At 34.5% G+C, this 71,165-nt stretch overlaps 7 protein-coding genes and 1 long non-coding RNA gene across 25 annotated transcripts; 5 read left to right on the top strand and 3 right to left on the bottom strand.

Annotated features, from left to right (window-relative positions):
- Positions 1-1,952: 1,952 nt before the first annotated feature.
- Positions 1,953-15,997, bottom strand: LOC141595959 (uncharacterized). 17 transcript variants are annotated; one of them, XR_012522357.1, is made up of 18 exons: positions 15,829-15,993; positions 12,526-12,703; positions 11,105-11,167; positions 10,381-10,460; positions 9,596-9,868; positions 8,557-8,649; positions 8,231-8,291; positions 7,806-7,942; positions 7,013-7,145; positions 6,637-6,760; positions 5,796-5,929; positions 5,469-5,554; positions 5,140-5,289; positions 3,770-4,082; positions 3,302-3,438; positions 3,095-3,217; positions 2,824-3,002; positions 1,953-2,507 (listed from the first exon to the last, which is right to left on the bottom strand). XR_012522357.1 is itself a non-coding variant. In XM_074415937.1 (17 exons), the coding sequence occupies exons 5-9, from the start codon at positions 9,635-9,637 to the stop codon at positions 6,549-6,551; spliced, it is 327 nt and encodes a 108-aa protein (XP_074272038.1). In that variant the 5' UTR covers positions 9,638-9,868; positions 10,381-10,460; positions 11,105-11,167; positions 12,526-12,703; positions 15,829-15,997; the 3' UTR covers positions 1,953-2,507; positions 2,824-3,002; positions 3,095-3,217; positions 3,302-3,438; positions 3,770-4,082; positions 5,140-5,289; positions 5,469-5,554; positions 5,796-5,929; positions 6,473-6,548. The 17 variants fall into 17 exon arrangements, 16 of the variants coding, with proteins under 16 accessions (XP_074272038.1, XP_074272025.1, XP_074272030.1 ...); XM_074415937.1 differs by lacking the exons at positions 7,013-7,145; positions 7,806-7,942 and adding an exon at positions 6,473-6,572 and having other exon boundaries at positions 6,654-6,760; positions 15,829-15,997; XM_074415924.1 differs by lacking the exons at positions 7,013-7,145; positions 7,806-7,942 and having other exon boundaries at positions 3,770-3,808; positions 3,902-4,082; positions 15,829-15,992.
- Positions 15,998-16,678: 681 nt separating this feature from the next.
- LOC141597486 (uncharacterized) lies at positions 16,679-17,412 on the top strand. Its single transcript, XM_074417954.1, has 2 exons — positions 16,679-16,864; positions 16,999-17,412. The coding sequence occupies exons 1-2, from the start codon at positions 16,679-16,681 to the stop codon at positions 17,410-17,412; spliced, it is 600 nt and encodes a 199-aa protein (XP_074274055.1).
- Positions 17,413-24,367: 6,955 nt separating this feature from the next.
- On the top strand, positions 24,368-27,166 carry LOC141597487 (protease Do-like 5, chloroplastic). The gene is given in 9 exon segments (XM_074417955.1): positions 24,368-24,736; positions 25,454-25,597; positions 25,694-25,756; positions 25,909-26,026; positions 26,029-26,114; positions 26,179-26,260; positions 26,438-26,531; positions 26,914-27,043; positions 27,086-27,166. Coding segments are annotated over 9 exon segments (1,167 nt in total).
- Positions 27,167-31,221: 4,055 nt separating this feature from the next.
- On the bottom strand, positions 31,222-33,303 carry LOC141595965 (uncharacterized). Its single transcript, XM_074415943.1, has 2 exons — positions 32,784-33,303; positions 31,222-32,231 (listed from the first exon to the last, which is right to left on the bottom strand). The coding sequence occupies exons 1-2, from the start codon at positions 33,224-33,226 to the stop codon at positions 31,319-31,321; spliced, it is 1,356 nt and encodes a 451-aa protein (XP_074272044.1). The 5' UTR covers positions 33,227-33,303; the 3' UTR covers positions 31,222-31,318.
- Positions 33,304-33,375: 72 nt separating this feature from the next.
- On the top strand, positions 33,376-38,037 carry LOC141595966 (vacuolar protein sorting-associated protein 20 homolog 1-like). The gene is made up of 6 exons (XM_074415944.1): positions 33,376-33,715; positions 35,759-35,911; positions 36,042-36,194; positions 36,869-36,952; positions 37,347-37,515; positions 37,740-38,037. The coding sequence occupies exons 1-6, from the start codon at positions 33,614-33,616 to the stop codon at positions 37,763-37,765; spliced, it is 687 nt and encodes a 228-aa protein (XP_074272045.1). The 5' UTR covers positions 33,376-33,613; the 3' UTR covers positions 37,766-38,037.
- A 6,136-nt stretch (positions 38,038-44,173) lies between these two features.
- LOC141595962 (protein DETOXIFICATION 40-like) lies at positions 44,174-50,778 on the top strand. Of its 2 annotated transcripts, none has more exons than XM_074415939.1 (7): positions 44,174-44,598; positions 47,459-48,090; positions 48,841-48,897; positions 49,003-49,241; positions 49,350-49,468; positions 50,168-50,254; positions 50,352-50,778. In XM_074415939.1, exons 1-7 carry the CDS (start codon positions 44,266-44,268, stop codon positions 50,412-50,414), a joined length of 1,530 nt encoding a protein of 509 aa, XP_074272040.1. In that variant the 5' UTR covers positions 44,174-44,265; the 3' UTR covers positions 50,415-50,778. The 2 variants fall into 2 exon arrangements, with proteins under 2 accessions (XP_074272040.1, XP_074272041.1); XM_074415940.1 differs by having other exon boundaries at positions 44,276-44,438.
- Positions 50,779-59,523: 8,745 nt separating this feature from the next.
- LOC141595963 (putative serine/threonine-protein kinase PBL23) lies at positions 59,524-63,667 on the bottom strand. The gene is made up of 5 exons (XM_074415941.1): positions 63,382-63,667; positions 62,724-62,902; positions 62,331-62,520; positions 61,360-61,751; positions 59,524-60,285 (listed from the first exon to the last, which is right to left on the bottom strand). Exons 1-5 carry the CDS (start codon positions 63,572-63,574, stop codon positions 59,923-59,925), a joined length of 1,317 nt encoding a protein of 438 aa, XP_074272042.1. The 5' UTR covers positions 63,575-63,667; the 3' UTR covers positions 59,524-59,922.
- Positions 63,668-65,138: 1,471 nt separating this feature from the next.
- LOC141595964 (uncharacterized) lies at positions 65,139-66,515 on the top strand. The gene is made up of 2 exons (XR_012522358.1): positions 65,139-66,032; positions 66,173-66,515. It is a non-coding gene; the product is annotated as an uncharacterized LOC141595964 (long non-coding RNA).
- Positions 66,516-71,165: the final 4,650 nt, after the last annotated feature.

Below are 71,165 nucleotides of genomic sequence, written 5' to 3' on the forward strand. Positions count from 1 at the left end.
GGTGTTAACGAGGCGAGCCGAGCCCGAGCTTGGCCTTGCTCGGCTTGTGCTTAAGAACCAAAACTCGAGCTCGAGCCGATCTCGAGCTTACCCGAGCTTGAAAAAAATGTGCCCGTTATAAAGCTTGCGAGCTTTAACGCGAGCTCGAGCCAAACTCGAGCCTATATAAGACTGTTTATTTTTTTTATTTTTTTTTCTTTCGATATTTTCAATAACAAGACTCAAACGTTATATGTAAAAATATTTGGCAAATCAGCGAGACATTTGATATGTGTGATACAAAAATATAATCATGATAAAATATTTTTATAAAATATAAGCAATATCTTGTATAATTACACAAGTTCGAGTCGCTCGCGAGCTTTTTGAGTCGAGCCAGCCTTTGCTCGGCTTGACTCGTTAAGATCTCGAGCCGAGCTCGCACGAGCCGAGCTTTGACCGATCTTTGACCGAACCGATCTCGAGTAGCTCACGAGGTGTCTCGTCTCATTAACACCCCTACCTGACATATAAAGACTAGATTTCTGGCTGTTCCCTCGACAATAAGAGCCATCGGACTGGCTTTATGGTAGAAGGATGTGAGGGCTATGCGCCTATGCCAAAGCACAAATAGTAACCAATCAGAAACCTATAGATCAATAATTAAATCATATATGGAAGATCTCATCAGTGCAAACAAAAAGTAAAGAAAATAAGTTAAACAAATTTTGCTCTCATCAGTGCTTCCAATTTACGGATTTGCCCTACTGCTGTTTTCGTAGGGTTTTGAGGAATTTGATGCTGTTTTGCATTGTAATTAGCTTAAATGATGTTCTTTTATAGTTAAGTTTAGCTTAATTATCGCGAAATTGTGAGGCTCTGTGTCATATTTTTCTGATTAGGTACAATAAAAGAATTTTGTCTGAACGTAATCATGATGATCATTGGTTCTTTGTTTGGTTGTTTTAGTGTTACTTATCAGTATCACAAACATAAGAAAAGATAATGCATTATGTATGAAACTTTTCAGTTATCAGAAAATACAATTATATACTCAAATTACATCAGCATTTTAACTCACTGAGCAAATGATTAGTGCTAGCCGATACTTATTGTTGTGCATTTGCAGGCATTAGATTACGTAATTGCAGAAGCGAGAAGAAATGGACTGAGGTTGATCATAAGTTTGGTGAACAATTTGCAACTTGCAAGCATGTGGCGGGAAAGCACAATATGTGAAATGGGCATGGGAAGAAGGCGTTGGTATAAGCTCATCGAATGATTCTTTCTTCTCCAATGCTTCTTCGGCTTTTTGAGAAGCAGCTTGCAAGCTCTCCTTACACTCGGCAATGGTTTGGGTGATCTTAAGCAATGTTTCTCGACGTTGAGGATCTACTCGATATGAGCAAGAGAAGATGCTTGTTTAATGTATTCCATTACTTTGGAGTAAAGTGGTTTGAAATCGACTTGTAGACACCCAAAGGCAGAAAATGTGGAACTTGCCTCCTTTTTCATGATCTCGTGACTATGTGGGTTCGCAGACTCCAATTTTTTTATGAGATTGTTTGGAAGCGGGAGAGCGAAGTTCTTGATGCAATATTGTCTTGACGACACACAAGGCTAGAGATAACATCAAAATTTCAATGAGTTCCAACTGTTCATGAACACTTTTGCCTATGGATTTTTTTTTTTTTTTTAACGGAATGTCCGTGCTCCCAACAGAGTATTTACAAATGGTAGTCATCTTATTTGCATTAAATTCAACCCTCAAAACAATAGAATCACTTAAAATTGGGTGGTTCTACCATTTTACCGTTTGAGACTCTTAGCACTAATAAAAGCCTAAGATAATTCAGAAGCATACATCGCCACCAGATAAGCAGGGTCATTGTGCATTCTAAAAGAGAGTATTTCTTTGTTATGTTTCACTTGTACCTTAGTAAACGGCACTTAAAAAGTATACAAAGGCAAACTAAAATAAAAAACGGTAAAATGCACATAAAACGTCACCGTTAAAAATATTGGGGTACCGCGCACATTGCGCGGGGCAACCAACATGTGAGAGTAAATGTAACAAAGCGTTGTATGAACAAAGAATACAAAGAAACTACTTTCGTAATCTTTTCAAAAAAAAATCGTAGGCTTCTAGTCGTATGCAGTGAGAAAATAGCTGTCAAATTTGACCAACAAAGTAATAGGGACAGTAAATGGGATGGCGGCATGGTGGACAATAGTGAATAATAAATACAACTACTTCGTGTTGGCAGTCGAGGAAACTTCACCTCGAACAGCAGATAAATCATTATACTGCCATGGATTGAACTCCTTGTTCTTCACGTCTTCCACTTCTATATCGTCCGTCGGTCTATAGCTGCGCGGTTCTCAGCGTACTTTCCATTGAACTTATAGACTTCCAACTCACCCTACAGTGTGGTTGTAATTGCTTCGGTTAGTTCAAACCATATTTGGATAAACTTGACGTCATGGGCTTCTCGATTCCTTTTTTTATGCTCCGACTATCCTCCAAGCTGAAGATCGGACAGAGTCACAATAGTCAGAACCAAACAGCAGAAAATTTTACTTGCTAAAACAGAAATCTATTCGGAAGGAAACTGTTAGTCAATGAAGTTTAAGTAGTTAATCTTAATTCAATGAAATCTGTTCATTAAAGAACCGCAACTAACTGTGAGGTGGGTTCTCTTCTCCAAATCATTATGTGATAAATTGTCCAAATTGAATAACATATGATAGTTGATGGATCATTCTTCGATAAAACTTTAATATGCCTTTAAAATTGGTAAAGTATATGTAAACAAAAAAAAGAAGCGAGGAAAGATTAAAAACCTGCTCTTTTCTGTACCGGCCCTGGATAAATCACCTATTTCAGAAGAAAATCTATCCGGCCTTAAATGTGAGTCAGATGCCAACAATTTCTTGGGAGCTGTGTCAAAGCTGTCCATCTTGTGAGCAAAGAGAGTATAATGAAATTGCTTATTTTGGGGGGTATCTACCAAATGCCATACCTGCGCACCAAATTTATCGTCCACAATTGAGGGTAAACGGAAAACAATCTTAATAGGAACATAATGCTGTAAAAGTAACACAGTTCACTGACTCAAAAGGTGCTTGAATCAGGGAATATAGAATATTTGATCTGTGACCAGCTTCTGAGTTCTGACACTACACGGCAAATGATAGCCCTATAAGTTTTAATCTAAACAACGGGCAGCAGATTTTCCTGACATCAGGTCTAAGAAGTAAGAACCACATTATATAAGCTTTTGGAAGTATCAAGCAAGAAAAATATGACAAAAAAAAACACCTTCTGGGCCAGGCAGAGGCTCCCCATATCCAGCACATGGTTGATAACTCAGTGACTCATTTTATTTACCAGTCATCAAAATTTTACGTTCGTCATTAGCATCATACACATAACCATCCACCTCGTGCTGTGCAGCACTGGAGGAAAACACAGGTTCAAGTAAGCCAACATGCACTAAAAGAAAGGAGAATACATTAAAGAAAGCACAAGTGAATTGCCAAATCTGATACAGATATGACATAACCAGTGAGCAATAAATTATGGCGCTATTCACATCAATACTCCATCAGAGCATAGATTAAAAAGGTGAGACGCCTACTGAGATAACGGATCACAAAGCACACTTTTTACCAAACAAATGCCTATTTAGAGTTTAAAGAGGGAACAATGAAATGTACAGATGATGGCGAAGAGAAAGGCATAACATAATAACCAGAAGAAAAAGGTGGAAACTGAATAATTGCATGCCTTGCTAGTTGAAAACTTGAACCTTATCAACAAGATGGGCTTAAGGCGCATAGGCATCAACAAAAACCCAATAATAAGGTAAATAAATTGATGGCAAGGAAGGCTAAAATTTTGCAGGTGAAGGTAACATACCTAGACCAGCCACATGGTTGAAAATACAGCACAACTTTATCCCCTGTCGTTAAATTAGTCACTATCATCTCGCCAGGTGAATGAACCCACGTTCGTCCAAATACCTAGTTGTTCACTTTAGTAAGAGGTGGAACCAACACCAACACAGCGCCATCTTTTACAGCGTCACGTCACACATGTCCTGCATCCGCCATTAACCAAAAGAAACATGTCATAAGTTCGCTACAATCCAATCATTTTAAATTAGCTGCTACTTAAATCTTAGGCAGTTAAACTTCCACCTACACAGTGCATATCAGTGCATGAGTATCGCTTAACGTGAAAATATAATAGCCAATCATAAGCAATGCAGTGGAATTGGGCATTATAGAAATTCATACACAACAATGACCTGTTGCAAGTTTCTGCTCATGTAGATGTCCCGGGCTTTTAACATAATTTCTAAACAATGATGTATTATCACCAATTTACCTCATCTCAACCTAAAATCTTCAATTCAAACCAAATTTGTTCAAATAAACTTAAGCTCGCCAAAATCCATTTAAGTTCATTCATCAAACTACGACTAAACCAGTTCAAAACTAATGTCACATGATCATAACGAGCCAAACTTGAGCGAATGCCAATGAACTGACAATAAAGAACCAAAATTTAGAACATCACGATATAGTCCTTTGCTAAACATGTTAGCGATCCACCTAAATCCAGAACATCCCCAGCCAAACTTGAGGAAATGAAAATTAACTGACCATAAAGAACCAAAATTTAGAACATCATGAAATAGTCCTTAAACATGTTAGCGATCCACCAAAATCCAGAACATCCCCACACTTTGACAATCCAGCAGCAATAGTTTCAAATAACCCCAAAATAAAAAACACAATTTACATATTTGAAAACCTAAACGCATTATTTTTAAAAACAACCTGATCACAAGGCGAATCAAAGGACGAACATGGTTCCGAAGTCATACCATTGAAGCTTAATATATAAAGTAATCAAACCCAAAATCCTAGGATTCAACAGGGCACTATTGATAGGTGCCCCGCATCATGTTAGACTGTTAACCTGAGAATGCATAGGTGCCCCACCATAAACACAGCACGCTGAAGGTCCAATAGCACCACCCTAAACTCGAAAGTCCGCAAACAATTGTATAGATAGACAAGAAAGTAATTGACATAAAAATTAGAAAATTGAGTTCTGCCTAGAGAAAGGGGAGATCGAGAGTGAAATACCTAAAACTAACACCGCAAACCCATCCACCCCCAACGCCGACTCCGTCACATTAGCCTGAGGCAGGCCGCACCTCCGTAGTTGCACTCACAGAAAATCGGTTGGCACAATTAACTCCGTAATGTTCTTTATAAGCAGCACAATCATTTGCACTGTAAAACAAAGAACAAAAGGGCAAATGACCACAAAATACACACAGCCCGCCAAACACACGGAGACATTAATTACTAAATAGAATCCGAAAATTTCATTAAAGTGATAAAATTGTGCAAAGTGATAGGATTTTAGAATGACAAAGAGGATTTTAAAATAACCAGGAAGAAGTTTTTACCTCCAAATTGTACCTAGCAACCCAGACTTGGTCATCAGGTGATCCCAGGGGTAAGTCCAATTGGAATTTGCACTAAACCACATAATCTGTACGCATTACAAGAATAAAAAAAAGGTAAGATAGATATAAGATGCGCCTAAAATCAAGCTCTAACGTTTCGTGTTTCGTGCTAGAAGGAATGTTATGTGAACATGCAATCAGCGTAAAGCGGTGTCTTAGAGACCGAGATTGTTATGTAAGTGAAAGGTCGGACACCTAGGTCGAGACACAAGATAGAAGTATGCCGAGTAAAAGTAGTAAAGAATGGGCGGGTTAATAAGATGATACCTTACGGGGCACAATTTCACAAATGATGACGCTGATATCGATACCACCAACAGAACATGCCTTGTAGCGAGCATTGACCATCTCATTCCCAAATTATTTTTCAGCTCCTACTCTACAATAGTATAGTGTGGTCCCTGCATACAACAAAACACCAAATTCAACATATCAGTCTGAGATCTCACTGTGAAAGAAACCGCGAACAAAAAAAAAAAGCGGTCCAAAATCACACCCGGAAACTGCAGACAAACACGATCAAAGCTGTTACCCCCTTGGTGTCCTTAAACTTGATATCGTATATTACTAATTAAAAATGACAGAATTGCCCAATACATAGAACAACGTCTATGACTTTCAGAGTGCATGTTCTGCTATGGACAAGAACACTGCCCGGTTGAGGCAAGGGGGTAGATAAGTGCAACTTTGCACCTATGTTCAACTAATAAACTATTCCTGGATGACCCATGATTAAAATTGCCAAGCGAATTGCATCGGATGGCGCTACTTCACAATATGAGAAACCCATAACGTTGACTAAGACAATTTGCTTTATAACATCATATTTAAAAGCCAAAGAATAGAAAGTCTTTTGGCTCCATTGGAAATAGAAAACTGCATGTTCTGCCATCCGACATGAAGTGATAGACTAATCTACCCTTAAAAAATGCAGCATTTCTAACCCATTGCATGAGGTTCCATGTTTCCAAGTTCGAAATCATCATTTTCTGCCATCCGGAGTTCCTGACTTGCCTGTTTCTAGTGACACTTTCGAAGTGGGTGCTAAAACAATTTGACAATTTAATCAATGACTTAAAAAGAACATGCACGTTCAGCTGTAACTTACGTATCACAAAATTTCACCTTATATACTGATCCAAAACCTCCCTCGCCAATCTTATTATGCTGATTGAAGTTAGCAGTTGCACTCCGTAATTCCTTGTCGGTGTAAAACTTTATGTTCTCCGCACCTAAAACATGAGGAAGCAAGCTATCAGAAAATAAACATGAAACCTGGAAAAATCTAAGAACATTTATGCAAAACAAGCAACACTAACGTAGTGAAAAAAATATGAGGAACTAAACTGCACGATTTTTTTAACTGGCAAGTCAGAACAAAGCGGGGAGAAGTGACATTAACCCAAACCTACATACAGAAAAGCAGAATAGCTAGAGAACTGAAGCACTTCGAAACGTTATCTGGACACAGAAAGAAAAAGAACCTCAACTTTCTTTTCAGGACATCGGTAAGGAAATAGTACAAACTTAGCCACCACAACATATTCAAGTGCCTCAAGAGCTGCCACCTAAGCCGGGTAAGGAGGGTCGGATGCACATAATCCTACACTTTTACCTCTATGACAAAATAACATACAAAGTGAGATAATCCAAATGACATGTAATGATAACTGTATGGAGAATAGCATTTTCCGCCATAGGTCTTAAGTACCAGAACTGAAGCAGCACAGCCAATTAATTAATGAGCCATTGTGCTTTATTCCATCATGTTCAAACAAAGAATAGTCCCAATTAATTAATGAACCGTATGATTATTTAACAGCAATAGTCCCAATGCAAGTAGTCTTCGCATAATCATCCAGACTCAACCAAATGACCAATCAAACAAGCTAGCTAAAGACGTTACGGGAGAGTCGAGATTTAAAACAGACTCAAAACAATTGGGGCTGAAAAAGGCAGAACCAAATCCTCCCCAAGGGCCATCACCAACGACAACCCCATGACCCGTGCATACATACATGTGGCCGCCTCAATAAAAGACGAATCACGGCAGTGGGAATTGTAAAACCAGCAAATGTTCGCCATTTTAAAAGAGAGAAAGAAAAAGGGAAGCAAAAAAATCGTTAAAAATTAAGGCAATTCACAGTATCTGTGCTTTAACGCTACCAGAACTAGCGTGAAACGCCTGTAATTACAGACCACGAAGGTGGAGGTCAAAATAGTGTACAGGTCAATGGTGCAGAAAAAGTAAAATAAATACAACGGTAATAACTATACCAAAAATCACTCGCCAAAAAGGTAAACGATAGATATTAGCCAACGAAATCAGCACATGTGTTCGCGTCGCTTATGCTACTGTCAGCCTGCACATGCTGGCAATAGCAAGTAGTTGTTTCCCTTTGTTTGTGTCAGAGCTGCAATGTTTACCATCCTTAAGGTCAGCCTTGAGAGAGAACAGTTATAAATTGTAAAAAAACAAAATTAATTAAGCAATCGAATTCGGTAGATGAGTAAAAGAGAAAATAAAAACTCGGGAAACAAAGATCTAAGCCGAAAATGTGAGGCAAACACATAAATCAGATTGACAACTTCTAGAAGGACATGCGGAAGGCAGAAACCACTACCATAAAATTTATCGACAGTGTAAACTAACATCACATTCATAAAGTTTATCAGCAATAAGAGCGAGGAATAAGAAAAACCTTTGAGTATCGCCATGAGACAGACGTTAGCCAGCTCACCCGACCGCTCCGAAAGAAAACCCTAACAAATCAACAATGCACAATTGAAATCAAAAATAAAAAGAGAACGAATATTTTAAATCACTTATAAGAAGACAAGCCATAAGGAGGAAAAAAACACAAAAAAAAAAGCAAAATAAAAGAATCTAGAGCGAATGTGTAAATGATAAACATAAAAAGCAGGATATGACTCGATAAAACGCAACCAACAGATTGGATACGAAAAAGAGTCAAACCTATAAGAAAAACATTAGTAATAGGATTAAAACCTTAAAGGCTGAAAGTACCTTAACAACATCCCAATCAATCTGAAAACCCCCCCAAAAAATAGAATGAGAGACCACTTGAGGAGACTTGCAAGCAGAATTTGTAAACCGCAGCTGAAAAGAGGGAAACGTCCACTAATTAGCACAACGATACTATCTATTATATGAGGATCATCAATAGCAGTAGCCCTACAATGAGCAGAATTGTAGAAATAACGTGAATTAAATTGCAATTGTTGTTTCTTTCAGAAAAATTTTGCAATTGTTGTTGAAATCGAAACCCTAATTTAGAAAAAGGGGTAGACAATTTTCCAGAGAAGGGAGAAAGAGAAGAAGAAACGAATATCAGAAAAACAGAGCTCACCAAATTGAAACCCTAATCGTAGATTCGTAGAAATGGCGAGCGAATTTGCAGCAACGGAAGTTAAAGCGATTTGGCTAAAAGTGTACCTCAAAATGAAAAAGACACAAACCTAAATTGATGAAAAACAGGAGTATAACGAACCTGAGATGGAGAAAGTAATCGCCATGTGAGGTTGAAGCAGGTGAAGACGTGAAGTAGGTTAGAGAGTGATTGGAAAGGCAGAATGAAAGATGGTAAAGTGAAAATGGAAGAATAGGATTGAGAGGGAGAGATGAAGGGTGGAGATTTGCAAGTAACTATTCATAGCTACAGTAGGTGGAAGTGTAAACTTTTATAAGTGTAAGGATTCTAAACGATGCATTCGTATTTCATACAAATTCTGTCAAAAGGTTTCAGTAACAAGTAGAAATAGCTTTCTCAATTGACTCTTGGGTAAATCTCTTGCAAAAGGTTCTCACACATTTTTACTTCTATCGCTTTTCTTATGATCAATCTTTATTTGTCTATCTTAAGTCTCAGTCAACTTATTTCATTTTTGTTTCCGATTTTTTAACGTGTAATTCTTTTCAGTGCTTCACTTCATATTCACGTTTCCAAACAATGATGCTTTTGATGCAAACCCAAATTACTTAAAACTCAGTCTCAGTTGTTACTGTATAAGAAAACAGCTGACCACTAATTTAAAATGAGATTTACCCTGAGAAACTGCCTCCTGCTCCAACTGCGGCTACAATACATGCAGCTTTCCGCCAATTTGCTCCCAACTTCAGGCCGGTACCCTCATAGTGTGGTCCAAGTTAATCTGTGCTCAATAAGTTGTACGAATAATTAGGCTGGTCTTACGGTGAAAGACTTTCATACATAAACATCTCTCTCTCTATATATATATGGAGTCTTCAATATACTTTAAAAATTGTAGACTTGCTTCAGTTTTGAAGTGGTAACTTCCGATCATCATATATTCATATCCTGGCAAAAACGTTTATGGCTGAATTGCAGTCAAAGATTCAATTGACTTACTTATTTAGTTATTTCCTTATCAATGTATACTTTGCCATTAAAACATGAATACTAAAACATTTATATAGGCACTGGATTTGTTAAGTGCATCCATAATTATCTGATCCAAACTTCACTTCGATCCAGTAAACAAATCGCAACAACACATTGAAAAGAGAAATGATCAGCCAAAATTGACGAATTAAAATTTTAAACTACATTGAAAGAATTTAAACCATACGGCCCTATGTTATTTCGACACTTCATATGAGCTCATGTGCCCGTGTCCGACGCTTGACACTTGGACATTGGCATGACACTCCGACACTTCATTTTAAACCAAACACTTGGACAATTTTTCATAAAATAGCCGAGTCCGACACTTCGGTGCACACTCGTGCCCGACCCTTCAAAACCAAGACTGAGTAACATAAAGTCCATACCCCATTTTCTACCTGCAAAGGCCAAAAAACTTTTCTTACCTGCAATTGAAGGCACATTACGACAATCAGGGAATGCGTCCCTTGACATACCACAATGCCACTCGCACAAGTCTCCCTATCTGCACGTGAATAATTGTTTAAGCTGACATCTGAATTACAAATAAGTGAAACTTAAAACTACAACATTATTCACATCATAAAGGGTTTTGTAATCTATTGCAGGTAGTTGCGTGAGACTACACAGTTCTGGTGCAAGAAGAGGGACTTTACTGGATATTTCATTATTTTCGGTTGACCAGATTCTTAGTGAGCTGCACTTCTAATAAATTATTGAGCTTCTAGTACTATCTTTCTAATGTGCAACACGATCGTCCTTAATTACCATTAATCTAATCCCTAGCACCTCTCTTTCTACTACTGTAAATATCGCTTATATCAGGATAAAATTTATTATCATCAGACTGGGGAACTTTAAATTCACATAAAGAGACATGTTAGGAAAGCAGGCAATTCGTATGTCACAACTTAGCAAAGAATTATGAAGGATTATCTTTGGTGGCAAATTTAGGATCAGTAATTTTCATGAACTGGAGCTGCATCTGCCATCACAAAGTATTAATGCTATCAAATATGGTTCCTTAAAGCCTCGTCAAATCACAAAGTATTCATGCTATCAAATATCTTTCCCCCCATATCCTTCAGTTTAGTATCATAATCAGAACGCTCAAAACAATAAGACCCCTATTAAATCAACTTGGAATACCTCAAAATGAACACCGAATAAAACAACCAGTTGAAACCGCAAAATCACAAATGATAATAACACCTGCAACAAGCATATTCAAGTAGTTTTGTATGACACTTGCAAATTGAACAACAATCCCATATGAAACAAAAGCATATTCAAGTCTTTTTGTATGGTATACACTCATCAGATGAATAAATGTATGTTTGTTAAACTATCACGAAGAAATAGAGTACAACCTTAGATGGAGTACAATAATTTATCACCAATTAGTTAGTATATTCCAAGCCCCTTACTACTTACTATTATCTGGATTATCTTCTAACAGGAAAAAGCCAGTTCAGTTGTAAATGATGTTTTCAATGGAACAGGGTTAAAACCCACCGGTCACAATAGCCGTTGGAGTCTCAATCAAATTAATAGATATGTTGTCCTGTGCAGATGAAACTAAAAACAACAAACAAAAAATGATCAAATAGCATTAACAATCTTAGTTGTAGGGGAAAAAAATGAAACTATAACACAATATTTACACTTAAGTTCAAAATTTAAGTGATCCAAGTCATTCATTTTCACAAAACAACACTCCACAAAGCGATCTATTTTACATCATTTGTCAATCAAACTGCATTGTCTGGCGACAAGACGACCTTAGAAGCTAACCACAATTGAATTTATCCTCGCTAACCTAAAAAAAACCTTAAACTCAAGAATAACCAGTCTTTGAGCATTCTCTTATTCCTACAGAACCACCAAACTAAGTTTTTCACAAAAGCAGTTTGCTATCAGCTACCACTTTAGCCCACATATAGTTCGCCATCATCAAACTGCTCTAACAACTACCCCAAAAACTAAAATACCCCACCTCTCTTTCCCTCCATCAATGACAAACGCAACACTGTAAACATCATCTTCACCAACAATAATGCTGTGCTCATACTCATGTTTCTTAATCTATTTACAGTGGACCCAACCAGTTGACATCAAGAACGTTTACACTTTTCCTTTCCCAAACCTGAACAAACACCGGGAATAACAATTTAGCTACGTAACCCATAAATAACAAATAAGACTCTGAAGCTTCACTATATATCTCTAATTACACCACACAGCAACAAGCGATAAATTGAACACAAACTGTACGAATGACCGTTCCATTTACACACTTCAATCAGCGGTCCATTTTCACGTTTCAAATAACCAAGCACCATAAGTTGCCAAAAACATATACCAACCCATTATAATATACAAATTTTCAGCCACCACTCGCCACTACCGGTTTTGCCGTTTCCTGCTCAGACCTACGATACCCAGCCAACGGGCAACGACAATACATCTCTTTACCAGACTGCGAATTAATATCTAGGAATTGTATCACATTCAACCGTAAAAAACAGTGAGTTACAAAGACTGCGAATTAATATAGAGAAGGTGTTTACCAGAATTTGAAGTTGAGCAAGAAGAAAACGTAGAGAAGTTCTGGTGCTCCTCCAGCTCATCCTATCTCATCATTTCAACCAGTAACGCATAAATAATTCTCTATTAGTTGGACCAATATGAAGCTTAAATTGGTTTGGAAATCGTGAACTTTACGCTGGATTTCATTATGCTCAACAGCTGCAAAGTGCAAACCCATATAAAAATCCCGAATTAAAATCCCAACTATCAGAATCAACAGGAAAGGGCAACAAATAGTAAATTTGCTAAATCAAATGAGCAAGTGGAAAGAATTAAGAGAGTAAATAGCAGCAACAATTCAAATAGGTAATGAAGTAAAGGATAAACAGTGAAAACAAAGGAAACCCAACCTATGGTATATTCACATACGAAGGGCATTTTAAAAAAACCTGGCAACAGCAATACATTCAACCGCTCTCAAAACAAATGGTATATTCACCAATCCATAACAGCAATATCTTTCTTAAATGAAAATTATGAAGCCACTGGCCAAGCCATGATATGGCAAGTAGAATATAATGGTTACAAGTCAGGAAATATACGTTCAAAAGTAAGCCTACATTTGAGAAAAGCTTGGTGAGCTTGTACTCAAAATTTCCAGGACCAGGACCATGACCATCAGGAACCACTAACTCAAACATTTAGTTACTCAAAACGTAAGCCTACATCAGGAAACTTTTGAGTACTCAAAATGTTGCTTTTCTCCTGATACCAAGAATCAACACAGCCAGAACAGCGTATTAAGTACACATTTAGCTGTCAAAACTAAATAAGAATGTAACCTAAACAAAGCCAAACACAGACCCTCTCCCTCCCTTTCTCTCTCCAAACTTCCCCCTCTCAATCTGAACATGACCAAGCTCAAACTCTCTATACCTCCTTCTCCCCATCCATCCCTGCCTCTCTTACTCCCTCTCCATCTCTCAATCATAATAAGACTAAAACCAGGCACAAACTCTCTACACCTCCCTTCCTCCCCTACATCCATTCCGTTATCTCTTTTTCTCCCTCTCTCCCACCCCCTGCCTGCCTCCTCCCCCTACATCTGTTTAAGTAAGAATCAATGGCAAAGACACCACACATGAGAAGGCAATCTCAACCAAGCACATACACTCTCCATCCCTCCCTCAAGAATCTAGGGAGATTGGGTCGGGGTTTCGCCAAACATGAGCAGACTATCTGAGCAAATTCAAAGATAGACGTTCTCTCCCCCTTTTCTATTTCATCCATGATTCCCTCTTAATCTGAACAAAACCAATTACCAAGCACCGAGTCTCCCTCCCTCTCCCCCATCCCCCTTTTTTCAGTTCCCTCTCAAACCAATCAAAACCAAGCAATAACAAATTGGAATCTTACCACTCTAATTACACTCTAAGCAATAACCAGTAATTAAAGAAGGGGACAATTTAGGTTTACAAAAGCCCAATATGGCAATTGAACCTTGATATATTGCACAAATGAACACCATTGACAGCAGAAACTAATTTAATCAACAAAACAATCAACTACAAACTCAAATTCGAACATGGGTAAACATTCAAAGGCAGATACAATTTTAAAAATAAAAAATAAAGGAACTTACAACCCATCAAAATCAAATACCCAGATAAATAATTGTTCTAAATTAAAGAGAGAAAATTGCTCTAAATTTCAAGTAGCTCGACAAATCCAAAGATAATATATAATTGTAGAGTGCCCTATACAATCACATTTAGGCTATCTACAATGATGCTCGATCCACATGAAGGCATTTCTACCCAAGTAAGAAGAATTATAAAGGAAAGTAGGAACGAAATTCAACAAAGAACAAAATGTAAAACCAGAGATGAAATTGCAAATAGATCCTCTTTTAAAGTATCCCTATCTTAGAAGTGGAGCAGAAAGTAGAGATAAATCATGAAAATTATAAATGATCTCTAATTAAATAGTTCAAAATTTCAAATCCAAATCATAAGGACAAAAAGTTCTGAATTCATAGATTGAGAACTTTGTATCTACAAGTCTACAACATGACATTCTAACAACATCAAATGCAGCAACTGAGGCCCTCTGCTTCTCGTATCTCTCGTAAAAGCTTTATCCAGTCTAACAGATTGTGCTAACGGACTTTACAATTTACAAGATGCGTCTGTGACTGAAGTTTTCTTTAGAACCTTAATCTTTGATCAATTGATTTGCTAACTGGTCATATCTAATTTAAAAACTACCTACTCCCTCCATTCTCAAATAATATGCTCTCCTTCCTTTTTGTTATTTTCCAAAGTAATTGTTATCTTTCTAAAGAAGTTACTAATCAAGATCTTCCCATATTACCTCACTTCAAAAGATTCACACCCAAAAACACATTTTCCAGAAACTCGTTTCAAAACAATATTATAGCCAAAGAATATATCATGATTGGTTGAATACATTTTTTGTAAAAATGACTTCTGGTCAAACAAAGACAATAATAGTGGAACCGAGTTAAAACATTTCACAATACTTTGCATGAAAATTATGGCAAGGAATCTTTAAATGTGACACTACGACGACCTTTTCATAACATAGGACTATAGGAGACAAGAATCGTCGACTATCTCATGAATAGTACATCTAAACCAGCACCCTACTACTACCAGGCGAGCACTTAAAACTGAGCAACAGGTATAAAAAAAGAACCTCCTCTTCATCAATCGTTTCATCACCCTCAGAATTATCATATATTTCCTCATCAACAATAAAGTTGGACCTTTCTGCTCGAACGCTTTAGTATGGGAAACAGATGGTATTATAGATTTGAGCCATAATTCAAAAAAGGATGTGAAAGCCACTATGCTCGCAGCCATGTACTAACCAGTTCAAGCATATTTGTTCGCATGGGTAAATAAATTCATGCTCATCGGAAAAGAAATAAACAAACCACAAATCCAAAGGAAACCTACAGTGAGCTTGGTCTCGGGTTGTATAGATAAGCAGCAATGAAGCATTATATTCCTATATTGGTAGCAAAACTCTAGCAAGGTCTTAAATATGAGCATATCTACACTTCATTTCAATTTTTGTTTCTTAAATTAAGGCCCTTAGTAATGATGATCGACTACTTCAAGGTCAGCTGAACCCTGATCACATCATTTAACAGGATAGGGTTTACAAAGAACAAATCATTTTCATACAATCAGGGGAATATGATTCATACAATCATTTTCAGAAGGGGCAACTTCATAGCTGCTGCAAAATCCAGTTATATAACATGAAATAGATATAGAAACAAACATAAACTAGCAAAACCCCAATTAGACCATTACCATTTTTGTCGATGTGCGACAGTACCAGCTGTAAGTAGAATATCCTTATCAATGGCGATTCGATATGCTGAAGGAAGAATAAAGTAAGGAAGGAGGAGGAAAGAGGAGGTAAGAGAAAGAAAGAAAGAAGGATGAAATATTAGACCATCCCCAAGCACTGGTCACGCTAATTAGGTCGCGACTCGATTTTACTCTTAATCTCGGCCTATTAACTTTGACCCATTTTCACCTCTCAAGCAGAAGGTCGCGACCTAGGTCATCAACCCAAACATTTTTCACCTCCCAACCCTTTTTGTTTTGTTTATGACCAATGATAATTTGACACCTATTGGGTCACCAATTGACCTAATAACGTCAAGAGCAACCAAAGAGGTCACAAATTGACCTTATAAGGTCAAGAGCAACCAAAAGGTCACGTTAATCTCATGCTTAATTGTTGGTTAAGGCGACCCAACAAGGTCGCGACCTCCCTCGTGACCTTGCTTGGGAATAGTCTTAAAGAAAGAAAACAAGAGATAGCACAGTCATTTTGCTGTTCACTATTTTGAGAAGTTCTCATATTTGGCCTCTCATTTGCCTTTGTGGGAGGGATCCGACCCGTTTCATTATAGATGGATATCCCTCATCTATAATGAGATTTTTTGCATTTCACATTTATACAAGGTATAAATAAAAAGAAAGGGTAAACTATTTACTAAAACACTTAATAACAAAAAGTGTAAATTTCCCGAGGCAAAATGTGGATAGTGATATTGTTGTGGCTGAACTATGGCGAGCTGATGGGGCGTCTTAGGACACGTCGAAGGTGCGTAATTTGTTCCTTCCTTTTGAGCAAGATAGGATTCTTAATATGAGGATTAGCACTACAAAACCGGAAGATAAATGGGGATGGGATCTTGAGAAAGACGGGGAATATACAATGCGATCGGCATATAAGGTCTTAACTATGGGAAGAGAGGACGATGCTGGGACATCGAATAGAGCACATGAGAAGAGAATTTGGAACAAAATTTGGAAAGCAAATGTGATGCTCAAGGTAAAGAATTTCTTTTGACAATTTTGTAATGATGCTTTAGCCTCAAAACACAATCTCGCTATACGGATCCATAATATAGAGGTGGGGTACCCGGTTTGTCAAAGCGAGGTGGAGACTTGTCTCCATCTTGTTAGGGGATATGGGTGGACGGGGGTTTATGGGATAGGCTGGGAATCGATGTGAGGGTGACGAACGGGTATGAGTGGGTGAGGGAGTGGGTGGAAGAGGTTTGGAGGGAGTTGGAGGATAGAGAGATAGAGTTATTTATGATGGGGTGTTGGGCGACATGGGAAGCACGGAATGATTGGGTGTTCGAGAACAAAGAAGTTGATGTGATAAGGATGGCCAACCGAGTGAGGAGCTTATTGAGGGAGATGCAAGAAGAGAGTGGTGGTGGTGAAAGCAATGCCCAGGCGGAGATAGGAGTGGAGAGGTGGGAGAAACCAATGGAGAGCGTGATGAAATTGAATATCGATGCAGGTGTGAAGGAAGGGTGGGGTTTGGGGTTTGGTGTGGTGTGCCGGGACAGTGTAGGGGTGGTTAAATAGGGGGTGTCGGAGAGGCGTAGGGAGGTGATGGAACCACGATTGGCAGAAGCTGAAGCAATGCTTGTCGGAGTTATGGAAGCGAGGAAACGTGGGATTACCAAGGTGGTGTTCGAAAGTGATTGCAAGGTGTTGATCGAGGCGTTGAAGAAGCAGGAGAAAGGACGGAGCGATTTCCATTTGATTATTGAAGACATTCTTTCGCTTTGTGATGATTTTCATTTAGTTAATTGGTCTTTTGTTAGTAGGAAGCTTAATAGTGTAGCGCACAAACTTGCTCATTTGAGCTATTTGCATTTAAGGAGACGGTGTTGGGGTAATATCCTGCCCCCTCCGGCTGATCTTTGTGCGGTCTCTGATCTTCATAATATAAGTTAACCCACTTTGGGACTTCAAAAAAAAAAGTGTAAACTATTGATCAGGAGATAATTTTCATACATAAACTTCTAAAAATTCATACAATTTCCCTAAAATCTAATCTAAAAACTTGAACAACGAATTATAATTCATCGATTAGTGAAGTAATTTTCGTTTTTCGCAATTATTAATACGTCTTATTGAAATTATCAGGTTTAGTTTTAAGTCAAAATAATATGCTAATAACAATAATAATAACAGTTGGGTATGGTGGTGGTGTTGGTGGTAGCCGGTGGTGGGCTGGGGTACGCAGATCTGGGGAAGGGAGAGTCGGGTATGGGTCGTAATATTGTAAAAGTCGTATGAAATAATAATTCCGTTTGTGAAAAAGGACGTCTCATTATTTATTTGATAGAAAAAAGGTTTTAAATGTGGGCCGCTATTAGTGGTGGCAATCGGGCCACTCAGATCGGTTCCAGATCAGGTTAAGGCGGTTCGGGTTTGATCGGGCCATGTTGCTTATTCTCGGTTCAAGTCGAGTTTCGGGTTGGTTACTTACGGGTGGGGTTAATTGGGTCAATAACTACAACAAGTCGACTCGTTTCGGGTCAGTTGACCAATGGGTCGGGATATCGGGTATGCTTGACTGGGTTGAGTTGTGGTTCGATTTTGGGTCATTCATGGGTTGACTCATTTGTATTGTCGGGGTAAGTTTCTTAAATCAACAACGACAGTGTACTAACTTTTTACACTATAAATCATTTTTCATGAAACCGCTCGCAAATATCTACATTAAAAATTTACATTTTTTGAAAGAAAATGTTGTTATTTTCCTACAACACGTTCCATTTTTTTGGCCACTAAACTATTTTTCAAATTTGTTTCGAATTTTTGTAAATTACTTTAAAATTAAATTCAATGCCATGAGACTTTTTAATTATTTTTTTCCAAAATATCTTTTTTTTAAAGTAAATAAAACACTTTTCATGAAGCGCGCGAAAATCAACAATAATAAAAATCTACATAGTATAAAAGCCAAGTTTTTATCCGACTTCCTATTAATCCCTCGTTTTTAGGACTTGAATTTTTTTATTTAATTAGGCCCCCCATGTTCTTCACATAGTATTTAGTTGGGAACCCATAAATACGCTGGAGAAAAGTACGGAGTCACGGGAATTAATCATAGGTTGTACAAGCATGCGTTTATACGTGGGCCACTAATTGACGAGATTGCATGAAAAAAGGGTATTTTAGGCATAATACACCTAAATCCAGTGGCCTAGTACAATTTGCCCGTGATTATATGGCTACCCATTTAATGACTCTTTCTCTTTTTCTTTCATTAATTTCTCTCTTTGATTCATTTATTTCATAAATCATATCATATTGTGTTTAATTCACTTTATCTTATGATATGAAAATCCAAAAGAAAAAACAAATTTTGGAACATCCAAAATTACATCCCGCAAATTACAAATTACATTTCCTAAATTTGAAAAAACAAAAAATACAAATACCATAACTATAATATAAATGGTTATTTCATAACAATAATCCATCATATTGATAGTATGCAATAATTACTCCATCCTATCAATAATCTCAATTAAATCTAACATAAGCACCATACTTTCTAATAATGAACCAGCTGATGTTTTTTTATGTTTATTTGTATCAAATAAACCAAGTACTTGATTCATCACTTGAAAATATTACACATAAACATCACATATACCAGATAGGTTGTCGAATAACTATCAAATATTCAAAAATAAACTTAAAAAAAATATCAGCTGGCTCGTTATTAGAAGTTATGGTGCTTAAGTTGGATTTAATTGGGATTATTGATAGGATGAAGTGATTATTGCAGACCACCAATAGGATGGATTATTGTTATAAAATAACAATAATATAAAATAAAAAATCTATCTTCTCCACGTCTATACCTGTAACAAAACCACATTAATTATCATTAACATAAATAAATTAGAACTAGTTTTGTGACCCGTGAGAATCACGGGTTTGATTATTTTTGTTCTTTTATTTTTGCGGTATCGTTCATGAATGCATTATTCGGCTTGTTTGTCTTCTTGCTTATTATCTTGGAGATATGTTAGTAGGATACCTAAGCAAGGCAATAAGGGTCTTGTCACAGTTCATGAGGGTAAGATATATTATAGCACCAAAGCCCATGAATCCCTCATTTTAAAGAACATACGAATGTCCATTATCTGATTTCGAAGGCTGGTAGTGCATATAAATTAATTGGGAAATTGTATTGTCTCGTGTTTCATCAGAGCACTTTAAACAACTTGTTCTCAAAGCCTATAAGCAAAGTCGACACAAATTATGGGAAAACGTAAAATTGCATTCAAACAGTGGAATATTAACTTTGCAAACTACTCTTATTTTGCTACGGTACTCATTGTCTTTGTCCTTTTACTGATTGTTGTCTTGTTGTGTTAATTATTGTCGGCCCCCTTTTTGTTTTTGTTCTCTGCTTATTTTACGGTGTTTAGATTGTCTCTGGATTTCGAGGGCGCTTGGCTTTGTCACGGTGGTTATTCAGTTCACTCAACATTGATGACTTTTGGTATTCTAGTACTTGATATATTATTTTTAGTGTTGTTTTGGTGCGTTCGAAGAACCTTGGTCCTATTTTTATCCGACAAAGAAACAAAATGTTGGACACTTGGACATCTAATTCTATTCCTTATTACCTAACGTATTCTAATGAAAAAAGAAATGTAAAATAGAGTAAATATGTAAAATATATAAATGAATGGATGGTAATGATATTTTATAACTGAATTTTACATATTGCCTTTAGTCAATTAGAGACGATATGAATAATGCGCAAAAAACGCTATGTTAAAATACAACTTATGTTTATCTTACTAATTAGGCTAAATTTACAAGTTTATTTTTTTAAATGCAATGGAGTTTGTTATACTTTTAACAAATAATACATTAACAATTCTTGTCGATTCATCGGTCTTGCAACATCGTCCTTGTAAATTCAATTGATTTCCAACGTATTGGGAGAAATATTATTGAAATGATTTTTGTATAACGAAAGATCTAAGTGATATACTTAAACTATTAGCAAGGAGTTGATGACATGAGACTTATACAAATAAAATTTTAGACTAAATACACATTCAATAATTTTAAAAATAAATTTTATGTGAGCAATTTTTGAGAGGATACACGAGAAAATGTATTTGTTAAACAACGGACATCATTCTAGTTTTATTTCTATATCTCTTGTTAATTATAGTCATCTCTATATTTTTTTGTTATTGGTGAACTTTTATGTGAGGAGCTTTAACGCCTATCTCAATGAATTTAAAAGAAATAAGGATACACAATTTGTATTATTATACTTCTTCCTCTTTTTTTTTTAATTATCATCTCATTTGCTTGTGGGCAATAATTAAGATTAAGAAAACATAAAAACCAATTGAAAATAAAAGGAAAAAGTTTGCAATTGGTGGAGTAATGTGAGAATTTTACCCTTAAATGATGACATTATTTTGTAATTTTTAAAAAAAAAAAGTTATAAGAAACATTTAGTAAAATGTACGTCCCAAAGTAGAAATTAAAGAAAAAGGGCGATAATATAAAAATGGACAAAAAAAAGAGAAGTGGGGTGATAATTAAAAAATATTCGTAACAAATGATTATGAGATAACAAAAATATATACAAACAAAAAAAGTAAACATTTCTCAAAGAAAGATTGAGTGTGCTAGAAGAAAATATTTGATGGAAAAAAATGATTTAAAGGTTTGAAAGCATTCAAAATGGAACAATGGATTGGAGAATGATCATCGAATTTCGCTCAAAAACCATGCAAAATATTTACCTTGATCCGCATTAAAAGATCCGATTTATATCCTTGGAGCATATAACTTCAACACTTCCATTAAGACATTTGATTTATAATCTGTTTGTCGACTAAGATATTTGATTTATAACCTGATTGACAAAATACAAGTTGAAGAGTACACGGAAAACTAATATAGTGCACGAAAGGGTATAAGACAATTTACTACAATTTACAAATTTGTCAATTAATATTCCAAGGGTTGGAATATATAATGTAACATGTCACCAATAATTAGAGATTCATACTACAATTTGATATTGCGCATACATCATAATAATAATAATAAAAAAAATGAAAACTCAATGAAAATGAAAAATATATTCAAGTCGAAAGATAATTGCAAAGAAGTTTCATAACCATTATTTCCAATTTCATGCAATGTTTTTGATATGTGAGTATGTCATCCTCCTGCAATTTTAATACAAACACAAAAATAATAGTTAAATAAGATTCTAACTATTAATTAATTCAAAACATAATAAGAATAAAAAAAAGTTAAATAATTCAATTGGTTATATATGCATATTTTGCATACCAACTTTTTGGATAAAAATGAAAAATAGGATTGTTGTGATATTTATATAAGAAATTTTTTTAATTAATTATTTAATTATTTTCAATAATTTATTTGAGAGAAGAAGAATGGGGGAGATAAAAAGTTATGGTAAAATAAATACAAAGTATAATAATTGTGAGGAAAACCAAAAGACTATCTATTAAAAAAAAGAAAAAAAAAAGTTAAATCAATAGGTAGATTAATACCAAATTTAAGAGAGGAAAATAAAGAGTTTGTATTAATTTGTTTTTTGTATTTGCCACTACTTTTTTTATATTTTTTTTTTATATTTTATAAGCATGTAACACATGGTATTTAGAGATTACTTTTAGTTAGATAATTACTTACTTTTAGTTAGATAATTAAGTAATTAATATAATTGAATTATTATTAACCAATAGAAAAAATACACGTGGATTAAAATTAAATGCTTTAAGTAGGCTTTTAACTATATTGTATAGATAGATAAAATGCAAAGAAAAATAACATAAAATGTGGCACTTAAAATTGCTTAACATGACACACATTAAATAATAAACTATTCATCTTGTCTTTTTATTATATTGTGTAGATCAGATACTAATAGTTAAGTCATTTATCATACTAAATTTTGAAAAAACAATTAATTTATAATAAATTTTAAAGGATAATTAAACAATAAAAGTGGAATGGAGAAGGTCTCATTTAAATTATCCTTTACGTGATATAATTTCATGAACTAAATACATGGTATTACTACCCTTTTAAAATTTTATTATTAGTGTTTAATTTACTTATGTATTTACATAATTTTCTGTAAATTATCTAAATTAAATAAATATTTTCTTTTCCATATATTTTATATTTTTCAAAACCTTATCCTTTACGTGAAATAATTTCATGAACTAAATACACGGTATTACTACCCTTTTAAAATTCTATTATTAGTGTTTAATTTCATTTAAATATTTACAGAATTTGTTTGTAAATTCTTAAAATTAAATAAATATTTTCTTTTCCATATATTTTATATTTTCCTAAGAAAATATTTTATATGATATTTAATACTCATTTTTGATTAATTAGTTCTGTAAAACATCTTCTATATACAACAAAGTTATAATAAGTGAATTAGTGACAAATATGACAATACAAAAAAAAATTGTTTTCAACTTCATTTATTCTTCTTCGTTCTTAATTTTTTATGTATTCATTTTTTTTACTTCGAATACATATAATACTAATCCATATGAATTTTCTTGAAGTTATTAACTTATAGTTAATTAATGCGTATTTTCTTACTGTAGTTTTTTTTAGTTAATTAAGTTTAAAGTTAATGGAATATGGATGAATTTTTAAAGGAAATAAGTGAATTAAATTAATACAATATAATAATAAATTGATAATCCATGACATATTAGTTTGCCAAGTCATATTGTTATTGTGTACGTGGCTTTTTTTCATCCCATGTGGCATTGTCTACGTGACCTTTTTAGGCTAGCCTTTTAATAATATTTTATAGATGGAATATGGATGAATTTTTAAAGGAAATAAGTGAATTAAATTAATACAATATAATAATAAATTGATAATCCATGACATATTAGTTTGTCAAGTCATATTGTTATTGTGTACGTGGCTTTTTTTCATCCCATGTGGCATTGTCTACGTGGCCTTTTTAGGCTAGCCTTTTAATAATATTTTATAGATAAAGAAGAATATATAGTACCAATTTACAACATAATACATTTATATTGATATAGACTAAAATTATACTAATTAACACAACATTACCATAAGATTAATACATACGCTACTTACGTAAATTTACCGTGTTATCACAACGACAATAGTTTTCAGAATTTTAGACCCACAACAAAGTCCAAATTTTGGACATGATTTCAAGGGTAAAATTGGGACATCATAAAAAAATTAAAAAGTTGAGGGGTAAAATAGGGACATGATTTCAAGACAAAGAGAATTTTTAGCTTGGCGCCAATGCTCAAAATTCAACTTACCCGAACTAAATCATTCCCAAGCCCTAAATTCCCAAATTCCTCCCATTCTCACTCTCACTCTCTTTCATTTTCCAGATTTCACTCTCTATCCTTTTCGAGATTTTCGCCAATGATTTAGAAGAGTCGCCTCCAATTCACAAGCATCAAATGAAGTAACAATGAGAGAAGTCTTGAAGCGAAGCTGGAGAGTTCTGTCGAAAATCGTCAATCGACCGGACGTACAAGAGCAGATCGAACACGCACAAGCAAAAGCAATCGGTAACGTCATGTTTCACGGACCGAAGTGGATCACTAAGCGGCGTGTTCAGCAGCGAAGCATGGAGCTAGGGGAGGAGAACCGGAAGAGATTTATAGCTCGACTTAAAGATGGACTTGAAGAGGTGGAGCCACCACCGCAGCGGCCGCAGTCTCCTCCGTTGCGCCAGTTTCCGCAGCGTCCGCGACGTGGCGACAATCACTCGGTGTTCCTACTCGGTCTACTGATCACTCTAGTTTTGGTTAGTGGCGTCGGAGGTGCTAGCGGTGCGGTAAGCATCAATTCCTTAGTTCGTGTTTCATTTAATACTCGGTATAAGCTTGAGGCGGTGTTAAATAGATGATTTGTTGTTAGTTTGCTTATAATTAGGTTAGATTTGGTGCAATCCTTGAGTTTACAAAAACACCGTTGAGAGTGCGCCGCTTAATTTCCAAGGCTTATTTATACTCTTTAACATAATCACTCTTTTATCTCAGTCGTTTATTTACCTTTTATATTTATTTATTTTCAGTATGAAGGTGCATACATAGAACTTGTTTGCTGATATTTGTGTGGTGAATATTGTTGAATTATACTGTATCTTAATTGCTGCAAGTATGGGTGATGATTTGTTGTTAGTTTGATTATAATTAGGTTGGATTTGGTGCAATCCTTGAGTTTACAAAAGCACCGTTGAGAGTGCGCTACTTAATTTCCAAGGCTTATTTATACTCTTTACATAATCACTCTTTTATCTCAGTCGGTTTTGGTTCGTGGCGTCGGGGGTGCTAGGGTCACGCTTGTGAATGATGACAGTACTACAAAAGTCCAAGGGACAGGTTCTGGCTTCATCAGGGACAAGACTGGTCACATTGAAAGCTTATTTACCTTTATTATAAACTAAGTTTAGCCGGTTAGGAGTTGTGACTAGACTTGGAAAATATGACCCGACGCAATGCTGTTCATAATCCCTTGCATCAATTGCTTATTTGCCTAAAACAATTTGCAGGAAACCTCGCCCTCTGCTATTTTCTTCGAAATACTAAAATTACCAAACTCCGACAATGCAAGGTCCACACTTGTGAATGATGACAGTACTGCAAAAGTCCAAGGGACAGGTTCTGGCTCCATCAGGGACAAGACTGGTCACATTGTAAGCTTATTTACCTTTATTATAAATGGTATCGTCTTTCTGAAAGACGTGCTTACTTTAACCATGTCATGATATGTTTGTTTTATTGTCTGATAGGTTACAAACTACCTTGTTGTAGCGAATCTGGCAAGTGATACCAGCGAACTTCAATGCTGCAAGGTTTTGCTTCACGAGTATTTCTTACCCGTTTAACTGTCGTTGTAGACCTGTAGTCCACAAGTCTGTTCCCTTATTTTGCATGGTCACTATTTTCATTTTTCCTTATAAGTTCTGAAATGCAGCTTGTATCGCACACGCCAATGGTTCTTGAGTCTCTCGTTGATAATGAAGGAATGAAGATTTCAGCCGAGGGCAAAATTGTTGGTCTTGATCCATCATATGATCTTGTTGTTCTTAAGGTACCATAACAACCAAGACTTATCCTTATACTGTACTCCGTTGTGAAACTTCAACATTTTCTGAATTTAACCCACGTATGGAAAATTTATGTTTGCGAAGGATTACAGTTCTGGTGGTGGTGATGTTGGTTGTGGGTTTCTGTATAGATGAACATAATTAACAAGTGTATATTGCAAACTTAGGTAGTCATGGATAGGGAGATTCCATCACCAAACGGACATGCCATTCGAGGAGCCATAAAAACAGATGCTGCTATCAATGCAGGTAAATTTTCTTGTTGAAATCAAAGCCTTGATTTCACTTTACTAAGATAGTAAGCACACTTTGTGGCAACGACATCTAATGTTTGAAATGTGACTGGTGTACCCAAGAAACGGTAGTTCTGGCTTCCTTTATTGAAGATGTTTAATTGTTTCTAAAAGTAAAACTTTTTGACCTCAGGAAACTCAGGAGGGCCATTAATTGATTCTTACTGTCATGTTATTGGTGTTAATACGGCCACATTTACTCCCAAAGTCAATATAGATCTTCGCTTGTTTAGTCCCTGTTGAAACGGGAAGCAGTAGTTAATACATTAGTCTGTTACAAATGATATAAGGCCATGATCTGTCAATCTGGTGCCTGATGTTTTATTGCTGAAATCTACGAGTATAATTTTTAGTGTTCTAGGTTTCTAAATTTTTCTGAAAATGATATGGTCCTTTTCGTTAACTTTTTCCAATGCACGAACATTTTCCCATTATCATTCCCACTGCACAAATCATTACCTGATGACAAACAAAACCCGTCAGGCCTCTAAGAGACAAGTTAACAGTAATTTGTACTAGAGTTCATGAACATAGAGTTGTTGTTCATCAGAGTTCTAGTTTGGCTAAGCCGACTTAATTCAGAGTTTCTTACCATTTACCTTTGGCAAGTGCAGGCCGTGGCATGTCCTTAGGCATCAATTTTGCAGTACCGATAGACACAGTGGTAAAGACGGTACCTGCTCTTATTGTATATGGAACAACTTACCATTCCCTTCTATATGTCTCTCGTTTTCTGACGGTTTGTAATTTACCTGTGTAGCTCCAAATGGATACTCTTCAGAGTCGGTTGGATGCAGAATTTCTCTTGGCTCATATTTGCTCTATGAAGTTCAAGGAGTGGATTGTCATCCTGGCTACTTGATGAGCTCATAATTCTACTTACCTAAATCTTATTCGGTATAATCAATACTATATATTAAATCCAGAAACCAAGGGACTTCAATGTAATTAAAAAAAGTTATACAAATTAATTATACTATATAGTTTTAAATCAATAGCACCGTGTGATGGACCCGATTAAGGGATCTCAATGCAAATATTATATAGTTTGGGTTAAAATTAAATTAGATAGAATCTTGGTAATTTTCCTAAATATTTGTAAGAGACTAAAACATGGTCAATTTCCTTAAAATAAAATAATTAATTAAGATGGTCAATTTCAAGGAGACTAAAAGAAAGAAGATGTTTGGTAATTTTTTCCCTAAATATTTATTGAAGTGTAGAAGATGGTCAATTTCCTTAAAATAAAATAATTAATTAGTATAAACATGGACACTTATGTTATTAATTATTATCATCATACAATTATATATGAAATTTAAAATCTATGCAATTTTATTAAACTTTATAGTTTATTAGATGTATAGAGATGTTAATTATTTAACATACAAAAATATAATATAAGTAGGTTATAAATAATTCAAGTTAGATTCCATAATATAGTATTGATTGCATAATTCTTTCGATTTGATTTAATGCATATATGTAATATATTTATATAAATATATAATCCTCTTAAAATTGCATGCCTAAGTAGTAAAAGTAATTTCGTTCATCAGTAAAGAAAATAATTGTAGTAACATTGGATATAGTTATATGATAGTAATCATTCATTTGAATAGTAAAAGTAACAATATTATCAGCAAGATTAGTGAAAGTGGTAGAAACAACAACGGGAATAGTGAAATAATCAATATTAATGCGGCAATAGTGAAAGTAACAATAATTACGGCGGGGTAGTGAAATTATCAATATTAATGCGGCAGTAGTGAACGATAATTACGCTGGAAGTAGTGAAAGTAACAATGATTACGGGCAAGTAGTGAAATGTTATTACTATTGTTTCATTAATAAGAGTAAAATATTAATAGCGGGAGTAATGAATTTGTCTCAAAATTTATTTCATCGTAATTTTAGGATATGTCATAGAAAAATATATTAATGATAAAATTTATGGGTTATGCAACTTTAAGTAATTTTATTTAATGGAAAAAAGAAAATTAATGGTAAGTAGAGGTAGCCCGGGCGAAGCCGGGCACCAATACTAGTATCTCTAATTCTAATTCTATATATGGTAGTATCATACAAGTATTTTTTTTTTTTTTTTTTTTTTTTGTTGTTGACCAGGAGTATCCCCTACCGACAGCTGGGGCAATATCCTTCGGGGTACTGAAGGCAATTTATTGGGTTGACCCCTCCCAAGTTTGGCTTTTTCATTCGCAAGAGCCAAGAATCGAACCCCTGACCACTTGTTTAAGAGATGAGAGCCCTTACCACTCACACCAACCAACTTTGGTTAGTATCATACAAGTATTAGGATTAGGAAAAGACTAGAAATTACCATCCGCTATTGTCTAGTTACTAGGCCTTATTGGTAAACGTAGGGGTGGACAATATGGCGGGCCAATTCGGCCCGACCCGGCCCAGCACAGCCCGCTCTTTCCCTCGGGCGGGCTAGTGCCGCATTTTTCTTGGCCCAGCCCGGTCCAAACACTAAAAAATCCAAAAATATAGCTGGCCCGATCCGGCCCGCCTTGGCCCGCTACTATGTGGGTTGTGCTCGGGCTGGACAAAACCAACCCAGCACTGGCCCGGCCCAACCCGATCCCTCACCCGTGTCGTGCTAGTTCCCCAAACCCTTAGCCCGGCCCGCTTCTGGCCCGGCCCGACCCGGTGAACACCTCTAGGTAAACGACATATTAACCGATTTTTAGCATATTCAAGGGTTTTAGCATGTTTAACCAATCAATATGCTAATTTTAGTGTTTGGTAAACAACATATTTGGGGTCAGATGCTGTTTTACAATATGCTTAAAATAGGAAATTTTATTCCATTTTACAAATAAAAGTAACAATCTACTAATTGTAATCTACTAATTACCAAATAGTCAAATTAATTCTGGTAAGTAATACGCTAGTCAAACCTTCTGGTAAAATCTGCTATTTATAATCCGCTTATGCTGAAGTTAATCTACTGTTTACCAAACAGGGGCTAATTTCAACATAAGCAGATTGTAAAAACAGATTAAATGACAAATTTTATTAGAAGATTTGACTAGCATATTATAATTAGCAGAATTAGTTTGGTTGTTTGGTAATTAGTAGATTCTTACTTTTATTTGTAAAATTGAGTAAAATTTCATATTTTAGAATATGTTAAAGTCCTTGAATATGCTGAAAATCGTCAAATTTGCCATTTACCAAATACCCCCATCTTATTCGACATTAACAAAATTCGTTAAACGAGCCGATCTGAGCTCGAAATTTTTAGCTCGAGGTGCATGAAGCTCGTCGAGCCCTTTTAACTTCGAGTTCGATTCGAGCTTAAAAACGTCATTATATATTATTTTGACTTTCTCGCCTTTTAAAGCTAACTACATATAATTTTTTTTAAAAATAAATAAGATTCTAAAATACTAGAAAAATATTACCTTTCTCATAATATATTGATGTAAATACTTCCTTAACTGACATCTTAACATGTGTCCATTGGACACATGATAGAAATACCGATATAACATAAATAGCTTTAAATTAATAAACAGCTTTGTATATAGTGGCGATGTTTGTCTTTATATTATTGTTGGAAAATAGTTCCATACATCTCATCATATTTTTGTACAATTATAATATAAGAAGTATGTTTTTAAAATACTAGTTGATGTTATTATGTCATTTCTCTCTCGGATAAGTCGTAAATTTTATAAGCATTGTGAATCGACATGTCCGCCAACACAAATGACATATCACCAACAGTCCGTTGTAATAAACAGAGGGACGAAGTTAGGGTTAAATTGAACAATTTTATGAAAGAATGATTAGAAGAATCACATTTTAGGTCTCTCACATCGGAGAAAGAGAGAAGTGTAATCTTTTATAAATTAAAAACATATTCCTTCTATTGCCAATTGGTTTTGGGACTGTCTTCGACGGGTGCGGCACAGGCCGATGTGCAATCTACTATTTTAAAATCATGTCGCTGTTTATGAACTAGCCGCGATTACGAGAACATAATCTGTATTATCGATAGGCTGCATGTTTGAACCGATCGATATTTTGGTTTTTTTGCAGCATAAACAACAAAAGATCTCGTCAAAAAAAAAAAAAAAAAAAAACAACAAAAGATGCGCATAACACTAACCTTCAAAACTCCATATCACGTTATTACTACATTAATACTAATAATAATAATAATAATAATAATAATAATAATAACTCGATCAAAATATTAATCCCATGATATAACATATTAAATTCTATACAATGTTAACGGGTTGGTCTCACATATAAGACGCAAGTCCATCTCATGCATCTCTGTTTTTGTACGATATTGACGATATTTTAATGGAAGCAATAAAGATTGTTACGTAAAGCTTGTTGATGTCGAGCTGATTAACATGCATATGTGCTTCGGAGTATTTACTTAAACAGTCTCACAGCCTCTTTTAATTTCCAAACCTATTTTAAACGGGTGTAAAAGTCATCTTAAGTTAAATTCGTCTTAAATAAGAAATTGTGTTACTTAAAATTATCTAACTCTTAAGCGAACATTTTTGCATTAAAAATAAAGAACAACACGAACAATCCCAAAATGATGGTTTCTAAAAGAGAGGTTTCAGGTTTCAGGTTTCATATATACACTTTGGGGTGTGCAACACCAACCTTTCGAAGGGAAATACCGCGAATAAACGCATGAATTACCCCATCGACTTAGTTAACCTAATAACATGAACAGCCTAATAACATAAACATAATTTATCTAATCTAATACTAACCTAAATCTCAAATTGAGATTATTCGGGAATGCGAAAGACATAGCCTCGCCTTCCATGATTCTACCGCTAATTAATATCCATCAATTAGTTTATATTGTAAACTTCTGTCACATTCATTTGTTTACCTTTTTTTTTTTATTATAATTAAAGGTAAACAAATGATTGAAACAGAGAGCATGATTTTATTTTAGATACAAGTCTGTTTAATTGCATGAGCTAGAACAATTAGAGTCTTACGATCATTGTAGTTGATGCAGTGGATCCCATGGTGATTGAGTCTGAAAGCTTGAGCTAGAGCTAGTATTAGTCCCACCGTAATCCTGGTAGCTTTGGGGCATAATCTCATCAACTTCTTGTTGTCCGGCAATGTTAGACTCATCAATCTGCTGGTGAAACTGTAGATAATGTTGTTGTCCGACATGGGATAATCGAGTATTCGAGGCAAGGCTAGCCTCATCGTCAATCTGCTGGTGAAACTGTACACAATGTTGTTGTCGGACATGGGATTCCAATCGAGTATTCAAGGCAATGTTAGCCTCATCAATCTGCTGGTGAAACTGTACACAATGTTGTTGTCCGTCATGGGATTCCAATAGAGTATTTGAAGCAAGGTTAGCCTCATCAATCTGCTGGTGAAACTGTACACAATCTTGTTGTCCGACATGGGATTCCAATCGAGTATTCAAGGCAATGTTATTAAACTCATCAATCTGCTGGTGAAGCTGTACATAATGTTGTTGTCCGAACTGTACACAATGTTGCTGTCCGACATGGGATTCCAATCGAGTATTCGAGGCAAGGTTAGCCTCATCAAACTGCGGGTGAAAATGTACACAATGTTGTTGTCCGATATAGGACTCCAATCGAGTATTCGAGGCAATGTTAGCCTCATCAAAATGTTGTCCGATATGGGACAAGGCTTTATCATGCGAGAGGAGTCCTTTCCCAACAAGTGCAACAATGGAATCATCATCGACATTTACAATATCATGAATGCTCGCTCGTTTCCTTCTTGCTGTCGACTGATCATGTCGTTTATAGTATTTTTGTGCATGGCTAGCCACTTGAGTTGAAGACTTAGTAATCACATAGTTCCTTGAAATGCTTTTCCAATCGCCCTTGCCGTACTTCCTCAGTCCTAGTAAAAACAACCTAAAAAAGTGACGACGCGCAATAGAGATGGTTAGTTAATGAATTTCAGTTAAGGCTTTTAATCATAATCATGCAAACAATAATAATCATAATCAAGCAAACAACAATACAAAAAAAACAACAAAATATACTAGTATTCAAAATGCTTTTCTAATCATGCACCCTTGTCAATTGTCATACCTCTTTAATCAGTCCTAGTATAAAGAGGCTACATAAATTATCGAACCATGCATGTCTCATCAAAACTGGATCGACGATATCGACTCATCATTATTTTGGTACCATTTATCGATAATATATACAAAAACACAACAAAAGAAGGTTATAGAATACTGATTAAGGATGTTAATTAAAATTACAATCGAAGGGAAATTAAAGCATGCAAAATTGCAAACCCTACCAACAAAAAAATACACGTACGTACATTTATATCACTAGCATTATTGCATTGTAATTAAAATCACAATCGTCTAAAATTGCATAGCAAGGCAAACACAAACGAAGTAAATTCACATGAAAATTAATAAAGTATAGTTAACAATATTGACATACTTGTGTTCATCACCACTCCATTGAGTTTTAGTCTTTTTCCTCACAGTTGTCGACGACGAACAACTTGACGTGATAGGTCCATTCGCAAACTCGTCCATCGTCGAGTCAATATTATACGATCCACCATTGCTAATACCCTCAATGCCAAACGGCGTATCTTCATTAAATTTAATCTGATCAGTGTAACCTCGATCAATATTAATATTATTCTGTCCTTCGACAAGATTACTACTAATCTGATTAAGTGGCATTTGATCCGTCGGAAACTCAAACGAATGATGACTTGCTAGACTATTATCCACAGTCGACACGGTTGAGGGTTCGATTTGACTTCCATGCGTAAAGTCTAGGAACATACTCGGTGGTTGCGAATTAGACATATCCACATGCTGATCAGTACTCGTAGAAGACGGATTTAATTGTGAAATTTGTGGTATCCTCATTATTTCAACCCCAAAATCATCCGGTATAATTGATTTATTGTAGTTTTTAATTTGGAATGATAAAAAAAATCACTAATTTGTTGAAGAGATAAACCCTAACAACCAAACTCCTATATTATATAAGAAAATATTATTCCCGCGGTATTCTTAATAAGGTGGGAAACTCTGTATTAAATTACAAAATTACCCTTTAACAATATTTTAATATTTCTTTTTAATTTTTAATTTTTATTTTTCCGTTTTTTAATTTGAGTCGATCTCCTTTGCATAATTAACGAGTTTACAAAAAAGCCCTCTTTTTTTAAATAATTTCTAGGGTTCTTAAGTTGTACAAAAAATTGAAATTTTTTTCTAAAATTGATTAATTGGGTTTTCAATTAGATTATAATGGGGAATATTTTTGTGAAAAAACCGAAGATTACTGAAGTTGATCGAGCGATTCTAGCTCTTAAAACTCAAAGGCGGAAGCTTGGTGATTATCAAAGACAGGTTTTGATTAATTTCTTCAATTTTGTTGTTTATTTTGTAATTTAATTTGTGGGTTTTAGTTTAAATGGTTTGAATTGATCTGGGTAGTTGTTGAATTTTGGAATTATGTACTGATCTAGTTGAATTGTATTGATTTAATTGTATGATGTAGTTATGGAAAGATTGATTCTTTGAATATTTTATTTATTTGTTGGTGATTTGGAAACTGTTTCGATAATAATCTTGATTATTTAGGGGTAAGACTGCCTACATTCGACATTCGGAGCTGACGGTGTTTGGTTTGCTAAGTTGTTGTGGTTGTATAATAGTTTGATTGAATGGATGAGTTAATGATTTAACTGTTAATCGCGGAATGCACCTGAATTTGTATCCACAAGAGGAGAAATGAGGTAGAAGATTATTTGGTGATTAGATTGTCAGAAGAGTGATTGCTGCTTCTAATGGTGTGGCTAAACTATTTGAGTTCTTTCGTGCTCGAGCAGTCGAGCTCTAGGATAGATCTTGCTGCAAGGTGTAACTGAACTGATCTGAGCTCACCTAAGCGGCTAAGCTTAAAATCAGCTCGTATGATAAAGATTCGAGCTTGCCAAGCTCTTGAATCTGAAGCACAAACTAGGCTTGTCTTATGCATCTTGAGATCGAGCTTGAGCTCCAGCTTACTTTAGTTGCCTTTTACTTTATGAAGTATGAACTACTGTTAGTTGAGTGTTTGATGCATGGATATGAAAAGTTGATTTTTCGATAATGATTCATGTTAGCCAATCTCAAATCATTCTGTTACCGAGCCTTTGGCGTTGTTAATCTTGTTGCACCTGAGAGATTAGTTGTGTGAGTCATTTTCTGGGCGTTCCTCTCATTTCATGCTTTTTGTTGAGTTCTCGTGGTTTCTAAAGAACCCTTACCCTCCCCCAACCCCCTAAAGGAACTTAGGTAGTAGAAAAGGAACGAAGTTTTAATTTTGACACCCTCTCATACTATGAATTCACACCAGTATATCAAAATACGTGTGGAAAGTTTGCAAAAATGGCGCATAAACAAAGACTGAGAAACAGTACCAGTATAATGAGTTGTTTGGGAATTAAAGAAGCTACTTTTATCATCTGTGGTGTATCCTAACGTATAACCACAATCGATCTCCTTTATATCCGTCCTTTGGAGTTTGGACCGGTAATGTTGGGCTTACAATTTTCATACTAATCTCTTTCTTGAGTAGCTTGTGCTCTTGATATCATATGTATAGTGGTTATAGTCTTCAAAATACAACCACCTTCTAGAATAACATCATGCGCACTAGAATAACACTCCCTCAAACTGAACAAGCTCTTTATGTATTCTATTTGAGGGGTGGGAAGGATGTTCTGGTGGGATGGGGTGGCGGTGGTTGTTTGGAGAATCCTGCAGTTCTAGAATACAAGCTACAGTAAGTAACAAACTCGACCAAGTTATCAAGGTTTTGAAGTTTACGTGACCGCAGATTGAATCATTATTGTCTGCATCTATAGCCAAATGATTGAGATCAGGTAATGACGGCCGAATCTGGGACTAAGTCTCAAATAAAGTCTCAACTCGAGATTTAATACTATGAGTAGAGGTGGTCGTTTCAGCGATGGGTGCAATTTTTAAGAGGCGGAGGTGGTTTGGTTTGGTGTGTTGGTTGACGTTGGTGGCTGGGGTAAAGTGTTTGGGTAGGGTAGCTTAGTCGGTTAGGTGAGGAATTGTGACTGTCAAAGGAGATGGGTATGCAATTGTGGGGATGAGGGTCTGTAAGTAATTGTAATGACCAAACACCCATTGTATAAAAAAACCAATTCAATACCAAACGTAAAGAACTTATTGACTCAGAGGGGAGCATACTAGTCCTGCTTTGTTTTTTTACCTTAAGGTAGCGTCTTGCATTTGAGAATCCATGCTATCAAGTTTTTCATCTTGGCAGTTTGTTACTTTTAACGGAAGTGTTCACAATTGTGGTGTTTTGTGACAAATGAGGTAGTTGATCTTAGGCCTGTCATAGAGCTTTTACTAAAAACTAAATGGTTTATTCAGCTTGATGCCGTGATTAAAGCTGAAATACAAGCAGCAAAGGATTTGATTAGTGAAAAGAAAAAAGATAGGGCCTTGCTAGCATTGAAGAAGAAAAAAGTGCAGGAAGAGTTGCTTCAGAAAGTCGATGCTTGGTTGATTAATGTGGAGCAGCAGGTAAGAATGTAATGAAATTCGCATTTTTATTTTTAAATGCCAGTTTATATAGATACTCCATACTTTCAGACATTCGGAAAATATGTCCTGGCTTGCTTAAGGTTGGTTATAACTTGTACATTTGATTTAGCTTGCAGATATTGAATTGGCAAGCAAGCAGAAAGCTGTTTTCGATAGCTTGAAAGCAGGAAGTGATGCATTGAAATCAATACAAAGCGAACTTAGTCTGGACGATGTTCAGAAGTTGATGGATGATACTGCTGAAGCTAAAGCCTATCAAGAGGTGTGTTTCTCTCTAACATCTTTGTTTTCACGGACCGGCTTAAACTAATGATAGAACCCGAGTCGCCCGAAATCTGTGTTGACATGTTGTACGGGCTTCGTCATATTAGATTTCCTTTTCTGTTCTTAAGAGGAGTAAGGGCGTACCTTTTAGCATATGCAAAACTCTAGGTCTGTGGGTTGTGTACTGAAAGTTGTTTTGAAAAGATATGAGAGGTGTTTGATTGTCATGAGAATAACCTCAAAAAATAGTTGATGATTACGGAATTTGTGGGAGTTTATTCTCACATCCACATACATGATATTAACACTGGGGCATAGCACCAAATGGCGGTCGAGTCAGAATAGTTTTGAAGATTACTGTGACCACAATTTGAGGATGTCCTGGCCGTATTCATGACACAGACACAGACTGACATAAGGTCAAGCCATGTTGGCCGGTTCCGAGAACAAACCTTCTCAAACTGAGATTTAGCATCATGTCCTCCTATAACTCCACTTGATAGTTGATATGTTAGAGTTCTCCAAATGGTAATAGTGTAATTTCCGACATCATTAATTTCACAAGTGAAATGTGATTTGGGCAACTTTCCTTAGTTATAGCAGACGATGTTTCTTTCATGTGATAACTTGATCATACTGTGTAAATAATCTCGTATCTTATTTTACTTTTAGGAAGTGAATGCTATCCTTGGCGAGCAACTATCTGCTGAAGATGAAGAAGCTGTTTTAGCAGAGTTTGACAGCCTAGAAGCAGAGGTACTGTTCACAAAGCATCTCGTATCAGTATTTATGGCAATTGTGATAAAACTAATTAACCAACCAACCTGGTAATATAAAATGGAACATAAACCCTTCTAACAAAAATGTTGCGAGAAATTAGGTAAAATATGGATTTTTGCCACATGTTTTGCATGGGTACCTTTGTGTATTTGGATCGGTCTTACAATAAACTCATAAGTATTTGGGCTGGTTGCACCGCTGTTTCATACAAGACTTGCGTTTTCTCTTCAAGTTCAATGCTTTTTTTTTTCCACGCCAGCTAGCTCTAGAGCTCTAGAGTATCCTGCTTGTGATATAGGGTTTGGACTTTGAAGTATGGTGTGTTGTGAGTGTTGTGTATTCTTATTATTATGTTCATTTGTTTTTGTAGCTCATGGTCGAAGATCTGCCAGAAGTACCAGATTCAGTTGCAGTTCCAGAAGTTGACGAGCTTGACGAGCTGGAACTCCCTGACGTTCCAACAAAGGCCCCTGTTGCTTCACGTGTTGCCAATGATGATGTCGATGAGGATTCTACCATTATACCCGAGAAAACTAAAGGTATTTGAATCTGCATCCAATTCAAAATTTTCATACTTTCAATCAACACAGTCACCAGTTTTATTCGGAGTATCTTTTAATAACATCCTTAAAAGACAATTACTCCGTAATTCTAGACCTCGGGTCATTCAGGTCTGGTCTAGTCACTTGGAGTTGGGTCATATCGGCCTTTCGGGTGTGTTATACATTTCGAGTTGCTAACGTGAGTTGCTATTGTATGACAGTCATGGAAGAACCATTGGCCGCTTAACTTCATGAAGTCATTAATCAAACCACCGGAAAACACCATCTCATTGCGCGATGAAATTAATGTTCGGTATGCCCCCATCGTCAACATCTGTCTTTTTAACCCAATCTATTATCATGTCTGTGTAGATTATCACAGTTGTGTACATTACAGAGTCTGTGTTAATTTGCGAAACTGTTATCCCGAAACAGTCTCTTCCATTTGTACAGTCACACCTATCATTTCTATGTGACCTTATGATCTATTGAAAGTTGGCGAAATCATAATTTTGAAAGTAACAACACCTGGAACAGAAGAAGTACGATGTACCAGATTTATGTTTGCTCATTTAATCTCGAATGTGGGTTATCAACTTCATCTCGCACCATAGAAAGAAAATTGTATTTTTTGTGATTGTTTGCTTAGACAACGTTCTTTATCTATTTATCATAAAATCATTTCTAGATTTGTCGGTGGTGTCACGACTCACGACCCTCTTTAGCCCTTTTTATTTTCCCATGGAAAATAAACTTATCATTTCACAGTTATTATGCTGGACTGTGGACTGTGGCAGTTGTGGTGTGGCGGTAAGGCGGTTGATTGATGGTGAGGTGAGGGTTGGGGGGCGGAGATGGGTAGAGAGGGCAATGGTAATTGGTAAGTTGTCATTATATATCAGTAAAACTCCATTTTATATTTTGGTTTTATTCACTTTTTTTTTTTTTTTTTTTTTTTTTTTGAGGGAGTCAAATGAGTCAAGTGACTAGTGAGCATTACAATTAAAGACGACGGGCATGTCAAATTGTGGGCCTGGAATCTATTAACGTCTTATCCGTTAGGCTAAGACATATGGGGGTTAGGGCTGAGCAAAAAAATCCGATTATTCAAACTGATTCGATATTCGATCCGAATTTTTGGATATCCGATCCGAAAGTTAAGTTTGGTTTGGATATCTGATCCAAAAATCTTTGGTTTTTGTTTGGATATAGATATTAGAATTAAAATATTTGGATATCCGATCTGATCCGAAACTATATTTTTCTAGTATAATTTCGAGAAAATAAAATTTTATTTGATACTACTACTTAATTAATGTTTAAAATATTAGAGAAATAACTAAGTGGTATTTAATTATGCCAACTAATTAATCCAAAACATTTGGTTTGGATGTTGGATATTTAATTTAGGATTTTTAATATGGATATTCGATCTGAACTAACACTTTAAATCGAATACCCGATCCGTACTCTGTCCTAGTGGGGGCGCAGGCGGCAGGACGAATACTGCTATGTTAAGAATATGTCTAATGTTTGTCAAGTAGTACTCCTATGATCTAATAGGCTATGTAAACAGGCAGTCCATTCCTTTGTAGGGTTTGTTCTGCTTAATTTACACCAAACCAATTTGGATACGTCTTTTTTTTCTTCTAGATTGGACATGCTTGGATTGGATGAGGGTGAGCTAAACACTTGCATATGAATGATAACACCACCTCTTTTTTCTAGTAGCTCTAATCATATTCAATCCAATCTTTGTACTCCTCCATCTCGGTCAATAGTTTACACTTTTCTATTTAATAAAATGTATTAGTCAATAGTTTATATTGTCCTTTTCCAGTAAATAAAACAACTAGAGCTTGTAAGCCTGACCCGACCCGAGTGACCTGATCCGAACCCGAGCAAACCCGACCCGACAGGACCCGTAAATATTGCGACCTGAAACCGACTGACCCGACTCGATGATCCCGTAACCCGACACGACCTGATTATCAGTGACCCGAACCCGACCCAGACCCGACCCGATTTTGACCCGACTCGATGTAATTGATGACCCGACAATTATTAAGCTTAATTTTGATCAAAATGAAAGTGATTTTGTGTTTAAATTAATATGTTTGACTTAGTAATGGAGTAATTAAACTAAATAATAGGTTAAAACTAAATTTAATGGTAAAAAATTGTAGCAATGTGATTAAGAAATCGGGCCCGATATTGACCTAACCCGACCTGACCCGATACATCATTTCACTCGAAATGGCGCGACCCGATAACGACCCAAACTCGACCTGGCTCGACCCGAAAGGGTGTGCTAATGGCTAACCCAATATGATCTGATCCAAACCCGACTGGATTGACCCGATTGTCATGTCTAAAAACAATCCATATGGGCGGGGACCATAGCTTTTCCTCATAATTTCAAGTTGATCTTGATTTGATTTTTTCTTAATAATGATGGACTCATTTCTCTTTTCATACCTAAATAATCGTGTATAAAGCAATTGTAAATTATTGACTGGAACAGAGGGAATATGTAATATATGAGTGGTGATTTTAATAGCGAGAAAAATTCGATTGATAAGAATAGAGCTAGTATAGTTCCTCTTGCCTTAGAACAATAAGTTTTCATTTTATGCTATCTTAAAAAGTCATATTTGCCAATCTTTAAATATTTGAATAACTCTACTCACCTATTATCGATGAGTTTTCTTATAACAAGATTTTTACTTTATGGTTTACTCGGTTTTAGACAAGTTTTTTGTGATTTTTACTTAAATGGCACTAAAGTGAATTGAACTTAATTAACACAAATTCTCATTATAGACGGACACTATCCGTCTATACGTATAGACGGATACCATTTTCCCTCACAAAATACCCATTTGCCATAAAGTGGAAAGCACATGGGGGTGCCCCACCTTGTCCCCCTACCCATTTTATTAGAGGTCTTTACCCGTCTGTTCGCCCCACCCGTCTATACCGAGACCTATTGCTTAATTAATGGAGTTGAGCTGAACTGGATATATCTAAAGGGTAAATTTGAGTATAAGAGTATTGAGTTAAACTGAACCGAAGTGAATTGAATGAAATTAAGCTGAAATTAAATCCAAAAAAACATGCCTTATACGGTGAGAAATAACCAATTAATTATGCCAACTATTTTCTTCTTTAAGAAATGTTACATTTTTCCTCTTTTTTTTTGTCCATTCTAACCGGATCTCTCGCGTACTCCTTTATTTCCCCCTCCATAACGCTAGTACCGAACATGACGTAAACCTTATTGTAAGACAAACTGTGTATTACAGTCTTAAATTATTAGCTTTACACATATTTTAACACACTTTCCCTACACAATTTAGGAATAAAACTTGTTTGTTAGCAAAACAAACAAAAGCAAGAAAAAATGAAGCTAGTTTCAAAATAGTACCTTAAGCTTGGCCTTATTAGGTCTTTGATGCTTGTTAGATAATATCTGGCCCAATAACCAAATTGACGTCTGATTATTGTCTAATTATAATGTCAGCTAGTCTTGCTATAGACGAATATATCTGTCTACAGTTAAAGACGGGTTAAATAGATTGAAAATAGTGACATTTTTTGTCCCCCTCATCTTACTTGTTGTTTGTCCTATTAAGAATATGGTATTATATTTGACCTATCTTTAATTATAGACGGATATGTACCCTCTAAATTTTGTGATGTTGACTTGTAATGCACACTACGGAACTTAACGCCTTTTCGACAATGAAGCACACAATTGCATCTTTTCTTGTGATGTCACAACTTAAAACTAAATCCACGTATGCACTGATGCACATACATACTTCATAGACTCATAGTTAAAATATAATTCCTCAGATCATTTGTTTGTCTTTGGTTTTTGCCAAACACCAACAGGAAAGGAAGGAGAGTCAAATGGTCAATTATTAGTTGATAAGATAACCAAATTGGGTGTAAATGATCAAATTGCTCATTAACGACATTCATAATATTGAAAGGTAAAGAATTGACCAAGACATTCCAGAATAAAATAGATATATAAATAGCCCGAACAAAGGAAGTACAAATATTCGATAGCTTGTGGCATTATTACTTCCTTATTTTGGGTGGTGTTACGATATATGAAGTATAACAATTGATATAAGGAATATTATTCCTAACAAAATGCATTACTCCGTAGAAGTTATAGCGTACTTTTTTAAATGAGATAAATCTTTTTAAGATTAACTATCATATCAAATAAAGAAGTACGAAGTACAATATATGTTAAAATACATGTTGAATTTATTGAATTCTCTTTCAAATGCGATATAATGTATTCTTTGTGTTACGTGGTGTTAGAATATGTCTTAAAACAATTAAATCCTCTTTTCAAATGCGTTATAATGTATTCTTTGTGTCTATTGAGGATTATTCTCTAAGCTTTTATTCTGCATTTATTGGGAGACTACTATATAAACTCTTTAAGTCATAATCTGTATTATGAAATTCGTAATTTCTGAGAAAAGTGGATATAGTTAACAGATTGTTAGTGGATTGTTTTAAATTCGTCTTTTTAATTACGTTCTTAATTATCTCCCTTACATACCCTATACATTATACATAGGGATGGAGTATATACTATGTTATTGTTAAGTTTACCTTTGATTGAGTTTTAGTGCGATGCCAAAACCTGGACACTAGCAAGCATCTTGTAATTGGGGGTGTAGTGAGTTGAACAACCTCCGATTACTCACTTGAATACCACCACAGTACTACATCCACATTCTTTTGTTTCCCAATGCTCATTGGTGTTACTACTTTGGCTAGTTCAAAAACTATGACCTTTGTTTCAGTAAGATCGTCTTACACAAAAGTTGTATAAAGAGGATCTCTTATAAGTTACAACAAGTAATATGACCCTTTAAATGAGAGATAATTAATTAAAAAGAGTCGTTTTGCAAACTGTTTGTATAAGACCGCCTTACTTACACAAGAATTTATAGGGACTTAATAAGTGTAATATTAAGATTTTTTGTTTTGAAGTGTTTTGTCTTAAGTTGAATTGAATAACTAATGTGAATTGTGAGAATCTAATTAAACACGAGTAATTATAAAAAAAAAAGGTCGATCTTTAGGTATATATGTTAGATAATCAATTCAAATGGTTTAATTTTGTAAGTCACAAAGTATCCCCCTACTATATTTTCCCGCCCAACTGCTCCCTACTTTAATGGGCATGTGCTTTATGGACTGAAAACACCACAAATAAGATTCTGAGTTGAGTCCAATATTTAAAAATAATCTTTGACTTTTCTAATTAAGAATCCTATATAGAAACAAATTGATTTTCATTGATTACCACCATTCCAACGTATAACCAAAACATTCTTTTGACTTTTCTAATTAAGAATCCTATATGGAAACAAATTGATTTCCCATTGATTATCACCATTCCAATGTATAACCAAAAAAATTCTGACTTTGATAATTAACAATCCTATATGGAAACAAATTGTTTCTATATAATTTGGCAGATCTCATTACTAACATTCTAACGTTAGAACCAAAAAAAATTCTCTGACTTTTCAAATCGCAATAAATTACCCCAAATATACAATAATTTGATGTGTGTCAATTTTGATGAATTTTCTAATAGGAAATAGAAAGTGAAATTTTAGTTTAATAATTTTAAAATCGTCTCTTTAAACGCGTAGTATATTATTTCGACCGTTTTTTTTATAAGGCTAATAGGTTTTTTTAATTATAATTTACATCTAATTTAATTTCATAAATTAGTTCCCCTTATTGATTTAACATTATAGTATTATTATTAATAGTTCGAAACAAGACCAACTTAGTTTCAACTATCTTTTACGGTAATAAACTTTATTTTTTTTCCTCCTTGCTAATGATATATCTACTATATTATAACATTAACTTAAAAGTACCATATATTTTATGTCAAAAACAATTTTATTGTTTTTCCTCTTTATAAACAAAATCTTAAAAATGCCGTGCTGTAGCACGGATCCTATACTAGTTATCAAACATTCTAATTAAAATTTCTAAATTTGTCAATTATATTAACAAACTTTTATAAGACCTTCATAATGGTCATATAATAAAGTGAATTTCCAATATATGGCATGAGTCATGGAAATCTCTGAGTCATGACAATACTTAAATTTATCATGTAATCTTAAATTTTATTTTGACAACTTGATAGTTGATACGTATTGACCTATCAATACGTCGACTCACCATTTTAAAATAATATCTCATCAAAATAGATACAAACCATATTAACTCATCATTCTGATGTAAAGGAAGTTATAAGGACAATATTAATGACCATATTCGAAGTCTGGTCATAAATACCACCCTCGTGACTTTAATAGTTACACTAGGTGACATCAACAATTTACTAAAGGGTTGATCATCATACCCATAATACCTTGAAACATTCACATTTTTAAACTTCTATAAATTTCTGATTTTTTCCCTATATTTTGTGCAAAATATAAGGTCACTAAATTCCTCTAACTTAGTACTAAAATATAGTCATAAATCACTTTTTTTTTTCACCTTTTTGGTGCAACTATAAGGTATATTATATAAATCAACAAAATGTCAAATATTTTCCACCATATATAAATATACTATATATATCCCCATCCCCATATCTATCACATAGAAGCCTAATAATCCACACACACCAACAAGATAACAAGAGTCACACAAAACAACATAAACATACAAATTACAATGGGTTCAATTGCCCAAGATTATCATGAACACCTCCTCCTTACACCACCACAACAACAACCAAAGGCGGTCCACGACACCGGTGAGGATACCTCGGCCTTAGAGGAAACCCTAGCAAACCGCGACATAGCCGCGGTCCAACGATGGTGGCTAGCGACATGGCTAGAAATGAGGTACTTGATTCCGCTAGCGGGTCCGGCTATTGTGGTTTACTTGTTAAATAATGTTATTTCAATGTCAACACAAATATTTTGTGGACATCTTGGTAATCTTGAACTTGCGGCTTCTTCTCTTGGTAATAATGGAATTCAACTCTTGGCTTATGGTCTTATGGTATGTTTTATTTACATGTAAAACGATATTCTCTCCGTCTGAATCATTTGTTTACGTTTGATTATAATACTGCTCAAGAGGAATATAAAATGGAAATAAATGACTGAGATAAATAGAGTATATTATCTAAGTCGAATATTGTTTTATAACATGTTTATTTTGATTTTTGATGTTTATATATGTGTTTTAATGGATAATTTTATGCTAATTTAACGTAAATATGCTAATTTGTATAAAAATGTTTAGTGTTTATATGACTCGTCGTTATTTATCATAAATATGCTATATATCAATATTCGAAAATAGAATTGTCGATACTCCCAAACATTAAAATAAATTAAACCAAGTATTTGAAAATAGTGCCTTGGTCCATGTTAATAGTTATCATTGTTTAAAATTTGTTAGGGACTATTGATCGAAATAGAGGGACCAAAATAGTATACACTTGAGTTCTATTGCATACTACTCCCTCCGTACCACACCAAAGGTAACACTTACTATAAACGGATGTACCACACCAAAGGTAACATCCCTTATTTGGCCAACAATATTACCAAGTTATCCTTATACCCATTTGATATTTACACAAAATGTCATTACATACCCCACCTTCCAACCCACAATTATACCCACAATTACATACCCCACATATTTTTCCCCCACTTTAGCCTTACTTTTTCCACATTTTCTTAAATACTCCATTTTTTCCCTACGTTACCTTTGGTGTGGTACGGAGGGAATATTATTATTATTATTATTATTATTATTATTATTATTATTATTATTATTATTATTATTTTTTATCTCCTTCATCATTCATTTGATTTTATACTTTTTTTCGTTTCAAATAAATAGAATATATTTGTATTAACTAGTCGTGAAATGACACCTTTTGAGAAATGTTACTGACTCAATGGTAGGGTAATGTCTCAAATTATTTGTATTCGATAAGGTAGAAAAAACTTAAGTGGCCATATAAGAAATTAAAACTCCACCATCAAGGGAAATATTATTTAAGTCGTATAAAGTTACTTTGTAAAATACTCGTTTGGAGTATATAGTGTTAAGGAAACAACTCAAGCTACCTCTCCTTCAAGCACTTTCTCATCTTATATATAGTTCATCCATAATTTTATATTTTTTTCGATTTAAGACGATTTTTGAGATGGTAGTTTATTGGACTTTTCTAAGACGATTTTTAACTAGTCTTTTATATTTATGTACGGACTATTATTTGCTTATTGTAAATAAAAATATACTCCGTATTTTGATACTGGACATAAATATATTATAAATAAATAGTAATGTTTATACTCATATTTATAGAATTCTAAATTTGAACGTTATCTAGTTAGAGATATGATTTCATGTCGTTTATTTACTACTCTTCTTAAAATATGCGAAAAAGAATTTTGACTTATATAGAGAAATGTCCCAAATAGAAGAATTACACTAAATTGGTTATTATCATCATTAAATGAGATGCCTAACATGCCTAATAAGATATAACTGTCTTATTTGAATTTTTGCGATAATAGAAAACTTTAAAATAACTTCTTAGGTCATTTTCAAGTTATTGAATGATTGAAAACTTTTTCTAATATCCAAATGATAGTACAAGTTTTGGTGCAACTAGAATAGAAGGTCCTTGGATTTATGCTATAGTAAAAAAATGATTAAGCAATCAGGCATATATGTTGACATCACAAAAGGAATTTAGACAATAGTTAGTGGATGAAATTCGAGTGATCTTGAATAATTGTTCTAGTTTTGTGGCGTCCACATAGACGGCCGATGGTTAATAATAATGCACGTATGCACGTATGTATGTAATTCTTAAACTTGTCTTGGCTCTTTTGGCAAGTTCCCATGTGACTCGAGCACACTAGTCACTCTAAAACCATAAAAAATGAGACGGTTTTATATGAAACCAACTGATTGAATCACAAATATTAAAATAAACCGTTTTATAATGAGATGACAGTTATAAAGTCATAGGTTATTTAGTATTATCAAGGATGTGAAGTTAGACCTTCATTTTTTCGATGAAGTGATAATTAAACATTGCTTTCGTGGCCAAACAAGGTTCTTGACTTCACGTTTCAAACTTGGGACATTCATGTCCAACTCTTTCGAGGTGGTTTGATAGCCGGTGGCTTCAACTTACCTCCCTCATTCGAAAGGATGAGATAGGTTGGTCCTACCCTAGAGGATCAACCTAGTTTTCTTACCTCTAAAAAAAAAAAAAAAAAAAAAAAAAAAAAAAATAGGTTATTTAAATAAGTGCATAAATAGCACGAAGTATTTGTTTCTGTGTGGTCTTGTTAAACGGTTTTATAAAAGACTTACTGAACGGTATGATTAAGAGATACTAATATGGATTTAACATTTAAAAATCGAAAAGGTAGTTCAAAAACAATGAGGAAGGCAACCCAAATTAGACTAACTTTTGCCTTTAATTTGTCTGCTACAAATCTACAATCACGAGTCTTGATATACACAAAAGGGAAGCAATGTGGCCCTCTTAATTTCTCTCTAGTCTATTTATGTACGTTTGTCCATGTCTTATACTACAATTAGTAATAATATTTTTTTCTCAATTAATCTAACTATAGACGGATATATTCGTCTAAAGTGAAAGACGGGTCAAATATGCTTAACATGGTAATATTTTTGGGCCCACCATGCAATTTTTTGCTTGTTTTATACTTTAAGTGGCTGAATATTTGTCCCGTCTATAACTATAGACAATTATCTCCCGTCTGTAATGAAAATTTGTATTACGCAAGAAAATGCAAAGTATTGGTGATAACAATTAAATTTATGACCTAATTACTTGAACATGTACATGTACATGTAGCTTGGAATGGGAAGTGCAGTAGAGACATTATGTGGACAAGCATACGGAGCAGGAAAATACGACATGCTCGGCATTTACTTACAACGATCAACGATCCTCCTAATGTCGACCGGAATACCCTTAACATTCGTCTACATTTTCTCGAAAGACCTCCTTTTATTACTAGGAGAACCAGAGGACATTGCCTCAGCTGCCAGTATTTTTATTTTCGGACTTATTCCACAAATCTTCGCCTACGCTTGCAATTTCCCAATCCAAAAATTTCTCCAGTCTCAAAGTGTTGTTTTCCCTAGTGCATATATCTCGGCCGCGGCGCTAGTGTTTCATATTGGGCTTTCGTGGGTTGTGATGTTCAAATTGGGCTGGGGTTTGGTTGGGGCCTCCTTGATGCTTAGTTTGTCTTGGTGGGTCATTGTGGTGGCCCAATTTGTTTATATTTTGTGTAGTTCAAGGTTTAAGTATACTTGGACCGGGTTTAGTTGGGCCGCGTTTTCCGGGCTTTGGGATTTCTTAAAGTTGTCCACTGCCTCAGCTATTATGTTGTGCTTAGAGACTTGGTACTTCCAGATTTTGGTGTTGATTGCTGGATTGTTGGATAATGCTCAGCTTGCCTTGGACTCCCTCTCTGTAAGGTAATCTATGTTACTTTGACTCGAGTCTCGACATAATAATCAATTAGTCTCATTGTAGATGGGTGTATCCGTCTAAAGATGTAGACAGGTCAAATAATCTCAGTTTGTCTTATTATATAAGTGGTCACATATTTGACCTGTATACAACTTTAGACGGATAGTGTCCGTCTAAATTGAGATTTTGTGCATAATAATACTTGTACAACAATATTGTTTAGGCCTACAACAAGGTTTTTCTCACAAATTAAGCATATGTAAGATACTAGAAACCAGACAACTAGACCTGTTAAACGGGTCAATTGGTTGACTATGTTTTTTATTCTTTTTTATCGGTTATGTCATTTTGAGACATTTTGGGTCAATTTTATTCATTTTAAGTCCAGTTTTCATATCGGCTCACTTTTCTCTTTACAAAAGTGGGCCAATGGGCTAATTCGACAATTAGAGGGACCATTTGACTTGTTCTATTTAGGCCTTGGTCGGATTAGTTTTGTCAGCTCTACTTGCCACCAAACTAGACCCGCTAAATGTGTCATTTGGGTTGAGTTAATTTTCCGATTCTTATTCATTTTGTATCGATCGGGTCATTTTGAAACGTTTTAGGTAAATTTTATTCATTTTCGACTCTTTGTCTGATTAGTTTTTGCCAGCTCTACTTACCAGTTACCACGGTGTGCGATTAACATAATAAACTTAATATATAAGTAGCAATACATCTAAATTTCTGAATTTTTATGTTAACAAATGCAGTATGACAATATCAGGATGGGTGTTCATGATCTCAGTAGGATTCAATGCAGCAGCAAGGTTAGCTAACACTTAAATCCCCTGCTTATACCGCGATTCTTGATCATTAATCATTAAACTTAATTAATCTGTTTTTAATTTCTTATTCTTGCTTGTGACATATAGTGTAAGAGTGAGCAATGAGCTAGGAGCAAGACACCCAAAGTCAGCATCATTTTCAGTAATTGCAGTGACAACAATGTCGTTCCTAATCGCGCTAATATGCGCCATCCTCGTCCTCATTTTCCGGTTTCAGCTCAGCTACATCTTCACTGGTGGCACCGAAGTTTCTGATGCTGTCGCCGAGCTCTCCCCTTTCCTTGCCCTCTCCATATTACTCAATGGTGTTCAACCCGTCTTGTCAGGTAAATATATGAGCACTTAGGTCAACCAGTAAGGGGTCGTTCTAGCTTAACCAGTCGTCATTTGATGCAATTTTCATTATAATGACACGAGTTTACAATTTTTTGAAGGTGTGGCTGTTGGATGTGGATGGCAATCCTTTGTTGCTTATGTAAATGTAGGATGTTACTATGTGGTCGGAATCCCTGTTGGTGTGATCCTAGGTTTTTACTTTAAACTCGGAGTTAAGGTATGTCCTTCCCCTTTTTTCCCATGACGATATTTACTTAAGAAATCGTCTTGATCGTTATTACACCTGAACAATGAGACAACATCACAATGTGGTCTAATTAGTTTCACTTTGTTTTTCTATAATACCAAATAAATCATGTTTTAGTTACGAGTAATTTAATTAGTGTCGTTTAATTAATCTTATACTTAACTAGTATAGGCCCCGTGCAATGCATGCACAGTATTTATAAAATTTTATCTTTTAGTATACTATATTTATAGAGTGTAAATTGACAATTCATTATTTTTTAACGTTTTTCATCGTTGTATTTTGATTTGAGAGAAAAAAAACAATTTAAGTAATAATCATAACATGAAATATGTGTTTTAATGAAAAAACGTTTTTACACAGATTTAATGATATTATTTTACAACTTTTTTACTAGCATATCTTTTAGAATTTAGCTACAACTTATCTTTTCGAGAACGAAATTTTTATCATCAAAAAAACCTAGAAGCAAATCTTAAATAGGGAACTATATTGAAATAGGAAAGAAAATAAGAGATTATATCAAAATAGGGGAAATATTTTAGGCGGGAAAACTTTGAGTTTTTTCCTATTCATTTAGTATATTAGTATATAGGAGATTTCCAATCACAAACATTTTTCCTTGAATTAGGGTTTAATATTTATAATTTGTGTTTCTCCAAAAATTAGGGAATATGGGGTGGAATGCTTGGAGGTACAATAATACAAACGGTAATTTTACTCTGGGTCACCTACAGGACAGATTGGGAAAAAGAGGTACTTCGTTTCTTTTAATTTGTACTTCACGAGTTCTTCTATAATACCGTTTTATTAAGAGACCGACTATAATGCATTGAACTCGTTTCAATTGTAGGTGGAGAAGGCGGCATATCGGCTGAAGGCATGGGACGCTAAGAAAGAGCAACTTCTCAATTAGTGACGGAAATTTCACTTGACATTGTCAAGTTTTGTAGAAAGAAGTTGAGCTACACTACTCCATCCGATTCAGAAATATTTCTCTCTAGTGTTTATAAAAGAAAGAAGTATGAATAGAAATATCGACTGGTTTACCCATTTTGGACCACCAAATCAATACAAGTATGGTCGTCCTCGAGGTAAAGTGAAAAAAAAATACAAGTTCCTAAGTATTGATATTTCTATTTCTACTTCTCGATTCTCTTGCGATAGAATATAGAAAGATTGGTTGAATTTGAAGGAGTACATGAGATCTTTGTAACACAATTTGATTAGTTGTAATTGTAAATGTAGCTTAATTAAATCAAACCATTGTTCATAGCAAATTGAATCAGCCAGTAATTACAATTATACTCTCCGTCTCGTGGTATTAAATCACAAACTCGAGACTTATTATCTAGGAACCGGCAGTGGTGGAGCCAGGGAGGGGCTAGCAGGGGTGGTCGCCCCCGCTGGCGTTTGAAAATTTCGAATTTTTTAGTTAAAATTTTCGAATATTTTTGAGGCTCCCTTATAATATTACCGTTTCGCCCTCGCTGACTTACATTCCTGGCTCCGCCACTGGGAACCGGTGATTACATATAGGCCGATATTGACTCAAATGGCGATCAGCATAATCTTAACAAAAATTTGATGACTTCGCTACCAACCATTTTCGCGTATTACTTTTCTGTAGTTTAAAAAACAAAGTGAAATTGGGGTACCGGATGATGTACGAAAAGGCTATAGAATCTTCTATACACTGTGAGTAACGTTACGACCCGTGGAATATAAGATGATTTTGTCTTTTACTTTAATTTTATTATATTTCTAAGCCAAAATTTTTAAAATTAAATTTATTTGAAACATTTCCAAAATTATTATTAATTTCTTTTATACCATAAATTTTCAGTTTTAGCAAGACCTAATTCTTTCCTATTTTTTGTTTTTTTACCCTAACAAAGTGGTACAACGACTGCACCCCCAATCCCAGCCACCACCATTACTTCCTCCCCTAGTCAACCACCTATCGGCGCTGACGACACCTTGCACCAGCGAACGCCTCGGGCCGCTAACGTGAATCCCCCACTCACACCAGCGCACCAACCGCCTCACCCCCACCAAATAGCGTAACCAATTGGATCTTATGCCACCCACCACCTGTTCGTCCCCCCGCAATAAGCCGCCATTACCGAGCCAACCACCACAAATGTTGTCTTCCCGTCAACAACCTTATTGAGTCATCGAATCATTGACGTTATTAAAACAAAGCAAATTGAACCATATCTGTTACTAATCGACGTTATTAGTTCGCGACGGGGAAGGCATGTGGGTCACCGGTTGTCAGCGTGATAGTGGCTGTTGTAAGGTTGGATGGGTGGCTGAAGGAGGTTGGTGATAGGGAGATGTTGAAGGATGGTGGTAGCCTGGTAGGGGAGAGGAAAGTTGTAGTGTGCACTCATAAAACGCAACACACATATGCTTGCTCTTTTTTTTAAAAAGAAAAAAAATTAAAATTTAAAGTAAAAGATGGGATAAGATTTTGGTAAACATAATAATTAGTTTATAAATTTAAAACTAATCAAATCTCTTATAATTTCCCTCAATATAAAAATTATTCCTTGCATAATTAAAAAATAGATTCTGCCACATGTCTAAGTTTTACTGGTGGTGTATAGAAGATTCTATACACCGAGTGTAACCGTAGTATTTTCCGGATGATGTATGTCCGATTATCGTCGAGAAAGTTTTGTCATCCTTGTGAATCTTAAATGACTTGAATACAAATTGAGACTAATTGATCGGAGTAAAAATTTGGGCTTTAGTTCCCTCAAAAAGAAAAAACAATTGGGCCATAGCACCATTTCTACACGGGCTAAGAATCATAGATGGGTAGTTAGGATGCCCCAATTAAGTTGCGTATTTAGCTGGGGTTTGGAAATGGAAAGCCCGGTTCGAGACCAATTCGTTATAACGTTACAGCAGCAAACGTGTATCATAGTAAAGACTTTGTTTGGTAAAACTGACTGAAAAGGTAGCTGAAAACTAAAAAGTTAACTGAAACATAAAAAGGTAACTGAAAATTAGGAGTTGATAAGGTAACTGATTATATAAAAAGTACTTGGCAAACTAGTTGAAAATGTAGCTGATTTTCGGTAAAATGACGTAAAAGGATATGATAATTATTTAATATTATAGGTTGAAGGGTAAAAAATGGAAAATAAGTTATTTCAGATACCTGAAATCTCAAATGCAATTCTAGATGCAATTCTAGGTAGCATTTCATTTCAGGTAGCTTATTTGCACAAATAAGCTACTTGCCAAACACTTGCAAAAAAAATCGGGTAGCTGAAATTTTGGTCAAATAAGCAACTTTGGTCAAATAAACTACCTAAAGTGTCATGCCAAACAAAGCCTAAAACAGGTCTCGACAATAAAAGGACCTACAGCCTATACAACATTCGGCAGCGCTATTGCATTTTTCTTAAATTACGAAAAAGTAATATGCAAAAATGGTTGGTAGCGAAGTCGTGAAATCCTTAATTATACACCGAAAACCGTGTATACCTTGTATTATATACTGATTCGAGAAACCGTCTGTATGATTTACGGACATTTTAGTTTCGGACTTTCGGGACTTTAAAATCCCGAAAACCGTGTATCGATAACTTGCATATATAAATACATCAGTATTTATCATACTCCGCAGGGGCGGATGCAGGAATTTATCGAAAGGGGGGCACAAATTTTTTTCCGATACATTATTTTTTATTTTAAACCGCATTTTTTTATTACGGTATTTTTTTCCTCCCAAAAAATAGAAAAATAACTAATTTTAATAATTTTTTAGTTTAAAAATTAGTATTTTATTTTGAACTTTCTTCTGAAATATTTAAATTTGAAATAAATGTACCTTGTAAATAAAAATAAATAATATCTCCTATGATAAGATATATTATATTCTAATATTTAAATAAACACTAAACACAAGTGGTTCAATGGTAGAGAAGGTGGTAAGTAACCTTGAGATCAAGGGTTCAAACCCTGGGAGGAACATTTTTTACATATAAATTGTAGCTTACTAACAAGATGGGCCTTGAGATCATTACACATTGAACCTCTTGGTCTATTCTTCTTTGTTATATGTTATATGACGATTTTATATATGAGTTGATGTGGTACGTAATATTTTAGAAAGTTTTGATAAACCTAGGGTGTGGATAATGTTAAGAGTGTGGATATAAATTGTCTAAACGAAGATGACTACTTCGTTTTATATAAGGTGGTTTTCAGTTATTTTAGTAGAAATCTTAAACTGATAGGTGAGCTCAATTAATAATCTTCTACCTTAACATGCTTCTTCACTTATTTGTTGGGCTTGAAGAGTGGATAATGCACATTGCACAATCCACCGTACCATATACTTGAATTTCACATGGTCTTATATCTTAACATGTCCCCTCACACAAGTTTCTAGGGCTTGAAAAGTGAATAATGCACATTGCACAGTCCACTCATAAGTCATACCATGTGCTCAAATTCCACTTGAGATTTTTGAGGACACCAAGGATTTGGACTCGTAACCTTTTGTTCACACTAGCTCTGGTATCATGTGTGAAGACTACCTCAACTAAAGATCCAAAGCCTTAAACCGTTGGTTAAACCCAATCATTCGTCTTATACCCGAATACTCGTAACCACATTATTTTAAACACGACACCCAAAAAAGAACCAAAGACGGTCACCAAACTCTCATTTAACACAAGCTCTTATATAACACAATCTAATCTTTGGGGGCACCCAGGATTTGAACACGTAATCTTTTGGTCATACTATATTTGATAACATGTGAAAAGACCATTTTAATCAAAACCTTAAGATAATGGTCGAACCCAATCACTAGTCTTATACCTTGATTAACACTCATAACCTTAAACATATTAGTTTAAACTCAACACACACGAAAAAAAAACTAATAAAACAATTACTAAATTCTCGTTTCACACAAGCTCTTATATTCCCTCTGTCCCGGTTATTTGTTGTCATATTTCATTTTGGGTGTCTCAGTCAATTGTTGTCCTTTTTATTTTAATAATAAACTTGATGAAGAATTTGATCATTCACTCTCAATTTGTTGCACTTGTCATTTAGTAATTGACTCTCTTCTTTTTCCTTGATCTTTGTACCAAAATCAAAGGACAATTAATCGAGGTGGAGGGAGTATAAAGCAATCTTATTACAAAAGAAATATATGGATGATAAAAATCGAGAATCATAAAAGACGAGGTCCAAACCGGATGTCAGGGTCCAGAAATTGCTAGTATCTCTTAACGCGTATTAATTGGTAATGTCGGATCGGATCAAAGTATATGCAAGGTTGGCAATGAGTTGGTGTATAATTTATGATTTTATTTTATTTATAGGGGCAAAAGAATTAAAACTAACGTGCACCCAATTAAATTTACCTGCTTCTTTGTTCATAGTACTAAGTCTCATCGATGGAATTTGAGCAACATTTTTGATAACACAACTTATTTTGTAAACAATTATGACGGATATATATGTATTAAGTTTAAACGAGTTAAATGGCATTTCACTGCATGGATTTGACGAGTTTTTTTGTTCAATATTTAGGTTTTTTTTTCTTATCTATGTTATTTGACGGGTTTTAAGCTTAAGATGAACATTTCCGTTTTAAACGAGAATTTGTGTTTTGTAAAATGCATATGCATGTGATTAATCATATAATCTTAGTTAACAATCATTAATGATGTCTTTAGGTTGCTATTGCTTTCATTAATGTTAGGGATGGAATTTAGTTAACATGGTGGATGTTAATTATTTTTTTTTTTTTTTTTTTTTTTATTTTTTTTTTTTACAGTGAGGAAAAGATGTATTACATGATGTTCTGGCTCTCGAAGCCCGTAATACATCTATCATCTAAAACTAAAACAACATTATTAATACAAACTAATAAAACTAAGGTAGTATGGAGCAGAACAGAATATTGATAACGAGCGATTGAACTAGCTTCATCATCAGCATCACATCTGACTTCCAGAAACCGCTGATACATACAAATTGCCGGGTGACAATAAAAAGGTATACTTACGCTCTTGCGAAAAGAACGTAGACTAATCCACGCTCAAATAAGACCGTTACATGTTACATGTAACGCATTTTGAGAACCTTGATCATCTTACATGTTTTGTAGCTCATTTAATATTTGAAAAGAGAGATTATGTTCTGTATACTCGTATTATATATACAACTGTCTTATACAAAACAAACTGTGGATCACATTTTGTGAACACGAGACGATATGTCGGTATCCGAGTGAATGCACCGTTTGTAATCATTAAAGATGGAGGGTGGTACGGAGGAATGCACGGTAAAGCATTCCTTTCGATTTCCAAAAATAGATTATACCAACCATCCATGACGACAACATGTCCACTGTCCACATGGTATGACCCTTCTTGTGGTTGGACTTAAAAGCTCATTAAATCAAACATTAAACATCAGTTGATGATGAAACACCAAAAAAAAAAAAAAAAGAAAAAAAAAGAAAAATTGAGAAATCAGGAGTATAGATCGACGGTGCAACACTACGTGGTACTCCTTTTGTTCCGTCATTTGTTTATTATTGAGTAAAATTATGTCACAATGAATATAAAAGGTAATCAAATGACTGAAGAAAGTGTATTATTTTATGGGTATGTTTTACCCTGTTAACGTAGTAAAGTTTTACTATAAACAACGTATAATGATCATAATGTAGAAAATGGAGTAGTTCTAGTGAAATATGAGGGTGTACGTCGTATTTTGAGTAAAAAAAATACATCACATATTTTACATTTTTACGTATTTATGTCTACGTCTTACAATATAAAATCACTAATATTACGGTCTACGGAGTAGATTGTAATGTAACCAATTCAATAATAATACGTATTTGCAATAATACGTTTTTCTTATGTAAGTATTTTGAAATTCCACGTAATAACTTTCCTCATAATCAAAGAGAAAAGAAAAAAAATAAGTAAACAAAAATGGAGTACACTTACACAAAAGAAACTACAGTATAATAAACGTTTCATTAATCGCACCTAATAATATTAACTCGTCATCAAATAAAACGTCTAAACAAATACGAAAGATACTTTTTTCGTCTCAATTATTTGTTTACCTGTTATATTATTCTGAATATTCTTTGTGATGCCTATTTTAACAAAAGGTAAACAAATAATCAGGACAAAATGAGTAATACATTGGTCACACATATATGAATATGCCATGATATATTTATATTCATCATCAAATGAGTAGCGGCCGAGGAAGGTGGTCAATGGAGCGGCCGCTACCACCTTGTCGACCGCTACCACCATTAAATAATCCCTTGAAGGTCTTGAATTGACCCATAAGTTGTTTACAAACACCAACCTTAGTCTTAGACATGTTACATAACATGGTTTTCTTAAGTTTTAACAACTTCTTACCAATTTTGACCTTCAATTTGCATATTCTTAATCTTAACCATGATGGTTTTAAAGATTTCTTCATCACAATTTGATCTACTTGTTTCATTGTCTTGTAAATCAAGAATTGTGCTTCTCTATGAGATTTCTCTTGTGGATCTTCTTTCTCCATTTTAGTGTAACCATAGCTATTATTTCTCCTAAGAACAAAGGTGACCATTTTTCTTTGTTTTGTATATAATAATATGGTCTTATAAGTGTAGGGTAAGTGTCCCAAATTTTTTGGGATGTGAATGATATGTTGGGTAAGAGATAGAAAGTGTTGAAAAAATTATTTGGTTGATGTAGGAAGAGATTTGTGTGTTTATATATAGTTGGGAGAAGTGAGGGAGTCAAAGAACTTAATATAATAATAATAATTATTATACAGCTAGTCACTCTTAAGACAGACGTATTTGTCTTAAAATTAAAACAGGTTAAATAATAATCCAATTGATAGATGCGATAAATGTTATGTTGGTCCCTACACATTTTACTTTTGTCTTATATACTTCGTAACATATTTGCCCGTTTTAGGTTTGATGCGAATATTTCCGTTTTAAAGAAGAATTTGTGATAGATATAAACAAGGGTGAGAAAGCTAGCTATATGTACGAACCATGTGCATTTTATTCTTAAAAACTAAATTATATGACAGAGAGGAAAATGAACATTTAAGAAATTTCGTAGAAGATTGTTATTGTACCTCTAATAATGATTGACTAATTATATAAAAAAATAAAATATTTATTTTAGATTGGATAAATTAATAGAAGTATACAAAAAATAATGATTATTTGACATAGCTATACTACAAAATGCCAAATGAACCATTATGATTGTCTAGTTATAAGTTATAACCAATCATGTATTTTCATGGTATGATAAATTGATAATGTTGTATTAATATTATACTACTTCAACATTATTTCTATTATATACAACGAAGTCTAATATTAAAGATAAGAATCGGGAAAAATAAAATAAAAAATGATTTATTTATAGTATACACACACTATATTTTAGTTCTAAGTGTAATCAAACTTAGAATCGCTATAGGAGAAGTACTAAGAAGGAAATCATCGTTTTCTTAGTTATAATGTTGTGGTAAGGGGGTCGAAGATCTAAATTGCAAACTTCGTATGTGAATATTTAAAGCTCAATTATTGAGGGGAAAGGGTTGGGTACTTGGGTTATTGAGCCCTTTTCAACATAACTAAGGTGTTCCATTATTACTACCAATAATCCGTATTTGAGTATTAGTACTCGTGTGATATATACTGGGTACTCCGGACTCCGGAGTATTTAAATTTACTGTTTATATTCTTGAATTAAAGTGCAATCTTCCTCGTCAAAGAAGTTGGTCCTTAAAAACACATTTGACCATCACTATTCACTAGATACGTACTTCTAAATGCACTTTCTTGATTCAAACTTTGATCAAATTATAAAAGTTAAGTCAATGTAATAGTGTGGAAATATATAAAGACTATTTTTGGACCATCTACCGTTCATGAACCATGCCTACAATCCAAATCATGTCCCTTGGAGCCATCATAGAAAAAGACATGATTTACATGCCATTATGTAATATATTCAACTGCAGGTCCTACTTAAAACCGTCTTATGATAAAACTTCTGACCATCTCTCTTTTATTTTACATTATTTAAATCGATTCTGATTTGTAAATGTCATTTCGACAAAAAACAGGTTTAACACTTTAACCAAGAATATATTCTACGAGTCACTCACACGTGTATCACAATGAACCTCGGCTTAAATTCGAAACTTATCTATTCAATGATTGTATATTTCTGTATTTAAGATCGTTTTTTACAAGAATTTGTGTGAATAAAAGCCGCTACAAATAAGCACGACGAGCAAAGTCGTCATATACTCCTATGTGAATCTATGCCCATATGAAGCATCTTCGATCTTCATGCACATAGTTGAAAAAATACGTCTAGGCACGTTGAATGTTAGTTTCAGAAGTCAACGTAAGAAGTGAGAACACAAGACATGATCCCTGTCATGCTCATGCATAATATGAAGTGCAACTAGTACATAAACTAATGCACAACTTGAGTGATTATTGTACCATGGCTCGACCCATGTTGTCTAATTAAGTTCCATAGTCAACTTTTTTTTTGTACTTTCTAAATTGGACAATCATATCATATGCTTCTAATAATACCGTCTCATACAAAAATCAAACTTATCATCATTGTCAACAGTGGCGGTCTGACGGAGTTAAGAATTGAAACCCAACAGACACGAACGGGTGATGGTATAAAGGAAACTTGAAATTTTTTAGAAAATTTTAACTAAAATTTTTGAAATTTCCAGCAGAAGCGCCCCTGCTAGCCCCTAACTCCACACCACTGATTGTCAAGTGTATCGATCTAGAGTACTAGACCCATTAAATGTATAGTAAAATGTTACTATTTGAAAGTTTAACTCAGATCATTAAAAAAATTATCCCGTCTTAGTATAAAACTGTAGTATACAAATTTATTAATTTTTTTTTCTCATTAGTGCATTATATTATGATCGTGTCAGTGTTACACAAGGACATTGTATTATTTGATAGGAGTACTCCATATATTTGATAAATTGAATTAAAACATATTCGTTCCCCGCTAATAAAAATCGGCAATGGCGAATCGTATACTAGTTATAGACCAAGGAAACTCAACTACCACTACAAATTATAATTGTTCATACATACACAAACATGTCCAACATCTACCCATCTCAAATATTTATCACACATTCGAGTTGGATCAATACGGATTTAAGTCAGTTGGGTTCACCAATATAAACATTTATGTTTCAAACTTATCGGTTCAAGTTTGGTTCTTTTCGGTAAGGTCTGGTCAGTTTTGCCAGGTCGAGTACTCGAGCAGGGTAAGGTCTTGTCAGTTTTGCCAGGTCGAGTACTCAAGCAGGGTAAAAATGTCCTGCCTTTTGTATCAAATTAACGACTCCGTTGTCGATTCAAATTGCTTCACATATCTTTGATTCTCATCCTTGTCATGTTGATCTTCATGTTTGTCTTTACCATGTTCTTGATCATCTTCTGTATCTTCACCGTTGTCGCTTAGGTGAGCGCTGATGACAGTAACTGGTGAAGTTCCCTCGGAATTCATTGGCTTGGCTAGATACTCAAGGGCGGTTACAACATCGCTGATTAACGGTCGAGTGTTGGCTTCGTCTTGAAGACACATTGATGCCACAGCTAGGGCTTGATATAAGCCTTTCTCTGGGTACTTGTCACATAGTAATGGATCTGCCATTCTCGCGAATTGGCTTCGGTCTTTAAATAGTGGCTCTGCCTGCAATATCGAAATCAAGTGTTAAATCGAGTGGCAATTTTGATGTTGACGGGGTTTGAACCCAGGTCAGCAGTACCATCGCTTATAATTTTACCAACTAAATTAGTTGACAACTGCTTTATGCATTTGTTTGTAAAACTAGTTTAGATCCCCACGATATTTATAAAGTTTTACTTTGTAGTGTATTATTTATAAAAGGGTAATGTTAAATACAACCCTTAGGAGTTAAAACCTTCTAATTTAGGTATTAAAAAAGGAATTTATGGCAAAATTGCACCAAAAATGATGCAATTAACAATAATATTAAAGATTAATTTCCTCTTTTGGTTTCTTAAATACAGCCCTGTATTTATCATTTCCCTTTATAAAATTTAAATTGACAATTCTTATTTTTCATGTTTCTCCTTTATGTATTTTGATTAGAGAAATAAATAAAAATTTAAATCGTAAGAAGTAATAAAATGAGTGTTTTTTTTTTGATTTTTTTTTTTGTTTTTTTACCGAGAAATTTATTATGTTAATTTACAAATATTTATTAATAACATATTTTTTAGCTGCAAATTTTTATCATAAAAAGTCAATGAATTTTAACAAATAATTACTAATACCATATTTTTTAGCCGCAACTTCTTATCATAAAAAGTCAATAATTTTTTATCAATAAGTTCTTTAAAAAAAGAATTTAAGATCGGAGATAAATTTTTGCAAAATATGAAATATTAACTGTTATAAATATTTAAATACAAAAGATTATATCCATTTATAACTTATCATGTCCAAACCTATAGTGTATGAATACCAAGTAATATTCTAGGACATATGTTTTAAGCGGAAAAAATTAGAGTTTCGCCTATTCATTTAGTAAATAGGGGATGCGATATAAGGCCTATAAGGCTATAAGACATAAGGAAAGTGGGTTCGAACATGTGACAATGCATATACTCGGGTTTTATTTTGACATAATTGAGATCGGAAAAGTATCTTGTTCACAAACGATGCATAACCAAAGTGAAGTATCGAAGTAACGAAGTTTATTTACCCGAGTGATTTGAAATTTAAAGAAAGGTAACTTACCCAGCTGACCAGGGTTTGTTCAGCAGTGGCTTTAGTAGTATCAACAGCTCTTCTTCCAGAAATCAACTCAAGAAACACAACACCAAAGCTGTACACATCCGACTTTGTTGTCAGCTTACCAGTCATCGCATACTCCGGTGCACAATACCCGTAAGTACCCATCACTCGAGTAGAGACATGATCGTTGTCCCCTGTAGGACCGATCCTAGCCAGGCCGAAATCTGAGAGTTTAGGGTTAAATTCTTCGTCTAATAAAATGTTTGATGCTTTGAAATCGCGATAGATTACTGCTGGTTTATTAGTCTCGTGTAAATACTCGAGTCCTTTCGCTGCTCCTTCTGCTATCTTCATTCTTGTTTGCCAATCCAATGGCTCCTTGTTTGGTGGCACGTCTGAAATTTTCGATGATTTATATCAGAATTACGACCTGAATTAAATTAACCATTTTATCGTAATTCATTTTGGTACACCATTTTATCAATAAGAAGCGTAACCAGTTAGTAAATCATTTTGCTTTATTTTATCGTAATTCAGAATTAAATCAGAATTACGAAATTTGCAATGATTTATTTATATCAGAATTACGAAATGAATTAAATTAACCATTTTATCGTAATTCATTTTGGTTCATCATTTTATCAATAAGAAGCGTAACCAGTTAGTAAATCATTTTGCATTATTTTATCGTAACTCAGAATTAAATTAGAATTACGAAATTTGGAATGATTTATTTATATCAGAATTACGAAATGAATTAAATTAACCATTTTATCGTAATTCATTTTGGTTCACCATTTTATCAATAAGAAGCGTAACCAGTTAGTAAATCATTTTGCTTCATTTTATCGTAATTCAGAATTAAATCATTCTTTACGCAGTCGCTGAGATGAAAACTTCAGAAACTGGTAATCTGCAAATCAGCAATAATAATGTGAATGAATGCAAACGATTTTTTTTACGCGGTGAGTTACCTAAGAGGTGATCTTCCAAAGATCCATTAGCCATGTACTCATAAACCAAGATTCTTTGATCACCATCAGCACAATATCCAATCAAATTCACGAGATTCGGATGATCAACAAGACTAAGCATGAAAACTTCAGACAAAAATTCTCTGTTTCCTTGCAGTCCATTTCGATCAAGCTGCTTAATCGCCACAAGCTGATGATCAACACATAACAAGTATGTAATTAGAACTCATTTCCTCGCTCGAGCAATCGAGCCAAGTTAAAAATAATGGATAATATTGTAAGAATATAATGCTTGAGTATTATTGAAACGATCTTTTAATAATACTCAAGCATTATATTCTTACAGCAAAAAAAATATTCAAACAATATACTTTGTCTAACAAATATGTATACCTTATCTACACCTGGAATGTACCCTTTATAAACCCTTCCAAACCCGCCTTCACCAACGAGGTTTTCGATGCTGAAATTGTTGGTTGCTGAAGCCATTTGCCGGAATGTGAATACTTGAGATGAGATCTTCTGGCATGACTCGGATTTCTCGACTTCCTCGATTACTTGTTTCTTCTTACCTATTATCTCATATACAAATGTGACTATTAGGAAATTTTCTAGCATCATAATTCTAACTATTCAATGCAAAATAGTTGAACCAGTGGCGGAGCCAGGATTTTAAGTCAGCAGGGACGAAAGGGTAATATTATAAGGGGACCTCGAAAAACTTCATAAATTTGAACTAAAAAATTCAAAATTTTCCAATACCAGCGGGGGCGACCGTCCCTTACTAGCCCCCCTCGCTCCACCACTGCGTTGAACATTTCTTGTTAGAAAAAAAATGTCATTGACCAATATATGTATGGTACATAACAAACCTTTGACCGCGGTATGCATCCAAAACTAGACATCATAATTCATAAGGCCTACTAAAATCAATATATTGTAATGTACGTTGTTGATTTATGTTAGTCAATCCCAAATCGTTTTCAGACGTAAACATTTTTTTGCAGATAAAAAACAATCACATAACATTACATGGTACGTAAGAAATTACCTTTGACCGTCGACTTTAAAGCAAAGGTCTTGACAACGGTAGCAATGGACACCTTACCCTCGCTACAATCCCTAACCCGCATCCTCTTCCTCCTCCTCCTCGTCCTCTTCCTCGCTGTTGTAGGGTTGACATTGTTGCGGCTGTGTTCTTCCTCTTCAATGAAGTCGGCCCTACAACAACCGAGGAACGTCATGATTTTACCCTTAATGAAAACTCAAATTGTCTTGTTTTAGCTTTGATTACAAACCATTCCTTGCAAAAATAGTCTCCTTAATGAAAACTAATAATAATCTAATTATTATCTTAATTAATTTTTGTTTCTATATAGTGGACATATTAGTATGTTAATTATCATGGCCTGCAACTTTGTTTGATATAATAATCATGTATTTATTGGCTGCACGACCATAAAAGTCACCATGATAAAACCTTTAAAAAATAAATTAAAATATCAAAAAAATGAGGATAAATTATTAAATAAAATACCCTTTAATTTTTTTTTTTAATTTTTTTTTTGTCTTCTTTCTTTAGATTGATTAGTTGGCAATATAATGTTATATACTTATATATGCAATTACTAGATGATTATTTGCTGTGATTGTATGAATGGAAAACTTAGTTTGCCTAGGTAAGGTTAACAAATTTAACCAACCTTGCTTTGAGTTGTCATGGATGAATGAATAAAATACACAAATAAAATTATACATCCAGTTGTACCATAAGCATTATACAACCAAGGTATAAAAATCCGAACTTATATGTATTTTTTCTGAGTTAATTCAAAGTTCATATTTTTAATGTGTAAATGGACGAGTTTAATACTTTCTAATAAAGCTCATATTATTTAACATTAAGCTCGGATACTTTATCATAAAGCTCAGATTCTACACCGTACAATATATACAAGTATACAACTTGTATAATCCATGAATTGATTAAAATAGCAATTCTACCAAACGCCAATTTTATTTTTTGTAAGACGAATTTATTAGATTCATGTTGTGTGACTAGAGCTAGACACAAGTGCATGCTGGCCCAATGCCTAGGTAAGGTGTTGCAATGGTGGATGATGTTGAGTTCTCGGAGGTACGAACGAAACGCAAAAACCCCAATAGTAATAACATGGATGGTTTATTAGATAAGCTATTAGTAGAAATTTTATGTCGACTTCCTTGTTTCAAAACTGCTCTCAGGTGCATGTTATTGAAGATATTACTAAGTCATAGTTTGCTTGTATATAGGATACTTGTTGTACGTTTATTCTCTTCTTATTGTTCCTATTCTCATGTATGTTGTTAGCTAACTTCCCTAGTCTTTCTCCTCTTCTTTAGGGTTAGTTATTTACTTAGTCTTCTCTCCTAATTGTAATTATAAATAGCTTGTAAATCTCCTCTACATTATTCATTCAATACAACAGTTTACATATCCTATAATCTTATATGGTATCATTCCCACATCGATCCTAACCACTATCCCTAGCCTTCTTCTCCTTCGAGCAACCATGGCCAACCACTCCAACAACCTCATCCCGAATGCCGACGAACCAACCAAACCACTGATCTCCATATCCTTCCCTACTTGCACCAAACTTACACCAACAACCTATCGCTCTTGGAGATTCCAAATCACCCATCTCCTACAAGGCTTCGGCCTTTTCTGTTTTCTTGACGGCTCGCTAACCCCTCCACCACAAACAACCACACCCACACCCACCGAAGCCAAACCCAATCCGGACCCCATACCGAACCCTGCCTATAACACCTGGTTTAAGCAAGACCAACTGATTCTCGGTGCCCTTGCCGGTACTCTCCACGAATCAGTTGCTCCACTCATCCTCGACTGCACCACATCCCACGCAGCCTGGACCCTTCTTGCCACCACCTATGCCAACCCATCTCGCGGTCACATACTACAATTAAAGAACCGTCTCAAAAATATTACCATGGGCGACAAATCCGTCACGGATTATATGTTAGCCATCAAGACCTGTGCCGCAAACCTTGCCCAACTCGGAAAACCCGTCGACAATGAAGATGTCACCAGCCAAATACTTGACGGTCTCGATCAAAAACTATACCAACCAGTAATCGACGCCGTCCGCGCTCGCGACGTACCCATAACATTTGATGATTTACATGAGAAGCTTATTAATCATGAGCTTCGTGTGAGTAATCAAACCCCTGCCACCCCTTTCACACCCTCTGCCCATGCCGCCTCAACCCGCCCTTACTCAACCTCCACTCCACGCTATCAACCCCATTCAACCCAAACCCGTTACTATTCCCAACCCCATTCGAACCAGCCTCGTTCCCAGTATCAAGCACCCCAAACTCAGCCGTCCAACCCTGAACCGAAGCCCTTCTTGAGTCGCTGCCAATACTGTCGAAGTAAGGGACATGTTATCAGTGATTGTCCCGACTTCAAGCGCGATTATCCTACTGTCACTTTTCCTCCACCACCATCGAAACAAAACCGCCCTTATGCCCACACCGTCACTGCCTCCTCCACCCTTTTCTCTTCCTTTCTCATTGATAGTGGTGCATCTCATCACGTCGTCAATGACCTCAACACTATTTCCCTTCATGCACCTTATTATGGACCTGACGACCTCGTAATTGGAGATGGCTCGTCCCTTCCAATTACTCACCACGGTTCATTCTCTTTTCACTCCCTTACTTTTAATAATGTTTTAGTTGTTCCGACCATTTCTCGTAAATTGCTCTCCGTATCTCAATTTTGTACGGACAATCATGCTATTGCCTTATTCTCACCCACTTCTTTCTGTTTTAAGGCAATCTCGACGGGAGCAACTCTTCTCCAAGGTCACTTTCGTGATGGAACGTATGAGTGGCATCCACCATCCTCGACCCAAGCCTATTCCGCTGTCTCGACCTCTTGGCACCATCCTATAATCTTATACATGTCTGTGTCCAAGCATTGGGCTACAATGATCTCTCAGACCGTCTTTGTTAGTCGATTTGTTGCTCATAAAGCTAGTAGAATGATTAGGATTGTATTTTAGAAGGTCTCATGTTTTAAGAGGTTACAAATGAGTCTCCCTTTTTATGCCTGGACGGAGAAGTTCCGTATGCATATCCTCAAGTGTTGTGTTAGACATTCATTATGGAATTTTTTGGCAAATTGGTGTTTATTAGCAAAATAATTAGGGAGTTGGGGTTGGTTTGAAACTATTTACACTTATGGTGTCCACGTCATCAGTTTCATTTTTTTTCCAATTTTTATCTTAGCGGCTTTGTCTCTTTGTCATTTTTTTGATAATAAATGTCATAAGCTTATGAAAAATAGAGAAATAAGGAAGCCGCTAACTTTCTTAGCGGCTTTGGTGGTTATTCATTTCTAGAATAGGCTGTCATCACTGTTAGAAGGTGACGGTTTTTGAAAAAAAAAAAAAAATAGTAAAGCCGCTAGGTTTCTTAGCGGCTTTACTATTCACTTTTTTTTTTTTCAAAAAAAAAAATAGTAAGCCGCTAAGAAACTTAGCGGCTTACCATAAAAACTGGAAAAAAAATAAAAACTGATGACGTGGACACCATAAATCTAAATAGTTTCAAACCAACCCCAATTCCCTAATTATTTTGCTAATAAACACCAATTTGCCAAAAAATTCTTCATTATGACCCAAAAGTAATTGAAAAATGGTGTACTTAATCCCAACTTGATAAGAGAACCAAACCACATGATAGTCATAAGAGGCCATGTATCCTCCCAGAAGTATACCGGTGGCGAAAATCTCTTTCAGCTTCTATGTTCCAAATGTCTGGCTGTGGTGATGGCTTCACTCTCTCCTTTGAAATAAACAACGTGAATTCCTTATCAAAATCAATCAAACATAAGATCAAGTTGATAATTTGATCACGTAATCAATTAACCCAGCAACTCTGATGGCCTAATTGTTAGGGTGCAAACTCATGTCCCACATCAGTAGAGTAACACCAATGCAACAGAGGCGCAACACGAGTTATTCACGCTTCCGCACAACACTAATCATGACCAGTGTAGCCAAAGAATAACAAATTAAAGAGTCCAGCATACATTTGTTCATTTCAAACCTCGTAAATAATTACTCATGACTATTGTAGCTAATAATACCACAACCAAATGATGATAAAATTAGGGTTTACGGAAATGTTTAGAAAAGGAGAGGATAGTACCTGATGCAGGATCTGGAATTTAAGAATAAGAACGATAGCCCGAACTTTCATCGCCATCATCATCATGATGGATGCCGTCGTCATCATAATCGCCATCGTTGTATCAGCAACATGGTGTGACATTGAAGGGGAGGAGAAAGGGGAGGCAATCTGCGATTGTGAGAACAAGACAAAGCGAATAAGAGGTAGGTGGGTCGGATCCTCGGTCGGGTCATACGGATTGGGTCGAGTCAGAATACGGGTCAACTCCTATGGGTAACAAGTCTGGGGTCGGGCGAGAGTCAAAATATTGGTAAAAAAATTATAAATAATCTGATACAGTAATAGTTTACCCGAAAATGACCTAGATTCAAAATGCTTTGGCCCGGCCTTTTCGAAATTAATTTGACCCAAACCCACCCCGATTGACATGTTTGTGCCCAACCCGATTATTAAGGCCCGCTCGAAACCGAGCTTGACCCGGCCGAGATGACCCGTAATCCGAATCGACCCAATGCATGTCAATGACCCGACTCGACTCGAATCCCCTATTTACTAAATGAACTAGTTTGAAAGCCCGTACTTCGTACAGGTTAATGACCTTGATTATTTTAAAACTAAGTTATAGAACATTATCGAATAGGTGTTTCGAAGTTCAAATTCGGGTGTCACATAATTCTAAAAAAAATGAAATATCCTAATCCCTTATGGTCTCTTGATACGTACTTGGTTCTAAGCATTAGGTAGCCTCTAAAGCTTTGTAATCTCTAATTCTAGCAAAATTTATTAAGTACTAATCATCATAAGTGTAAGGGAATCGGGCCGCTTTAATAGCCCTTATGATTAATATAAAGACAGGTGTTAAATCAATGAATAGTTTATATTTGCTGTATTTTGTGAGGGGGAATAAAACAAATGTAAACTATTGACTGAGACGGAAGGAGTATATATTTTGTTTGAACCATATACCTACCCTTTAAATATGGACAATTTACTTACACATGCCATTCTTATAAGTTAGTCATTTCAAATTTGTTTGTTCAATTAATAAGACTGTCTTACATAATAATAATAATAATAATAATAATAATAATAATAATAATAATAATAATAATAATAATAATAATAATAATAATAATAATAATAATAATAATAATAATAATAATAATAATAATAATAATAATAATAATAATAATAATAATAATAATAATAATAATTTATCTTCTAATTACTGATACACAGAGTTCATTTTTATGTTCTTTCTTTGAGAAAGCACATCTAATGTATACTCCTATGATCATCTTATTGCAATCATTCCACCGTAAGGCGTAAAAGATAAACTCGTCTATGTTTTTTGCCACTATAAGCAAACATACAATTTAGTGACAACAAAATTATAGTTTGTTAAATTTTAGTTTTAACCGTTAATAATAGAAACTCTTAAGAACTCTCTTTCACAATAGTTAAGTGACTCAAAAGATTTTGGGTTGATTCTCAAGTTTCAAGGATGGCTTCTATTTATAATCATAAGATCACCCTACCTTATGCATGCTAATCTTTCAATGTGGGACAAATAACATACTAATAAATACACCATCTTTTTCACACCTAACTCGACATCCAATACGAATCCCGAAATACGAACAATTGCCACTCATTATATCTAATAGTAGTTATATTTAATATTTAATTATATGAGCAAATACTATATGTTAATATTCGTACGTTCCAACATCCAATCCGATTAATAATGAGCAAATACTAACAAACTAATCTTATCTAGAGTCTAAATTTTTTCGCACGTATATAGGTAACATTTGTGCAATTTTATCTTATTGCTAACAAACTAATCTTATCTAAAGTCCAAAGTTTTTTCTTACGTATAAAGTTAACATTTTTTTTCTTATAAATATTAAGTAATTTTTAAGGGTTGGACTCTCTAAGTGAAAAAAATGTTAAAACTTGAAAAATTAAAATTATATAATGTTATTTTTAAAGTCTCTTATATAATAAAAATACTACTGATGTATGTTCGTTATTTAAAATTTCAGCTTAAAATTTAAAAAATAAATAACTTATTGTTAAACTACTAAATTTGAGTAGAAAAGAAGATGATTTAACAATATATAATTATATAATTGTGAAACCACCAAAATCAAAAGTATAATACAAATAAATTTCACTATTGTGGAGGTAATAATAAAAAATCTTATAAGAGCTATCTAAAACAAAATTTAAGAGACTCAAAAGATTTTGGGTTGATATTTAAGTTCCAAGGATGACTCATATTTATAATCATAGGATCACCCCACATTATACTAATCTTTCGATGTGAGACAATTCTACTATTTATAATAATAGGATCAACACACCTTATGTTAATCTTTCGATGTAAGACAATTATACTATTTATAATAGGATGCCCACATCTTATGGTAATTTTCTGATGTGGGACAATTCTACTATTTATAAGTAGAATATATGTTCACCACATCTTATTATTTTACAATGTGTGACATATCACATACTAAGAAGTACATCATCTTTTTCGCCCCTAGTTCGAAATCCAACTCGATTTAATAACATTTTGTTATTTGGATTTTCCCCCTTAATTGATGTATGAACTCTGTTCATAAGTCTTTTAATTTAAGTACATATTTAAACCAAAAAAAGGTTGAAGACGGATAATTCCGTCTTAAATAAAAATTCTTGGATAATAAAATACAAATAAATTTGGTATTAAGACTACATAAGGTGTTATGACCTATGGATTTTTTAGGAAAATGTTTTTGTAGCATTTTATTATGAGTGTGTTATGTTAATCTTTCGACGTGGGATAATTCTATTATCCATAATTGAATGACCTCACCTTATGGTAATTTTCCGATGTGGGACGATTATACTATTTATACGTAGTATGTTCATCACACTTACATTATTTTTCAATGGTGACATATAATACTAAGAAGCACGTCTTCTTTTTCTCACCTAGTTCGACATCTTATACTGTGTATTAATAATCATGCTTTTTTTTTTCTCTTTTTTGTGCAAATGATATGAAATTCATACTCTAATAATTTCATTTTTTTATCCCAAATCTAATTATATAATTTTTTTACGATATTGTTTTATCAAATGAAATATAAAATGTTTTTATATAAAAATTATAAACATGACTTGGATTTATAATATAGGGAATTATAAATTATAATAATTAAAAAATATCCACTTTATTTTTTATATAATATTGTGGAGATATGATACAAACTTTTAAGAGCTCTTTAAGACAATACTTAAGAGACTCAAAAGATTTGGGTTAATACCTAAGTTTCAAGGATGTCTCCTATTTATAATCATAGAATTAACCCACTTTGTTAATTTTTCGATGTGAGACAATTCCATTATTTATAGGTAGTATATTCTTCACACCTACATTATTTTTCAATGCGGGACATATAATGTATTAAGAACTAAAAGGTACACTATCTTTAGTATGTGCAAATGATATAAAATTTATACTCAAATGATAGCATTTTTTATCACGAATCTAATTATATTATTTTCATAATTTTTTAAACAATACTATGTTGTCAAATGAAATGGAAAAGTTTTTATATAAAAATTGGAAATATC

Source organism: Silene latifolia, chromosome 8, assembly GCF_048544455.1.
Source record: "Silene latifolia isolate original U9 population chromosome 8, ASM4854445v1, whole genome shotgun sequence".
Taxonomy (NCBI): Eukaryota; Viridiplantae; Streptophyta; class Magnoliopsida; order Caryophyllales; family Caryophyllaceae; genus Silene; species Silene latifolia.

What these genes read in the sequence shown, in the direction of transcription:
- LOC141595966 (XM_074415944.1), top strand. Translation starts at nt 33,614, where the DNA reads ATGGGGAATATTTTTGTGAAAAAACCGAAGATTACTGAAGTTGATCGA. An exon ending in TTGGTGATTATCAAAGACAG is followed by an intron (nt 33,716 to 35,758) that starts GTTTTGATTAAT and finishes TGGTTTATTCAG; the next exon opens with CTTGATGCCGTGATTAAAGC. An exon ending in TATACCCGAGAAAACTAAAG is followed by an intron (nt 37,516 to 37,739) that starts GTATTTGAATCT and finishes ATTGTATGACAG; the next exon opens with TCATGGAAGAACCATTGGCC.
- LOC141595959 (XM_074415927.1), bottom strand. Translation starts at nt 9,637, where the DNA reads ATGTATTGTAGCCGCAGTTGGAGCAGGAGGCAGTTTCTCAGG. An exon ending in GCAGGAGGCAGTTTCTCAGG is followed by an intron (nt 8,650 to 9,595) that starts GTAAATCTCATT and finishes CCCTCTTTTCAG; the next exon opens with CTGCGGTTTACAAATTCTGC. An exon ending in AAGGTGAAATTTTGTGATAC is followed by an intron (nt 5,930 to 6,636) that starts GTAAGTTACAGC and finishes TGTTGTATGCAG; the next exon opens with GGACCACACTATACTATTGT.
- LOC141595965 (XM_074415943.1), bottom strand. Translation starts at nt 33,226, where the DNA reads ATGAGGATACCACAAATTTCACAATTAAATCCGTCTTCTACGAGTACT. An exon ending in TGGAGTGGTGATGAACACAA is followed by an intron (nt 32,232 to 32,783) that starts GTATGTCAATAT and finishes TCACTTTTTTAG; the next exon opens with GTTGTTTTTACTAGGACTGA.
- LOC141595962 (XM_074415939.1), top strand. Translation starts at nt 44,266, where the DNA reads ATGGGTTCAATTGCCCAAGATTATCATGAACACCTCCTCCTTACACCA. An exon ending in TGTTCAACCCGTCTTGTCAG is followed by an intron (nt 49,242 to 49,349) that starts GTAAATATATGA and finishes AATTTTTTGAAG; the next exon opens with GTGTGGCTGTTGGATGTGGA. An exon ending in GGACAGATTGGGAAAAAGAG is followed by an intron (nt 50,255 to 50,351) that starts GTACTTCGTTTC and finishes TTTCAATTGTAG; the next exon opens with GTGGAGAAGGCGGCATATCG.
- LOC141595963 (XM_074415941.1), bottom strand. Translation starts at nt 63,574, where the DNA reads ATGACGTTCCTCGGTTGTTGTAGGGCCGACTTCATTGAAGAGGAAGAA. An exon ending in TTTGGAAGATCACCTCTTAG is followed by an intron (nt 61,752 to 62,330) that starts GTAACTCACCGC and finishes CGAAAATTTCAG; the next exon opens with ACGTGCCACCAAACAAGGAG. An exon ending in AACAAACCCTGGTCAGCTGG is followed by an intron (nt 60,286 to 61,359) that starts GTAAGTTACCTT and finishes TCGATATTGCAG; the next exon opens with GCAGAGCCACTATTTAAAGA.
- LOC141597486 (XM_074417954.1), top strand. Translation starts at nt 16,679, where the DNA reads ATGAGGATTAGCACTACAAAACCGGAAGATAAATGGGGATGGGATCTT. An exon ending in AAGCAAATGTGATGCTCAAG is followed by an intron (nt 16,865 to 16,998) that starts GTAAAGAATTTC and finishes CCATCTTGTTAG; the next exon opens with GGGATATGGGTGGACGGGGG.